This window comes from Larus michahellis, chromosome 1 (genome assembly GCF_964199755.1).
Source record: "Larus michahellis chromosome 1, bLarMic1.1, whole genome shotgun sequence".
In the NCBI taxonomy this organism is placed as follows: Eukaryota; Metazoa; Chordata; class Aves; order Charadriiformes; family Laridae; genus Larus; species Larus michahellis.
In genome coordinates this window covers 124917738-124989826 of record NC_133896.1, presented here as the reverse complement: position 1 = coordinate 124989826, position 72089 = coordinate 124917738, and the positions used below count along the sequence as shown (strand labels likewise).

At 42.4% G+C, this 72089-nt stretch overlaps 2 protein-coding genes across 2 annotated transcripts in view; both read right to left on the bottom strand.

The window, feature by feature from the left end:
* The window catches only part of FAM3B (FAM3 metabolism regulating signaling molecule B), an 11745-nt gene extending 6954 nt beyond the window's left edge, over positions 1 to 4791 (bottom strand). The window contains exons 1-3 of the mRNA XM_074572865.1: positions 4592 to 4791; positions 831 to 974; positions 1 to 23 (exon numbers count right to left, since the gene is read on the bottom strand). The exon at positions 1 to 23 is cut by the window's left edge and continues 101 nt beyond it. Coding sequence (XP_074428966.1) covers positions 1 to 23; positions 831 to 974; positions 4592 to 4607 — 183 coding nt within the window. The 5' untranslated portion in view covers positions 4608 to 4791. The remainder of the gene's footprint in view (positions 24 to 830; positions 975 to 4591) is intronic.
* A 14924-nt stretch (positions 4792 to 19715) lies between these two features.
* On the bottom strand, positions 19716 to 69072 carry BACE2 (beta-secretase 2). Its single transcript, XM_074602403.1, has 9 exons — positions 68623 to 69072; positions 45749 to 45837; positions 38259 to 38475; positions 36555 to 36683; positions 35221 to 35355; positions 31859 to 31960; positions 28193 to 28342; positions 26841 to 27009; positions 19716 to 20235 (listed from the first exon to the last, which is right to left on the bottom strand). Exons 1-9 carry the CDS (start codon positions 69070 to 69072, stop codon positions 19982 to 19984), a joined length of 1695 nt encoding a protein of 564 aa, XP_074458504.1. The 3' UTR covers positions 19716 to 19981.
* Positions 69073 to 72089: the final 3017 nt, after the last annotated feature.

The following is a 72089-nucleotide window of genomic DNA, read 5'->3' as shown; positions in this document are numbered from 1 at the left end:
CTTCTGCCTTTTTGGGACTGGGGCTACAACAACAAAGATGAGAAAATGTTTTCTTGGAGGATGTATAAACAATTTCCACATGGAAAGAATCACTTAATGTCAACATGCTAAGCTCAAACATAAATTCACAGAAGCCAATCCTGCCAGTTTTCCAGTATCATGGCAACATTATCACGTGTTTGCCTGTTCAAATATCCTTGAATTTCGAAGAGCTACTGGGACCAAGAGCAAGCTTATCTAGGGAAAAATGCCCCATATAGCATGATCTGATTTGAATCTAGTAAATATTTTGTGCTATTTCATATAACAGGAAACAAGGGCTAGAGAGATGAAGGATTCTTACCAATAGGCTGAAGTTAATGATTATCATTCTCATTTTAAGCCTTTTTTTGCGCGATAACATAGTCGTAGAATGAGAAAAATATACACATTAAGTTGCCCAGGCAGATTAGAGGAAAGAACTAATGGGAATTTAATCACAAAGCTTGGTTAGTTATTCAACAGTTTACCATAACTGTAAAATACATGTGACAGAACCAAAGCTGAAGCTTTGTGCTTACATGCCAGCAAACAAATAAGGTTTTCTTCCCTTATTATTCAATTAATTATATTTGCATACTGGCAAATATAGGCTGATATTGCATTTCTTCAAAGATAGTCTCTAAGGAATAGTTCAGACTTGCACTAATTAACATTACACAGCCAACTGCATTCTTACAATAGCACATACCAAACCATCATTTGTTATCTAATAAGTGATTTGTCATTCTGCATATAAATATACAACATTAGATACAATATAAGGAAAAAAAAATAAATACACTACACACCCTTCAACACTGGTTTCTTGACAATGTCTTCAAGATTTGCAATCGGTACTGTTATTGTCTCTTTGGGTATAAGAACAGCAAATAAGCTTCCCAAGTACCAAGCAACCAACGATGTCAACAGGAGCCCTGCTAATTTCACAAGATCTGCCAAAGGAAAAAAGAAAAAAAAAAAAAAAAGAAAGAGACAAAGATGTTTTCACAGCAACACACAAAATTTTGTCTGTATTTTCTCTGGCATTGCTACACAAACTGGTTATTTTGTTTCTGATGTACTGCATTAACCACAGCCTTTGGAGATGCAGCAATTGAGTGTTGCGTTCCCATCTCTGACAACGCCTTTTGTTTCTAAAACTCAATCTTCAAGCAGAAAACTCTCCCCAAGACTCCCCTCAATCCACACCCATAATACTCCAAAGAAACATGACGTTCAACTTAATCCTAGTAGCATTTTGACTCTGAAAATTTAAGTACCAGGTACTGCACATCACTATACAGGTAGTATGCAGTTACTATTGATTTTCTGTGACAGGCACACGCTACAGGAATTGTTTAAAACACTGACCACAGAAGTAACTCCCTCCATCCACCCTCTTGACATGCTGGGTAAAAATCACTGAAGCCAAGCCAAATCATCTCGTTCACACAATGAGCTCTGACTGCATTCAAACATGACAAGAGTGACTGTTTCACCTTCTCTCAGTTATATCACAGTTTCCATGGATTGTATTAGCAGCGGATCTACACACTACGAAAACAACAGGAATCACAATTTTCCTGACAATGAAGAAATATAAATAAATTCCATATTGGCTATCTCCTCTTCCTCATCATCAGAAATGCTAGCATGCATTTCTCATCTAGGAGAAATGCACCACCTAATTTATAATGCTAAACAAGGAAATAACACTCTGTAATTATGAAACCCTGACGTGTTGATGTCCTGAGATACTTCATGATCTCTAAAGAAACATGTCCATCAACACAAGTCTGTTAAAATGAAAAATGACAATTCTTAGTTTCATAGCCCTGAAAATCAAGTACAACAGAACCAATGTCCAAAAATATCCATTACATTCACCTTCTCAACCTGCTAGAAAATATTGTGTATTATCTAGCCTAAATCTTCCTTATAACCATTTACACTCAAGAAGATATTCCTTTCCTTTTTGGAATTATCTTTCATAAATATGAAGATTTCCGCCCTACCTCTTCTCTAGAATAAGGCCAGATTGTTCACTTGTTCTCCTCAAGTCCTGTTTTGCAGGTCTTACCACTCTCCCATGAATTCTGCCCAACTGGTTTGCGCCTTCTACTGTGGAATGGACACAGTAGCCCAACACACACATTCCAGAGACACTACTTCTGGTTCTTCATGCCAGAAGGAAGTTTGACTTTTTTTCGTAAGAGCAGACTTTATTGACTCAGGTTCCATTTATAATCCACCATAAAGACCAGATTTCCTGCAAAGATTTTACCTTTTTAGCTACTCCCTATTTGTGCATGTGGTTATTCCTAGCTATACATATATAGAATTCTATATAGAATACAGTTCTATAGAATACCTATATTCCTATATTCAATATAGAACACTTATATAGGTATTCTACCTAGCTTTAAAAAGAAAAAGCCAACCAAAACACTACAGAAAACAGAGGCTGGTAAAGCTAACACTGAATAGTACTGCTGCCTAAACTCCCCGTTCTTTATAACAGCAAGAGAAGTAGCAAGTGGCCTTCTCTGACCCAGTCATCCTTCATAAATGAAGCACAACTGTACTCCAGCGCTTGAACCTCAGCAAGGACAAATGCAGATCATTACGAACACTGAAGGTTCTTCTGTAAATAATCACAGTTTCTCATTTCCTGCACCAGAAAAAAAGGAATAAAAAAAATAAAAAGAAAAAAAGAGAGGACAGTAAACCCTTTTAAGATACTGATCTCAGCTCTTAAAATCTTCTGTGTCATTGAATTTAGGAGTCATAAATGTGTGCATTTGTGTGACTGTAAGGAAGATACTGTGAGAAACTTACTATATTTTTTGTCAAAGGATTAAGATTGAGAAAGTAATATAATGAGACTTCAGAGATGTAACAAATTTCCCAATTATTACCTCAATCTAAGAGAAATCTGTCTCATTCTACCACTAGTAGTGGTGCAAACTTGCACTAAAATAATACTGAAAATTACTCCAACATTTCCTTCATACAGTGAAGGAAGGACCGCGTTTCAGTTTGAACACTGAAAAAGTTCATGTCCACAAAGAAGGAAGGTGCAGGAACCAAGCAGAATAAAACTTACTCACTTTTTCTCTTTCTAAATATTAAAAAAAAATTCAGATTTTTGCACATTTACTTACTTAAATAGTAAAGGAGCTCCAGTCAAAAGTTTCAATGACAAAACCCAGGAAGAATTAAGTGAAAACTACAACAAGTTTATGTAAAAGTTTCAGTGATTACTTTTTCGAGGGGTGGGGTGTATTGTAAAGATCTATGAGACCTCAGTCAGGTTTTGTTTTGCTTTTCCTGTTGTTGGCTTCCCAGGTTTATCTTTACAATGATTTTCTACAGTTTTTCATCAACGCTATGGAGCAACTCTATTGTAAAATAGGCTTAACAGCGCAGCATTTTACCTAAGTAGAAGTACAGAATGTCTAACTTCTGTTATTATAGTCTGTAGTTTACTTCAACTGCCAGCTTCTTAGAATCCTAGAATTACTTAGGTCGGAAAAGACCCTTAGGATCATTGAGGCCAAATGTGAACCTAACACTGCCAAGCCCACCACTAAACCATGCCCCTAAGCACCGCATCTACATGTCTTTTAAATACCTGCAGGGATGGTAACTCCACCACTTCCCTGGGCAGCTTAAACATTTCTAAAATATGCCTTTTAAAGTTTAAGGAAGACACTTACCAACTCTTGTGCGCAGTTTGTACTTAATCCTCAAGACCATCACAAAATATTGTCACTATCAACCAACTTCTGGTTTTGCTTCCTTGGATTCTAGGACACTGGGGGACCGCGTTGACCCTGCCTGCTGGGTCCACCTGCACCTCTTAGATATACTGAGGTTACATATCCTGCACTTATATACTCTTTTTTTGAGTACGTGCATAGACATGCATAAAGCCCTACACAACTGCAGCTCAGCCATAAGCTCAGACAAGACAGTTAAAAGAGCAGAAGGAGAAGCCGGCGATGAGCAGTCCCACCCCACAGCAGCTCCCAATTTCCTTTCTCCCTCAGGCACCCGCTCGCCCCTTGACAGCGACTAAAGCACTGAACGTAACCACAACATTTTTTATTTTGTGCTTAGCTGACTAAAACTCCCTGCGCTGCCACACCTCGCTCATACACACCCACCCGTAGGCAGCAGGTCCTTCACGGAGGAAGGAAAAAAAATGAATAGATTTAAGACTCGGACTTAAATTATTTCAACATAAAAAGCCGCGTGTCCACCCGTTTTCGGATGCTGGCCAAAGGCCCAGCCGCACGGCCGCGCACCAGCCCCGCCGCCCCGGGCCCGGGCCCGGCCCCGGCTCGCCTCAGGGGACGCCGTCGGGACCGGCCCACCCGCCCCTTCCCCGCGGCTCCCCCGGCCCGGGGGGGCGGCTCCGGGGCACCCATCCGAGGAAGGCGCAAGGCGGCAGCGAAGCGCCGGTGCTGCCCCGCCGGGAGAACCGGGCGGCGGCACCGGCCCCCTCCGCGCCTCCCTTCTCGCTTAGCGGGGCCAAGCCCCGCTGCCGCTGGGGGCTGCTACTCACGTTGCTTCACAAACATTATTCAGGACTGGGGCGGGCTGCCCGCCCCTTCTCCTCCTCCTCCTCCTCCTCCTCCTCCTCCTTCCTCTTCTGGTCCCTCTCCCTGCCTCGGGACGGCCAGGGCCGACCCCCCGCCTCGTCCTTGCAGCCAGCGGGGATGGCGCGGCAAGGGGAGCGGCCACCTGTCAGCTCCGCACCGCCCAGGCGCCGCCGGCGGCAGGGCGCGGCAGGGCACCGCCGGCCGGTTCCCTGAAATAAAAGCCCTCGAAACCAAAAGCAGTTTAGGGAGGAGTGTTGCGTGAAAAGGGGCAAAGCGGTTTTGGAAGAAGATAAACCCCCTTGCGTTCTAACACTCCTCACAGAGGTGGGAGGCGAGGTGTGGCTAGGTTTAAGCCCACCTGGCCCACCCCAGGACTATCAGTCCAGGGCCACCCCAGGACTATCAGTCCAATCGCGTTTAATATGTATTAAACTGTTACGATTTGGATACACTAATAGTGGACTGCACCTTCAGTCTAGTCGTGCTCATGAACTAGCACGGCCACTCTCGAGTCTTTGGTCGCGTTCAGTGAGAAACCAAAATGACTAGCTACTTAAACAGTGCCGTTTATTTTAACAACAGATATAGAGGTTCTTAGGATTGCCAGCAATAAATACACTGTCTGCAAAGCACGTGCAAATAAAGACATTGTTAAGTATACAAAACGCACGACAAAGTTATAAACCATACAGCCTGGCTACAAATGTAGGAGAGAGATTCTCTAGAGAGATTTCTAAGTTCCCCGAGGAAACACTCGGCATAATCTAAGCCTTACCCAAAGGCGTTCCTATTGGGGGTAAGAAAGGCTCAGCCCGTCGACTGGTCCCAGAAGTCACTGATGGAGTTCTCCTGGCTTGTTCGCGATGGCGTCTTCCCCAGTATCCCCCCTCTCTCGGGCTATTTTTACACTATTTTTTTATCTTCAAAGTGGAGTTTGAGTGACTTTAGTCATAAATACTTTTATTATGATTGGTGTACTCAAGGAGGAGTGGTTGCACCTTGGGGGTGGGTAGCCTCCGGGATGGACGTGTGTTTTCGTACATTGTAATGAGGAAGGCTTGCACAAAGGATAGCATTTCATCAAAATTTGATGAAATGTTGGCTTGGGTAGCGAGTAGGCCGCTTATCTGTTTCATAGTAAGCAACTAGGCAGCTTATCTGTTCTGTAGTACCATCTCGTTCCCATATCTGCTATTCGTCACAAGGAAAGACCACGGAATAATCGCGTTCCGTTGCATCCCTCATGTAGTTTCGCAAACAACCTTGTACAGGGAATCGCAGAAGTTGCATTCTTCGTGTGTCAGCTGCAGCTGTATTCTACCTCAGAAGCCTCTTGATTTTATGAGTTTCCTTAATGTGTGAATAATGCTGTACTTCTGTATTCTTGGCCAATTTAGTAATTATTACACAAGGAGATATTGCTTTATTCGACGTCGGGTGCGAGGGGGAAAACCCACAAATCTAGCACACCTTACTAGGGATATTCACCCATTATTTATACACAAAATATTCTCATTATTCTGCCTACCTAATACATAACTCCACCTAGGCCTACATATTCATTAGGATGACCGCATAGTCTTTTGCCCATGTGTATAAAATTTTGCTGTGTTGGCAAAACACTTCTGCGCAAGCGTGAGTGTCGGTGGTCATTTGGGTAAGGAGACCCTTCCTCACATTATCCTTTTAAGGCATTGAGTCATCTCAGGACAGTAAAAGTTTGCTGTAAGTTTGCCAACTTCTTGAAGATAATAAGGATGTTCTTTAAAGTAGCCATAACTCTGTCCTAATTGGTACAGGAGAATATACTTGACGTATAGAAGAACCTTGAAGTGATTAACTACTTCTGGTTGTCTCCTTGTTATTACTATCTGTAACATCAGCTCAGTGACTATTTTTTTGTACACAGTAAGAAGGTCAGTAATTAGCTATTTTCTCACACAGTAAGAAGGTTTGTAAGGAACAATCATTTCAGAAACAAAGCAAAGGCCTGTCTTTGGTAACAGGCCGAGCCCGGCAGCCCGCAGGCCAGGGCAATTTCTTCGGACAGGGAGGCCACTGAGGGCCGCTGGTGCAGGTGGTGGCCGCGGCGGATGAGGCACTGCCCGCCATGAGTGGGAGGCGGCCCTGCCTCCGCCATTACCCGGGGGAGCCACAGGGCACGAGCAGAGCTGGGGACGGGGGGGACACGGCCACAGCCACGGCGTGGGGTGCGGCCGGGGAGCCGTGATGAGCTCCTTGCCTTCCCGGCCACTTTGCTGTTTGCCGGTGATAAATACACTGTCTGCAAAGCACATGCAAATAAAGATATTGTTAAATATGCACAATGCACAACAAGGTTATAAACAATACAGCCTGGCTATAAATGTAGGAGAGAGATTCTCCAGAGAAATTTCTAAGTTCCCCGAGGAAACACTCGGTGTTTGGGGGGCCTGGTCGCTGTCGAGGCTTCCTGTTGTCTCCTTGGCAAAGGTGGTAAAGGAGGGGCCCACAGAATTTGGGGAAGGAGGATTCATCAGCCAAACCAACCCCTTTTTGAGGCAAGGAGAGATGGCGATGGATGCCACCTAAAACTCAAACATAAGAGGGAGTGCTAAAAGTTATTTTCCGCAGAAACCAACTGCAGGTGGAGTCTAAAGGAAGGCTTACATGCCAGCTGTCAGCCTGTTTGAAAAGCTGTTTTCCCCCAGATCTCAAAATGAACCAGTTATTAAGTCCGTTGAACCTAACCCAGAAAGCAAGCAGCAAGCAAGCAAGCCAGCCTTTTCCTGGCGATGGCCAGGGTTTGCCTGGTGTTTTAGCTGTCGAGGCCACAGAGCAGGGGACCACTGGAACCCTCTCCTCTTTCCTCCAGCCACCACCACAACGCTGGGGTGACACAAGCCCTACTATGGGGTGACACAAGCCCTACAATGGCACCAGCCCACCTGGCCGAGCCGGTGGTTCATCTTTTGTTGTGGGGGGCCCTGCCGGGGCTGTGACCAAGGTGTCGTGCACCCTCACCTGGATGTTTCCTTCCCAGTGGTCAGTCCTCAGGTCCCATCACCCCACCAGGAAACCTGGCACCGGTGGCACTTGGGATGCGGGTCATCAGCCCAGCTTCTCTCCAGTTCCTCCAGCCTCCTAAGCCAGCTATAAGGAGTGTGAAACTACAGCATGGTGCTGGCAGCGCATGCTTTCTAGCCTGTGGCAGATAACGTGAGATAAAAGCATTGCCCATCAGGAGCCCCACATCATGGGCTTGCTGTTCTGTTTTTAAAACTTCCAGTTTCCAACATGCTGTGGTTGATGGATGTTTACAGGCCTGTGTGGGCGCTGAGCCCCACCGGCACCAGGCAGCCCTGACCCTGGACTGAGGAATCACATCTCACATCAAGGACAGCTTCTAAGGAATGAAGTAGCCACTCAGACATGTTCAGGAAACTTAGCTAAAGACTCACAAACTGGGAAAAATCCAAACAAGGAAGCTAGTAATTTCATTTTGAAAATTGCTCAGACTACACTGTGAATTAGTATTTGCCCTTAAAACTCCCTGATTCACTTTCCCTTAAGCTTCTTCGTTCCTTCTGTCTCTAATGATGCACAGAAATTATGTTTAGTTCAGCAAATAGAATAATAAAATCCTGCAGGATGGCACATACCAGGACCTCAGCCAGTCTGGGGCTTTTGCCTTCCTCCATGACACCCGTGAAAGCTATAAATGTCTCCAGTCCCTGGAGAAGAGGCGTTCCTTGTCCTTGCCTGTGAGTGAGATATTGCAGTATCCTATACATGGCAGGTAAAACCCGAGGGAGTAATTGCTGCTGGTTATTTCCAAATGTACTGGAGCTTGCAAATGAAAAGCAACATCCAATAAAATCTACATGTGTGAATAATTAAAGCCATAGCATGGGACATATAAACTTAAGAAATGAAAAGCATAGGACGAAAAGGAAAAGGAGTTATGAGTGGGCAAGAGAAAGTTAAGGACAACACTCTTCTGGGTTGCTTTTCCAAGTATACAATTATTTCTTCAGGAGCTGTTACCCTACAAGATGTCACATCAGAAAATTATGTCTCTGCTAATAAATGATTGAAAGTATTAAACAGTGCATTTCTAGCCTTCGAAGTAAAAACAATGTGTCTTTAAACCCAAAATGTTACAGTTCATGGTAGCCAAATGAAAAATTCTGGTACTTTCATTAAAGCAAGGAAAATTAACTAGGACTTGGGATAATTTAATTTCAAAATAAATTTATTGTATGAGCATTGGGGGGTCACCTACTCCATGGATAAAAATTTTAAATCCCTTGGAGCTTTGTCACCACCTCAACACCTTACTGTGAAAAAACCCCATCATTAGCAATCAGTGTCTATTGGATAACTGCCAATTTACCTGCTTTTACCCACAAGAAAAATGTAGCAGTTACTTCTTTTTCATTACTGCCTAAACTACATTCAACTACACCCAGGCATTTACTACAAAACCAGGCAACGCAGTAATTGGCTTGCTTGCCTGCCAAAGCCCAGGGACCCAGTGGTTTTTAGCTGAGGGGATTTTAAATACCAAAGGACTAGAAAACTTTAAAATGTTTTAATTCCGGTATCTCACTTTTGTGTCTGCAAAAGAAATGTGATATTGTTCTTTCTTTAGTAATGAATCAAAGATGTGGGACGCAGAACACTTTTGAAACATCATTTCTGTTCTTATTCTGTAACAATTCATTCTGTAATTTGAAATCTTAGAGAAAAACTTTCAAAACATTAATCTTCAATCTCGATGGTTGTGAGGCTGTAAGACCCTTTGGTGATAAACAGCACAGGAGATGTACTCAAGAAACAAACGACTCTTGCAGACACTAAGTAGAACAGGTGAGTGTATACACACAGTGCTTATGTGTTACTCTTGTCTTATCATCATAAAAGCCAAATCCTGTAGAGAAGGTTTATGGGCATCCGCTAACACTGTAAAATTAGAACAAGTTCCTGCTTGCCCTTTGAACTTCTGTACCTCTTGGAGGTGTTTTCTGCATCCATCCCACGTGGCTGACAAATTAGCAAAAGTGTCATTCCAGTCCTCATAGCTATTTAATTTAAATGTTTTCTGCTCACGCACAAACGGCCAACAATGTGTTTTTAATCATGCTAGGATGCGTAAAAGAATTTGATGATTTAAAATGGAGGCAAAGTTTTTAAGGCAGAGAAAGAATATTGTACCAAATCTTTGCTTGTAGAGGTCACAAGGACTTTGAGGGCTACTAGAAAAACTAGACCATCTACATAAAATATGCAACTTATGTATAAATTAACTAATTTTACCTAAGACTTGGGACAGATAAGAATATACGCATGGACAATAAGGGTGGCAATGTGGAAAAGCAGTTTTTTAAATGCCGTAACTCAGCCATGCTTCACTGCATGCCTATGCCCATAATTCAGGTAGAACCTCAGCATCCTGAATTGTGGTAGCATGAAGAGTAATGTGGAGTAATAGGGATTGAAATGTATATTTTAATACAATGACTTTTTTTTTCTTTTCTTTTTTTTTTCTGGTATACCTTGAATGTCATTGAAGGTTGAAAACGGGAGGAAATACTTAAAACAAGATGACAGCTTTCAGATACTGAATTTGTGGATATATTAAAATCTTAACACCTTCCCCCCAGATATGCAAAAGTGGACTGTATATCAGAAGGCAAACAGGAAGCAATGTTTACTTTCAGTTGATAAGATAGAAAATCCGTAATACTAGTGAGTCTAGCTCCCAGGACGTTGCTGGTCTGTTTAACAATCTTAAACAATTTATAATTGTTTAAGGTGGGGCACATTTGGGTGCTTTTCTTATGCTTTGTTAATCCAGAGATACATAAGGAAAATACATTGAATTGCACTTCATCCAGATAGAAGATGTTGACCAGTAAAGTTTCCTCGGTACTAGCAGCAATAGTGCAATATATTATGGACCCAAATCTGATAATCTTTAATACATAGTGATCCAAACTTTTCAGAAGAGGAAGGCAAGGGGAGGGGGGAAGACAAAATGAGGGAGAGGAAAATCCTTCTATTAAAGCTGGATACTTTGGTATGGCTTTCCACAATCCTACAGGATCTCTGTTGTCTGTTTTCTTGAAATGTTGCTGTCAGCACAGTGATTAGGCCTACAGGTCCCTATTAGCCCAGGCCCTGTGCAATCCCACATGGTCTACAGCCATGTCTGGATGTAAACAATTCTGTAAACCCATTCAATCAAATAGAGATTTGCCAGAGGGAGCTGGATTGGCAAGGTCCCTTGCTATCAGCAAACCCAAAGCACTCATGGCTTGACGAGATGGCATCCTGCGGTATGTCCTGGAGCTCTTCCCTGATCCATTCTGCCAACACCAGGTTTCTCAACAGGGACCTAGGCTGACACCACCATGATGGGCTCAGGTCACCTGAATGCGATGCTGGTGTTCTAAAAGAGCAAAAAACAACAGTAAGTCCACTTTCGCAGCGCAGTCCACACACACAGTGTGAGAGCTGGATTTCTTTCAGACCTGTCTTCAGGGGAAGAGAGAAAAAAGATATCGCCTTACCTATGGACCAGGATGGCAACAAATGTGGGTAATCACAGCAGGTCAATATTGCGGGACAGTGTGGGAAAAAGGTGGTACAAGTTAGTGAATGAAAGTGAATATATGAAGAAACTAGAAAACGGTGTAAAAATACATCAGCAGTTCAACATCAGTATAAAACACCAGCTTAGAGAATGTCCAAGCTGTACGACAATAAAAAAATTCTCACACAGTAAGAATATGGAAAGCTGCAGTTAATGTTAAGCTTACGATTTAAAAAACCTCAACCACAGTAAAAGTAAGTAGCATTCCCATGCATAGCACTTCACAACAGTGCAGGGTGCCTGAAAATAAATAAGTTGAATAACACAACACCTTGTTTATTCATAAAAAGTAGTTTTATCTAGCTAACAACTATAAAAATCCAATATGTTAATATTTATGTATACACTGGCAGCATAGGTTCTTGTAGTCTACAATAACCTGTATTTCTTAGGAAATGGTATTGAATGTCCTAGAAAAACAAAGGATGAGTCAACGTATAGGCAGATGCTACTTGTATGTCTCTAGAAGGCAAAAAAATATCCAAACCACTTATTTTTAAAATGAATTCATTTTGGTGCAGAAAGGGAAGAACAGTTAATGTTTAGCGTGTAAGTGACCTTGGAATTACATGTTGGCCTTGGCCATGGAGTTACGTGCTGTCCTGAAAAATTACATTGAGCACTTAAATTGTAAACTTTCACATATTTGTCTATACTGCACTGTGGTTACCAAAAAAGCCATATTCTTGCAATAAATTCTTACTTTCGTGTTTCATACACAAAAGTTGTTTTGTCTAGATGGATTAGCTTTAATGAGGAAAGATGAGCAAGCAAAGTGTGAATGAACAGACAGTTTTATAGTTTTGGATTCAATAAGCCTGAAGCACAGAGGGTGCTCTGAAGGTGATGGCAATTTCGGGAGCATAGGGGAAGTTTAAGCACAAGAAAAACTTTGAAAACTTGTAGAGTACCTCTGTGAGCACAGCTGTGTAACAATAGGTAGGCTTTACTGGATATCAGGAACAATAATAAGCAAAACCAGCCAGCTTTACAAAGCATGAAATAAAACTACCATATTAAACAGTTGGTCTTGGATGACCAATCCCCTAAATTTACCAACATGCATACACCTTGTTACCTTTAAAGATAAAAGCTTAGGGCTTAAAAATAATGGACTCCTAAAAAGAGGATTTTAGGGGGAGGCTGTTACCAAATGATCAGGAGACTTCAAGAACCTTTTTAGGTAGGATATTTAAAAAAGAGAAAAACTGAAAGTACTTTTAAATAGAACTCAAGCAAGACAACAGATTTTACTGTGAAAGGGCTCAGAACTCTCGTATTTGAAAAACAAACCATGTGCGCCACCTCCCGGGGTACGAACCGCAGAGCACTGTAACCACCCTCCGGGCTCTCCGGAGGTAAGAAACCAATGCTGTCTGGGTGGGTGGTTGTATTAAGGACAGGGGCATTCAATTTGCATGCCTTCTTGATGTATAGTTTAGGGCAGTAGACAGCAACGGTCCAAAATATTACCTGTATCGATTCCAGATGATCAGAAGCTTCATCTTCTCAAGTTAGTGTTTTCTGTGCCCGATTTGTGTCCAATACTGAAATGAACTGACGAAAAGTTAAAGCAAGAACATCTTAGTTATTTGGGCATAAGCAGGAAAAATCACCTTGGAGCTGAACTTGCCTGCCTCCTCCCCTCCCTGCAGTGTTCAGATGAGATCTGAAGCAGTTCAGCTTTCCTTTCAGAGCTAAAGCCAGCAGTTAGAATTGAAAGTCACAAAGTACTAGGAAGAATTTGGATGGATATAATTTACCTGCTTTGAAGTTCATCTTAACAGGATTTAAAAAGACACACAGAATAGGTTGAAAGAATTAATCATTTATTTTAAGCAGCAGAAAATTGGTTTGTTTTTACATAGTGTTTATCTGAAAATGGCAAGACCTGAAAGTACAAAATACCAGTTTTGGGAAAATTCAGTAATGAGGCTTGACAGTAAGTGGGATAGACATCCTAACATCACCTGCAGACTGAATTACAAAGACTATACCCCTTTTTTCAAAATTTTGATCCCATTTTCCTTTCAGTCAATGTTACGTCTCATCTATTAAAAAAAACCCAAACAGGTAAAGAAATGCCTCTACAAGATGGAATCATTTCCTTAAAGGTGAAATCCTTTCCACGCTTCCTAAATAACTATCAAATAACAGTTGATGTAGTGTTAAAGTCTTAAAAGATTTCTGCATCTCCATATAAAATTTTCAATAAAAAATGTGAACTGCCTGTTTCAGATAAATCTTATTTAAACCACTCAACCTTGTATAGTTTATGCACACACAGAGTATTGACTAGCAAAGCAATTTTTTCCAGGACATACTGCAGTAATCCATGCCTTGGATCCTGAAATTGTCAGTTATCTTTTCAATACCACTTCAACAGGATTTTCTTGAGTCCATCCTCACCCCCCAGAATTTTCCAAAGGACAGCTATGTTGCAAATACGGCCATATAAACATTCAACTGTATAATTCCTCTCTAACAACACAGGAATAAACATACCCTTTGCAGGTTTGGCATGCCTCTGTGAAAATTTCCCTCTTCAAAGAGGGATGTGATGACAGGATGGTTACAAACAGTGTAGTTTATTCAAATATTTTGCCTAAGTACACATCGCTGTAAAATCAGAGCAGGCTGAGTTGCTCAACTGGAAAAAGCAGAAGTGTGTCAGTCAGCAAGAAGAGCCAACAGACAGTAAGGTCCACTACCCTTGGTGGTAGGAGAAAAATGGGCAATGCCTTCAAGGAAGGGGCCGTCATCCGTTTAAGTAATGGCACTAACTCTCACAGCTCCTTGTGGTCCTCCTCTCCACCCCTGTATTTCATGAGGACAGAGAAAAGGGAAAATGTATAGAACCACTGAGGAAGGCCAAGGGGTTAAGTGGAATTCCAAGTGGGAAGCGAAAGAGGTCTAGGAAATGTAGTCAAGTGCACAAAGGAGTTCTTTGCATGCAGGCAAATTTAGGGACCGCTGACATAGATGAAGTTTCGGCTCCAATTCTCCTCCTAATACTAATGCAAATATTTTCAACCTAGAGTTAATTTCTAAAGCCTTACAAGTGACTTTAAAACAGGTCTGTGAATGGTCACCAAGAAAAACACATCTTTTGTTAGAAGGCAGAATTTTGGATATAGAAGTCTTCAGCTTTTAGGAACTCTTTTTTGGGGTGTGGGACACGAGGGGGCCAGAAGACAATCAGAAAAATCAGAAGATTTACAGCCAGTGAATTCATAGGACAACAGCTACGTGAAAACACATTGATTTTAAGTGATTATCATCCATTAAAAAAAAAAAAAGGAGAGAACACTTATGGAGGGCTACTTCCTTTTAAATGCTGAAAATTACCTTCTGACTTTTACTTAAATGAATTTCTGCATGTGCCTTTGTAGTCTAATCTAAAATTCCTAGTATTTCAAAAATTACCTGACCACAAAGATCCAGCCAAATACAGTAAAAACTAAAAGAAAAGGCAAACACAAAACATTCTCATATTACTACTGTACAGTCATCTGTGTCAACATGTTTTAAAATAACCTGTCTTGTTGCTTACAAACAGACTATTGCTAGAGGTGAGACATATCACTGTGCGCTTTGTTAAAAGGAGAGGGGAATATTAAGTAACTAGCCAATGAGGCTACTTAAAGATGATTGTGCCCCATAGTCACCCATGAGTGGATAATCCCCAGTAGCAGCAATAGCCACCATAGAGTACACTGCCTTTCAAAATATTCAGACAAGTGAACCTTTACCAAAGAAGCCAGGTGACTGACTGATGTTACAGAATCACAGAACAGTAGGGGTCGGAAGGGAGCTCTGGAAATCATCTAGTCCAACCCCCCTGCCAGAGCAGGGTCACCCAGAGCAGGTTGCACAGGAACGCGTCCAGGCGGGTTTTGAATGTCTCCAGAGACGGAGACTCCACCACCTCTCTGGGCAGCCTGTGCCAGTGCTCTGCCACCCTCAGGGTAAAGAAGTTCCTCCTCATGTTTAGACGGAACTTCCTATGTTCAAGTTTGTGCCCGATACCTCTTGTCCTGTCACTGGGCACCACTGAAAAAAGCTTACAGCTTACGCTTACAGCAGCTTGTCAGCAAGGGCAGTTGCTCTCCCATTCTGCTCTATCAAGGTGACTTGGCCTCGATCTGGAAGTCTGGTAGAAAACTCAAAGATTTCACATCACCAGCCAGCTCCATCTCACCGGAGCCCCTCCATCAGTTAGTGCAAGTCACAGCAGTGGCTTTTGCGGTACGGATCCATCTCATCCAGGGGTTCGGCTGAAGCTAACAATTATATTTCAGATAACGTTCCCAAGAAGCCTTTACCAGGACTCTGGATTACTCACAAGCCTGGCCTAACGTCTAATTAGGCCCCAGAAGCCAGAAAATCTGACTGGCTCAGAAGATTACTCGTATCCTATTACCAATCTGTCTTCACTTCTCTGAATAGCAGCAAGAGCTTCACCAGCCAGAAATGAACGATTTATCAACCAGAAAGTCAAGTTTGACAGGAACTAATGTCTTGGTAAATCGTACAGACCTTTCTTAAAAGGATCAATCCGTTATGCTCTTACAATTTTTAATGAAGTGCAAGGTAGCTTACTTATTTCTCTTTCTGTAATTTCCTTTACGCTTACCTTCAAAGGTCATTGTACCAGGCCCCTTCATTATGCAGCTCATATTACTACTTATATATATGAAGCTCGTGTCTGAGATATGACAACCAACCAACCTAGTTGTTGCAAAATTCTACAGAAATCAACAAAGCTTTCAGCAGCATGATCCATTCTGGATTAACAGAAAACTTAAGGGCCACTCTCCGCAGTTGCTGTGTTAAGCAATTCTCATGAGCCTTTTCATATTTAAAAGGAAGAGATTAGTATACAAATGGCTTATCCTCCAGTGAAACATAGCCAGAAGATACACAGCAAGTAATTGGGTAGAATACCCATAGGTTGACTTCAGCTGATAAAGAGTTAACTCTTATTAAGCAACTGATATGTTAACAAGAGATACCAAACCCCATAGCTCTGTGATTACCACTAGTTAATCTGCGCAGCATCGAAGCCGAGAACTGGAATGGTACGTTGCCTTCATGTATGGCGTTTAGGTTGATCCAACACACAAGTCCTAAATACAAGGTCTTTCACCTCAAAAACAGAACAATCCCCTCTACCTAACTTCTTTTACAGAACCTGAATAAAAGGCTTATTAAAATTCTTCATCTATTTTCTTCAGCATTTAAATTGAGCCCAAAAGCCCATGATAATATTTCTAAAACTTGTGAAGGCAGTGGGATAGAACTAACATATTCCCATGCCTGAACTCAGGTTTAACTACTTGAACTTGAATCACACATCTTCAAATCCCTAATGATTGAACTGATAGCATCAATTATCTAAAAGGCTGCATCCAATGAAACATGGCTTTTTGACATTTTCGTGGTACATGATATTACATTCACATTAGGAAAACACTGGTTCTGCAAGAAATATTGATACGTATGCAAGGAATGATTTGGAGTCCTGTGATGTGGAGCGTGTTGTCTTCCATAATAAATAGAGACTATTTTCCAGCACCATCTTTACTCAAAGCTCTGGTATTTTGGCCCCCTTCCTTTTTTTTTTTTTTTTTTTTTTTTTAAGGTATGGTTTAATCTTATCTCTGAAGTTAGTTAACAGCAGCATAAAATACCTCACAGCACTCTCCTTTAAAAAAATTCATCACGGAAAGAGACCACTAGTAAGACACACTTGGTAACACTGTGGTCTATCATTGTATTTCATCTTTCATAGAAAAATGCTCAAGAGCACTATTTTTCTTAATGTGCTGTAGGCTAAAAATGAACCCTCAAGGGTTTCTATTGCTCTTCTTGTTGCCAGAGCAACAAAGCAATACTCACCTGAATATCTGCCAGTGTAAGTATCAATTTACAAGCTGAGATGAAGTTTGTGCTGCTAGCAGATGTCACTAACAGCATTGTTACTATAAGCCAAATTTAGTGGCAAGGGATGTCATGAAAACTCAAGAATATATTATTATTTCATTTGTGCTACTTGATTATTGCTCATATAATTCAAGTGTTTCTATTAAAATGGCTTGACCAATGACATTCAAAGTGAGAGGGTAAAACTGAACAGCTTTTACGTGAAATCTAATGTGCCAAAAAAACTTTGTTAGCCAACTCAGAAGAAATCTTACATGTCATTAGAAAGCATATTAGGAACCTTTCCTAATAAATTCCTTCCTAAAACTCTCTGTGGTAAAGGAAATAGGGTGGGGTGGGGAGAAGGAAGCAGCTAAGAAACATTTCAAGAGCACACACGTGTTACTACTTTCCAAATTAAAAATGGGTTCATTGTTTACCACTGTATCAACCCATACATTCACACTGTGTTTCTGTTTGAAACAGGTGACAGAAGCATTATATTATATTACCATACTGTATAAGAAGGAGTACAATTTTGAAATTATTTATATGTCAAACCAAACCCAAGAGGATGATACAGAACCAAATCACAGAATTGGAAACATCACTCTCTTTCTTTTCAGAGCAAAGTCTATTGCTTTAAGAAAAACTCAAGGGAACTTCTTGTTGTGTGCTAAAAATTCTGATTGTAAGACACTGAGAGAGAGACGTATGGAAAACAGAATAGGGAGAAAACACCTAATATCTATAATTTCTTACATTGCTTATAATTCATCATTTTTCTCCCCTTAAAAATTAAGAGCCGGAGGAAGAAGGAAGCAAACTCAAAATTTCCTCCTATTTCCAACTCCTAATTCCAAGAGAAATAATTTTCAGACACTGGATCACAACACCAATTATTGCACTCTATTCAGACAAACAATCTGAAAGTGCAAGAATAAAAAAGGAAAGAAAACCACAGGCACTTCCAGTTATGAAGTGAAATACACAAGTTAGTTTAAAAACAACATCAGTGCTTTATTTTCACACACATTATGTGCACCTCTGTAAAAGCACCAATCCTGAAAAAAAGAAATCTTTGCTTATTCCATGCAGAGTCAGATGCAGAGGCCGTGTGAATCAGAAAGCCACATGAAGGGATTATAGGCAGAAAATTTTCTAGGCAAGGGATTGGGAGATTCGGAGCTAAGCTTCCTTTTTTTTTTCCTCCTTGTTTCCCACACAGATATGCGAACTGCTCTGCTATCGAAATGCAAAGGAATTTTGTTTCCTTTTTTAAAAAAAAAAACCCCAACACCAACAGATAACTAATAGTTATCACTTGACTCCTCAACCTTGCATTATTTCTTTCAAATCAACTATGCCAGTGTTACAGAAAAGCAATGGAGGTCCTGCAACGCTCACTGAGTAGATACAAGGAAAATTGTCCTATCTGCAAATAAAATGCCATGTTCTGACCTCAGCATTAAGATCTACGCTTGCACGATGGAGATCTAGTCAAATACATTCTTCCCTGTTCTCTCTGCCTATTGTTTTCAGTCTCACCACACGTTTGTTTTCAACCGGTCAGTACACACACTTTTCACTTGATTGACACACTGCTGAAGCCAAACTAAACCCCTCCAATGGCCATCCAAATTGAAAAACAAGCCAGCATTAAGATTTTCACTTCACAGTCTGTCCATGAAGACAGATACTTTTCCCTTGAACTTTGAGGTTGCTGAGCTCAGCCAAAAAAAAAGCACTGTCTTTCTCATTTTGTTGTTTCCTTTTTGTTACATGCTCACTAGGAATACCAAAAGAGATGGCAGAACACGGACCTTTAGCTTTATCATCTGTCCATACATATGCAGACCAGCCCTTTCTAAATATCAGCTGTCCTCAACTTAAAAAAACCCAACAAACCCCCACATTAGGGGGAAAACTGAAAGGCTTTTTTTGTGCATCAAAATGGAAAGTCATGACGTATTAATTTTTATAAAATCCACTACTTTGAAGCCAAGGAGTTGCATTTGGTTGTATGGAGCGTTTTGTGCTTCAAGACCAGTTCTAACCCTCATGCTTACCAGTGGTAGCATCCTCGTAAATTAAGAGAGGTAGTCGTGTTTTACACTAAGGCTGAACAAGTTTGTATCCCAGTTTTCATCTCCTCAAACTATTTTGTAATGACACTTACAAAGGGTGACCCTCTCAAGTGGCAGCAGCGATCTTGAGGAAAAAACCCCACAAACCAACATTTCTTCTTTTGCTTTTCTCTGCTGCTTAAGTCTGACCTTTCTCCCTCCCCTGCACCATAAACACAGTTTCAAAATGAATTGATGTAAACAGAAAGAAGTATTCATTTAATGCAATTAATAAGAAAGATCATTAAGTTTTTTTCTCTTTTTCTACAGTCAGAGATTGATTAGTTAGAAAAAACTGACAGCTCCTTTGTTTGTGAAAGAGATGGACAGTTTTGTTCAGACAGTGGAAGAACACCATGATGTGTTTTTTCTCTTTTTTTTTCCTTTTTTTTTTTTTTTAAAGAAGGTACTATTGAGAGCATAAAGGCTCATTGTACTGCAGTAGCAAATCCAGTACCGTAGCACTTAAGAGATGGTTAACAGTGCTTTGGTTCAGAATCGGTGTTAGAAAATAAAGCTTAAAAAGTTACGATGCAGGGTATTTGGCGGGATTTCAACAGCAATTTGTAATGAACGTAGAAAGGACCGAGGCATTGGCTTCTTCGCCTTGGCAAAGTACTCTGTTCTTCATTCTGTTTAAGTCCCAGGTTTCACGATCAAGTTTCTCATTTCCATCGATGACGCACTAAGGAGGATTCGTCATTGACCACGTCATTGTCGGTGTAGCGATGCTGACACCGTGGTGGAATGAGCAGCAGGATGATCAGTACAAGGAGGATAATTCCACACAGGCTCATGAGAGCATAGGAGGCAATCCACAACACTGGTTCATGGAAAGAAACGCTAGAAACACAGTTGCTTGCAACATCTGCTGTTGTGAAAGGGCCTTCAATCTCAGATACTGGAGAGCCATCAACTTCTGAGAAATTACAAAAAGAAAAACATTAAGTCTATAGACACCATTTAAAAGCAAATAACAAAAGATCTTGCTTAAATACCTATATATCCCTTTTCCTCCATCATCATACATCTCAGCATGCTTGTGTTTTATTGCATTTCTCATTGCAATAAAAATAATAGTATGTCATGTTTATAAAATGGGAATCTGAGGCGTAAGGAGACCATGATACTCCCACATCTACACAGGCTGTCAACAAGAGAGCAGACATTTAAATCCGGTTTCCCACAGGCTAAATTAAATCCCAGGCCCCTGGACCACCTTTTCTCTCTGGACTAACCTTTCAGAAATGTCAATTTAACAAAGGTTAAAAATCCTACAACACCTACTCTGGAGTAGGTCAGGGCCTGGGCAGTTTTTGTTTGGTTCTGGCATTCGCAACAACTGGCAGAGTACCTCAGATGGTTCTTACATCTTCTGCATTTGCTGTCTTCCACGGTCTTAGGGAGCAGCGTGCAGGATCATTAGCTTCACAGATACTTTAAAGACTGTATCCTAAACACAAGGTGCAGGGTGGAAAGCAGCACAGATACTCTTGTGAGTGGAGGTGAAAATTCAGAAGGAAGAGGAGGTGAGGCAGGAGAGCTGGGTGACAGCTGTACAGAAAAGGGGAACAGTGGAGAGGAAGGTCCATGTCAGGAGTGAGGAGCTGGGACATGAAGGAGCAGTGCTGTTGGGCAGGGAGGGAGAAGCTAACCAAGAAGCTCGAAAAATGGAGACGACAAAGCTAAGGCAAGAAGCACGAAGGGGTGCCTTGGCAGCTCCGTTTTCAAACAGCCATCCAGCTTGGTAACATCACAGTCTGTGTGACTTGTTTCATTACCATCACAAATCCCTACTTGTTAAACCAGTATTTGCTAAAAAGGGTTATGCTGCCCATGGTTGTCACAGTAACCGTGGCAAACGCAGCGAAGTTCCCCTGAGTTGTGGACAGGGCTACATGTATGGGTAAAGGCAGAGCAAAGTGAGTTGCCCAGGGCAACAAAATATTCAGAGCATTTTGTATCTGCAGGTACACGGCCGGGGAAGGATGGATACCTTTTAACTTGCTTGGGGCAACTTGGAATCTGCAGTTAGTACTGTCTGTGCATTTTAACAAGTCTTCCGAACAGCTGTAATTCACTTTTCTAGTCAGATGCTTCAAGACACATTTGCGTATGTCTTATAAAGACCTCAGTTTTAACCTCCCTGCTTAATTTCTTCTTCATTTTAAACACAGGCACAGTCTTACCAAATTGTAAGTGAACCTAGCTACCGAAAACAGTACCTTTTATCTTAGACGTGACTCCTGAAAGCATGTTTAAAGAGATTGGAATAAAATATCCTTTGGAAGGAAGAGAGAAGCCCGGATTTTGGAAAGGCAGGAAGGTGGCCTTTAAGATTCTTTGTGGAGAAACAAATGCAGACTAGGTGGGCTGCTTTATCTGCAATTTATTGGGAGAGATTTTAGTTGCTATTCAGTCCCTGGCATCCTAACACCTCATGTTATTTTAAGGTTTAAGTCTCATTAGACTTAATTCAACTTAATCGCCGGCGGCTGCTGAAAGAGACAGTCCTGCTCGCCCTCACTCCTGCCGCTCACTGCCTTTTTGTATTGGTGCTAGTGACTGGTAGGCTGCACGGAGAGTCAGGGCAACTCGCTGATCGGATGGAAAACCAACCTGTCATAACAAACAAAATGCCCAAACAAGGAATTTTCTGTAGGATCGCTCAACTGAACCAAGCCCTTCTCCAGCTGCGAGTGTGGGAAGACTCCTTTAAGCATCAATACTCTCTTAGAGTGGACTGGGTGAACCTAAGGCTGCACCCACAAGCACCCTAACGCTGATGAATACCAAACACATACTCTTTCAGCTCATCAGATGGTAATAACCTGGCCTGTGCACCCTGTACCGTCAGCATATCTTTGCCAAGACACTGCTGTTACATAGCTATGGTAAGGGAGCTGCACAGTAGTGGACAGACTTGTAGAAGACTGCCTAGAAGGTCTGTGGCAGAAATCTGTTTTCTTCAGAGTCCCAGTTATTGCACTTTGTCTGCTGTGCAATTGTTTCTTCTGGACATCTCATCCCCTCACGCCATTTCATCTGTCCCTATGAAGTCCTGCAGCGAAACCAAACTAAACCGCACATAATACTAATGTGAAATGTAAGGCATAAGTATTACTACTTAGGAATTCAGTATTTCGAAGAAGTGGGGAAAAAAAAAAAGCAGCACAATTTTCTACCTTGGAGATAGCTTTGAAAATAAACAGTCCCTAATTACTCATTATTTGGCTTGAGTACAATAATTACTTCTATTAAAAAAGGCAATACAAAACTGTTGCCATAGTGGCTGACATTTTAAATTACATTTTGAGAATGCTTGATAGCAGCACAGCCTCTGCCTTCTTCCCTTCCAAAAGAAAAGTTTTCCCTCACCCTCTTCCACCCCCAGAGAACCTCAGAGGAAATCAAAAGAGAGAAAATTTGCCTAAATTGTTCAAAACAAGCCCTTAACATAAACTAGTAGTCACACACACTTAGCATATTACACATTAGCTGAATTAGGAAATTTTGGCGTAGTTTTTTTTAGAACATCTGGTGGTACCTACCTACAATAAATTCTTGACCTTGAATAAATGTGATTTTCTTCATTATTGATGATTACAGGACAAAAATGGCACCTCTGGAAAAACGCTATTTTGTAACATTTGTGTAGAACTCAAACACACTCATTCTCACTCATTCACCATCTTGGGTGGTTTGGAAAGGAAGCAAGGCTGAAGTTAGATCAAATTTATCATAAAATTGTAAAGTGCTTCTTGGAAGGGGCTCCCGGATGTCACCTAGTACAGCCTCCTACTCAGAGCAGGACTGTCACCATCAGGTCGGCTGCAGCTTTATCCAGCCTGGCCTTGTAAAACCCAGAGGATGGAGACCCCATGATCCCCCCGGGCAGCCTGTTTCAGTGCTGTACCACCCTCCTGGTGAAGAAGAAATTCCTCAAGTCCAACTTGAACCTTCCTGAACGTTACTGGTGGATGTCGCCCTTTGGTACATAGTTTCACATGCACTTGCCCTTGGCTTGCATTCACAGAATCATAGAATTGCCTACGTTGGAAGGGACCTTTCAGATCATCGAGTCCAACCATCAACCTAACTCTGACAAAAACCATCACTAAACCATATCGCTAAGCACTATGTCTACCTGTCTTTTAAATGCCTCCAGGGATGGTGCCTCAACTACTTCCCTGGGCAGCCTGTTCCAATGCTTGACAACCCTTCCAGTATAAAAATTTTTCCTAATACCCAGTCTAAACCTCCCCTGGTGCAACTTGAGGCCGTTTCCTCTTGTCCTATCAGCTGTTACTTGGGAGAAGAGACTGACCCGCACCTCTCTACAACCTCCTTTCAGGTAGTTGTAGAGAGTGATAAGGTCTCCCCTCAGCCTTCTTTTCTCCAGGCTGAACAACCCCAGCTCCCTCAGCCGCTCCTCATAAGACTTGTTCTCCAGACCCCTCACCAGCTTCATTGCCCTTCTTTGGACCCGCTCCAGCACCTCAATGTCTTTTTTAGGGCCCACCATAATCCCCAGTTCTTTTTCCGCAGTGCTGCTATTCAGACGGTCCCTTCCGGGATGGTACCCATGCACGGTGGTTTTCTGCTTGAGGTGCACAACTTTGCACCTCTGTTCACTGAAACTCTTGAGGTTTCTGCTGCCTCCAGGTTACCAAGGTCCACCTGGACTGAAGCTCTGCTGTTCATCATGCCATCCATTCTCCTGAGTTTAGTGCCCATAAATTTGGGTGCATTCTGTCTCATCACAGTTTAGTGTAGAAGTCATTTATAATTACAGTGCTCGGTGCTTTTCTTCCCTAAAAAATACCCAAGTCTTGCTCCTATGATCTTCTCACTTACTCCAAAATTACTAGTGGTCTAATTCTGATCAATTCCAAGGTACCATTAGGCTGCTTCACTAATACTAACTAGTTGATCTGAACATCTTATCTCGAGAAGGGACCTGATCTAAAACCTTTGCTAGTCATCCTGTGAACAGTAGACCATCCCTGAAATTATCAACAGGCAACTTGAAACAATCTGAAATTAGTAACAGGCAGAATAAGTCTTAAAGGGTTTCACTTATTGAGGAAAAAGTAAATTTCTTTGCCTGCTACAATGGAATAACTTCCTGCAGCCATTTATCTAACTCTCCTCACTCTTGGTACACCCTGGAGAATGAAAATGGTGCAAGGAGTATTGTGGGATAAGCCAGTTCTCATCTTTAAGCAAGTCTCAATAGAAACTTGGGAGTTCAATGAAGTTAAGGCTTTTAGTCCTGTTCCCCTCCTTTTTGCATTCAGCACATACCCATTTAATACCTTATAAAAACATGGGCTTAAATTTAGTGTTAACACTCTACTGTAAACGAGAAAGCATAGATCATTGCAAAGCCACACCAAATGGTCTTTTATATTTCTCTATTTCTGAAGATTTATGCCACCAGCAATTCAATTTAATTTATGCCCACGAGCAGACTAAAAAGCTCCAAATAAATTACATTAATGTAGTTGCTATGGAGGACATGGCTGGCCTCCACAGGAAGCCAGTTAGGCAGCTTAATCCCTCACACTGCACCGACTGCTAACCACTCACAGTTGTGGTTTTCTGATGAAAGTACTGTTAAATATGGAAACCGCAAGCTGTGAAGAAGTGAATTCAGAATAACTGGCACATCCAGCAAAATGTCATCTGCCCCATGTGAGTAGAGCCTGACAAATCGGTGTATCTCATCTCAGTCAGTGGCTTATGTCATCTGATTTCTCAAGAAGCTAAGTTCCCATGATGCTAGGTTAGACATATGCACAAAATACGGACAAGAAACAAGGAGGAAATGCCTTCTAGCACCAGCTGGGTATCCTCATGTGTCCGAGCTCATGTAAATTCAGATTTCACTGCTGTTCAGCAAGCTCAGTTCTTCCTCTCTAGACGGGGTTGGCAGAACTACATGAAGTGGCCAAACTCTACGCTTCTATGTAGCAATGTTAACATTAAGGTGTTATTATGGTTCCCCGATTCTTTTTCTCAACAAAGACGTGCTGTCAAAGCAGTTCTTACGAGCACCAGCTGGCTCGTGTCCCCTGCTGATCACATGTCGGTCAATATGTTCTGTCAAAATGCCCCCTCCCCTCTCCATTAATGGCTGCAGTGTGGCAGGGACAGAAGGCAGCTCTATGCTTGCTAAAACTGCAGTCAGGAAGCACAAGGAATAATGAAAGGCAGGAAAACCTGGTCTGCAGTATTTGTCTAGTTACACACTCCTTCCAGATGCATTCAAAATATGTCTTTCATCACTGCATGGTACCTCATAGAGACCTTCATTAAGCAACTCACATCAATATCCGGATTTTCTTTCCTAGCAAGCTCAAAGATGACAATTTTGAGCCCATTATCAATGGACAGATTAACAAAAAAAGGGCTTTTAAAATGCCCTGGAGCTAGAACTCAGCTAGCTAGTATCTCTCTTTTTCCCCTCAATTACCTGGTTGCATTAAGCACTCAAGTACTTACTGCCTTTACCCTCTCTAACATAAATACTGAGGACTGAAGAGGCACTGTCAGTCCTACTCCTTTCCTCATGCAAATCTCAGATGATACAATGTTTTTTCCGGGCATAAACCACTTCTGTTTGGGACAGAGACTTGCATAGGGGTCCATGTCTTTTTGGTCATCTCCCACTTGTATGGTCTTGTGGTGCCAAAGCAATGTCTCAACAACAAGGGGAGGAAACCCCCAAAGTTTTGTTTTTAGCTACCCTTGGTGAGATAAGAGAAATTATGGAAAAGAAAGTAAGTTCACCAGCACTGTAAAATCAGCCAAAAATTATGAGCTTTTTGATGTTTCCTCAGTAACTAATTAAAAAATCAATGGCTTTCTACTTACACTGAGAAAACTATTTGTTTAGAACCAACACAAACACCACAAGTCTTAATTTGAGTCACATTTTCATCTTAGCTCTTTCTTTGAGTATTTCTGAGAGGCTGAAAAGGCACAATTTACAGAATCACAGAATCACGGCATGGTTCGGGTTGGAAGGGACCTTAAAGATCATCTAGTTCCAACCCCCCTGCCCTGGGCAATTTACATTAAGAGAAAAGCACAAGTAAGGTACTTCACTGCATATTACAGAAGTTAGTTGAAGAATTCACTTATTGGCAAATTAGAACAGGAACTACACAAAAATGAAGCTGCACTGAAAACAGGGACTTGTCTCATGTAACTGTTGGGGAAACTGTGCACACTGACAGATGTCTCAAAAAGAAGATCTTCTCTCAGAGGGAAGAAGGCAGCTAAGATTCCCAGAGCTGAGGCTGATTTACTTCATGCCAAAAGACTGTTGCATGCAATACAGATTTTTTTTTCCCTCCCCTTGAAATCTGAATAGCTCGGGATTGCTCAAAAATATACCCTTCACACTTCATGATTAACCACGCTTTTTCCCATCAGAGAAGTGGCAAAGGTCTTTCTCTGAGAGAACAGGTGTTCCCTCACTCACCAAATCCTGAACCTGAACCTAAGTTCTCTTACCTGCACATGGACTCACTGCAAAGCCCACTCTCCTCTGGGCTCTGTCAAATATTACATAGAAGCCTTCCATGACTGTAGCACCAATAACTAGAGCATTTGTGGAGGAAGAGATGCCGAATCGGTAGCACTGTAAATTCTCTCCTATTCCAAGGATGGGTTGAATATAAAGCTATTACAAAAAAAAAAAAAAAAAGGCAGAGTGTAAGAAGCAACAACACACAGTACTTAGAAGTTCAGACCTTTTGCTTTTTATATTCAAGCACTCAAACTCTCATGGAAATAGAGAATGAATAGGGGCAAACAGATTTCTGTACATGATTTAAAACTGGTCAAAGGTTACCAGCAGGTGAGAGGTAAAGCTCTTGGATTCTCAGTTTAAGTCTGAATATAGTCAGTCACTATGTGAAAGTCATCAGCAAATTCACGAGAGCCACTTTTTATTCTGTTTTCTATAAAGGAAGGATAGCTGAGAAAGAACTTGGGATATGAACTCAAATTAGAGAATAATTTTATTATTTAAAAAAAAAATCAGAATGGAATTGATTCAGAGGGCATTCGGTGTCAGCTTCAAGGCTCTAGATGCATAAATTCAAGTCACATTTTACCCCTTGTCTCCTCAGGGAAGATGAAAGATTGCCAAGCTACATGATCAATACAGAAAAAGCTTATCATAAGGCTTCACTATATTTCAAGTTAAAATGTACTTAATAGGTTCATTCTCCCCTTTGCTTCTGACCATCCCCTGAGGTAAAAGACCATATTAGTAATTTTAGAGGATACTAGCCTGTTTTGCAACCTATACTGGGAGGAGAGGAAAAATAGAAATATATTTTGCCAGAGAGGAAAAATAGAAGTGGCACATTATATTCTAAAAGCTGGGATGGAATATTAATAAAAGCTAAACTAACCAAGTTACAGAAACTGGTGAAGAGATCACATAGGCTCATTGCCAAGACTGTCATATTCACAAGAAGTGCTCCAGCTCAGAATGCCATGAAAAACAAATCAATTTGCTTCCCAAAACGAGAAGATCAAAATGAGCAGAGACATTCTGTATTGACATCTATTGTGGCTAAAGCTCATGAAAACAAAATAAAGACTTGCCTGTTTTCCTCAACAATTTGAAAAAATCATTCCCAACTACATGGACTATTCTCAGAGGGAAACTGTTTTTCTTTTTTTGGTTTTAGGTTTGACAAGTTGATTTAAAAAAAATTGATTTAAAAAGATTTCCCTTGCATGCAATAAGCCAGTTCTCTATTACTGCTAAAAATAGATCCTCTCTTTTTTAAGAGCATGTGCTTTATAATAGCAAAAATAAATTTGTAACCGAATAAACAAAATGTTGAGACCTGTGGTAGGATAGAGATCCGAAACGACCTACTGGAGTTTTCATCCCTCAAGTAAATGGACAGTTTGGGAAATAAGGACCAGGGTCTTTCAGTTTTGTCCCAGCACGCAAGCTGTGAACCAGTCCAGAAACCAGAAGAGAATTCTTGTATCTATTAAAAAAAAAAAAAGTGATACATACAGGTTATGTACATTTTGATAGATTTTTGTAAATGATCACTACCACTATTCAATATTTCTCCTATTCCCATGGAGAAATTCAAGCATGAAGAAAAGTCTGACAAAAAGCTTTTTCTTTAAGGATCAAAGAAAAAGCACAACACACAAATCGAGGCGCTTCATAACCCATTATGACTTGGAAAAAGGGGGAAGAGGCAAAAGCAAGTTTAGTTCTCTCTTCCCTCCCCATTTGTGTCTCTTTACTTCCACTTCTGCAATGAACATGTACGACCTCCCTGAGCAATCAGTACCGCAAAGAGGCAAAGCATCAACAGGCTTTTACTACCCATCTACCTCTTCTCTGAACAGCTCTGACCAAATGCCAACATTTTGAAGCAGCAGACATTTTTTCACAAAACACAAACCAAAATACGAACCAGATGAATATGTAATGGAGTCATCTCCCTTCCTCACATACCTACAGCTTCTTACTCAACTTCAGGTTTTTGAAGCCAAGGGCTAAGCCAACATCTCCTGGCAGCTAAGGGAACCAAGGTCTGCTACAGTCAATGGAAAGAAACACGTCCTTCTGTCTCTTTTGCTGCCCTGCCACTCACTACCAATACGACTTGACTTGCTTTTGAAATAAGGTTGATTAATAGTACTTCTTAATATATCCATGGCACTAACAAAGCAAAACCCAAACTCCTGCAGAGCTTGTTTGCCTAAGATAAACATCATGTCTAATGTTCGTGCTCCCTGAAGCTTATCTGCTGCCAGATCAGAGGAAAAACCTTCCTTATTTGAGTGCATGACTTTGCTCTGGTTCTTATTCCCACATGAAGGAAGGCAGTATCTTGTTCTGACACTGCACAGCCCAAGCTTTCCATCTGGATGAAGAAGAAAGACGGAATCCAGCCTTTCCACTCCCCTCACTTGTATTTATCTGTGATATCATTTATTTTGTAAACATCAGCTCATACATTAGTTATATGGCATTCTACAGGTGACAAGTATTCACCTCACCCTGCATACCTGCCAATGAAATATTTGTTAGGGCTGCACAGTATTTAGAGACTTAATACTTCAATACTTCCAGGTGCTCATCTCTGGTCCTGGGCAAACAAGCGTACACACTCATGTAAACACACAATGAGACTTACCGTCACAAACAGACTACTTTTACCCTTAACTCTCAATGCACGCTTAAGTACAGGCACAGGACAGAACGCTCTGCCCCTCACAGCTACGTCCCAGGCCAAAAATATAGTTCTCCTCTCTTTCCATTTTCTCGTGGAAAGCAGAGCTTGTGATCTGAGGAAAACTGCAAGATAGCACCCAGACTGAACAGACCAAGTCTATAAAGTGCTCTATTTTAAGTGCCTACTTTCATTTCCCAGAAAGACTGCTTATTACATTGCATTTCTTTGCCTCACTTCTGTAGGCTGAGGAAATGCACTGGGGGGGATTCGGCTGTATGATACCTAAAAGGTTATTAAAATAAAGATATTAGGTTTGTCTGAGCCTTCATTTCTTCAACTTATTAACTTAGCATTATATTAATGCTGTGAGTAGACATGCTGTTCTGACTTAAGCTCAATGAAGTGTAGTAGCTGCCGCCCCTCTTGGGCTCATCTCTGCCCATCTGCCAAAACCACTCCCCTTCAGACCTACCAAAATCAAACTACATCTGTAGCTGCTCCCTAAAAGACTCCAGCCCAAATAAGTAAGATTTAAAAAAACAATCTACACCCTCAAAGAGCATAAAGCTCACAGCCTTGTTTTTTAATGGAGCTGAATAAAGGAAAGCTTCATGTGCAGTTATCCCAGCATATCTGAGGGGGCAAAAACATCTTGCTGGGAAGCTCATAACTCGCTGCTAGGAGCAGGAACTTGTTAACCTGGTTCACCTGTGGTCAGAGAAGTATGTCTGACTACAGCAGACGATTTTCTGTTTCAGTGGTACATAGCCTGCCAGAAGCACAGAGTGCTAAGCATATGGTTGTAATGCCAGGGTACAATTGCTGAAAATACCCGTTTTCCTGTCATTGCCCCTACACATCTGGAATCTGATCCTTACGTCTTGTAACTACTTTCTTATTTAATAGACTGTCTATCTCCTTTGTTTAGAGCTGTGAAAATAATTTTTGCTGTGTGCAGAGGGGAAGGGGTACAGCAGCAAGGTCCTTGAGGTAATAAGAAACCCTAAAAGAGAAGAGTTAGTTTATGCATTTTTAATAGGAAGTACAAAAAACATTAAGCAGAGTGAGTGAGTGAGTGGTTTCCCTCTAATACCTTATCGATCAGTTGACCATTTACTTGTCATGTGGAAGGCCCTAGTTCAAATGTCCCGACCAACATCAGAGAGGAGTGTGGACCGCTGTGACCCACTTCACAGGAGGATGCCCTATCCACAAGGTATCCATTACAAGAGCTCTTGAGTAGGCTTCTTTAAATCCCCCCCCCCCATTGACTGAAATTATTCCAGTCAATACTTAAGTGCTTTGCAAAGAGAAGCATATTTCAACTGGGGAAGCCGAGCTACAGAAGATAACTGACACATTTATTTCAGATACTGGACACCTGCAGGCAGTGAAGAACACTTCATGCCAAGTCTCTGCTCTTAATCAGGTAGGAAGAGGATCTCAATCTTGAATTATCAGCATACAGGCAAATACTCTGTCTTTTGGGCAGCCAGCCAATAGTCTGGTTACTGTATTTCCTGTGATTTCCAATGACTACTGCTGTCTGATTGTGAATCCATGACAAAAATATTAAAATTGTTCACTTTGAAGTATCTGAGATTTATTCTTCATCTTTAACCTTCTCGGCGCTTTTCATTGTATTCAACCAAAATTTATGAATAGTTTTTATTAACCAGAAAATGATGTTTCAGTCACTTTACACTCAGAGAAATCCACCATCCCCATGCCTTACTTCTAAAGCCCACTCTATTTCCAAAGAAAGATGCTTTTAAACATAAATAATTCAATAATGAAGGTCAAAAGCAGCTTTAATGATATTAATAATCCTAATGAATGGCATCCATTCTATACAATAAGCATTATACTTGGAAAGGAACTGCTTGCAGTAGCAGGTTCTTCTACTTTATAAACACTTAGTTTTGAATGAAAGGACCGATTTTTGCACTCTTAATACTTTGAATCAGAGCAACAGGGATTATGTCAAAGTTTCTGAAATGCTTAGAACAAAACATTCCACCTCTGCACTATTTCTGATGCACACACACTTCTTGTCTGTATTTGGACCCCCCCTTTTCCCTCCTCCCTTTCCCTTTTCACCTCTTCCTTTCCCTTTTCCATTTCCATCAAAGACTATCAGTCATTTCTCACTTATTAACAGGAGTAAACCAGGAGAGATTCTGCTCCCCTCAGGCGAAAACCCTGTGACTTACACAGCAGATAGCAAAGATGACACTCCTTTCAAAGATTATGTGATCATTTAATAGGAATCTAACGTTTGAAGCAGATTTAATGACATTAGCTTACCAGGGACGTGCGAGCTATTGCTTGCACAACAGCACTGAAGACTTTCTGGGGCAGACGGAGAAGCGTGGTTCCACTGTCTACTATCGCTTTATCAGCATTATACTAGGGAGAGGGAAAAAAGGAGAGAAGTTACACTCTGTAGTTTATGTAACGCAGATTCCACTGTTTCACAACAATAACAAAGCTGTTCCTTTTTGGTAGCTGTCTTCCCAAAGCGGCATGTCATACCTGTCAGCAGCGCTCTCTAGTTGATAGCTTGAATTCAAATGGAGTCTGAGAGCAAAACCAAGATATGGTCAGCCTAGACACAAGTGTGAGTTTATCCGCACCACTCAAGAAATCACTGCGTGTCACCACAGCTGGTGCAAATGGCCAAACCACTGTAAAGAGAAAATCCTGGCCCCTCTCAGGGGTGTGAACTAATCCACTTGATCTCCCATACGCTTTGGGCAAAAGCACTCTCATGGTCAGTACAGAGCGATGCTAAGCGTGCTGACGTAGCTTACACATATGTCCAAGCCCCGAACCAAGGTCTCCTCTACTATGGAAACAACTCGCTCTAGTTTCAAGACAATACAGCAGCCTACTTTCAATGACTGGTGTATCTAACTTAAGAATAGTCAGGGAACCCTTGGCCCCATTACGTGTCATGTTTGGTACTGGCTCAAGAGCACAACTGCCAAATGCCACACCTTTCTCTCTTGACTGCTGAAAACCACTAATTATGTCTAAAGAACAAAGTTAAAACCAAATATCTTGACTCAGTGTGTCGATTGGCTCTCACACACCGGGTGGAGAACCCTCATTGAGGGACAACACTAAAACACTGACAAAAACAAGTACAAAGAAACTTAAAATTTCAACCTTGCTGCCTCAAAAACTGCACTAAAAAAACTAAGCAAACATTTATCTTCATTATTAAAACCCCAATTCTCAGACGTAGGGATTTCATTAAACTTCAGATACAGTAAACAAAGAATAAGTATTTTAAAAGGTACATCTTTTTCCATGAACTTAAAAATGATGATTAATTGTTAAAAAAAAGAAAAGGCAAGTAGCAGTGGCAGCCGTTTGCATTAACTACTGTTATCAGCTCAGGCAGCAGGATCAATATAACTAAACAGTGACACGTTTACAGCACAATCATAAGACACAAACATACAGCATAGGCTTTTTAGAAAGAGGTCAAACAGCAAGTGAGTTAAAATACAGTGGTTTAGATGTTATCAAGTCATATGGAATAGCTTTAGTGCAGTGACAAAAATAAAATCCACCAAAAAGTAAAAAAGTAACTGGCTTAATTATTTTCTTTTTGAAAAAAGAGCTGCTATAGGCTGCCAAGCAGAGCTGAAAGAAAAGCAAACAGGAAACCATTTATTATACACTCAGAAATACTTCTGAGGAATGGAGAGAAATATCAAGGCACTGTGGAGTCCATTTTAATAGATTTGTACCGCAAATACACAATCACCAGCATCCTGGAGAGTCACCCTTGGAAAAAAAGTAGGTAGGAGGAACAGCCAAAAAGGTCAACTGCTAACATAAAACCATGCAAAATGCCTGGGGTAGCAGGACCACTCGGCCAGGGACTAAGCACCTGGATTTTCATGCTGTGTACAGTGTACTCTCAATGGGCAGGAGCTTCGTGCCTTCTTAGTCTTCCCCGTTAATATTTAACAGAGCACCCTAAGCACTGCCAGCAGCTCAGCACCGCTCTCAGCCCTGGTCTGCCAGGCTCAAGGCCACAGCTGCAGTGCAAGGTTGGACACATTCCCGGCATTGAGGCGAGGGGACTACTTTTCCCTTCCAAGGAAAGGATTAGTCTCTGGTGACGGTTATAAAAAATGTTCCATTTCCTAGAAAACAACTAAGAGGAGAGAGGGCACATAGTTCATCGTCCTGGACGGTGAATTATGCATCCTCTGCAAGCCCCTAACTAGCCAAACTTTAATCGTAGTAGCCCTAATTTACTATTCTTCCCCTGAATTTTGCGGGAAGATCTCCTTTGATCAAGAAAGGAAGGATGCCTTCTGTACCAGCGAGTAGCATGCTGTGCTAATACACACAACGTTAAAGCAAACCCCGGCTCAGAAAAGAGCGACAATAACAGGAAACTTTCGTAACACCGCTAGGTTTTAAAGTGAGTTGTTTTCTGGAAACAGCATGTATTAAGCCATTATTACAAAGGCTCCTCTTCAAAAACATGTTGTTTTTTAAAGCGAGAAAGAAAAGCAACACAAACATTTATGTTAAAGGACCAGCAGTTTTGCCTTCCTAACAATGTAACAGAGAGACGTTTAAATAGACCTTGTTTTGCTTATTAAGTTGAAAGATGACATGACTCATTTTAAATATTTTATATGGCAATATGATTTACATATTTTGTACAGAAATATAACATTTATGCACACGTAAAATTTTTATAATGAATTTCGCTTAATTGTATGACCTATAAAAACTTCAGAATTATCATGTCCTAATGATTTCCAACTAAGAGAACAAGCATAAGATAAAATTAAGATGTCTAATGAAAACAGGGCATGAAAATTATAGAACTAAAGTCAAAACATGAATAGCAAAAAGCTACAGTAAGAAACAAATGAAACACATACATACACACGTATCCTCCAGAAAAAAATGAAACAGCTTTGGAATAAAAATGGCAACAACACAGTCTCATTAGACTGATCCAGAGATAGCAGAACATTATTCCTAACAAAAGCAGAAAACATATTCATCAGGAATAACAACTGGCAAGGTTGAAGCAAGCAACAGTGGATTACAAGAATGAAAAAAAAGGAGTAAAGGGATAAGATACTTTGGGAAGCCTCCCACGATGACACCTGCCCACTGCCATCATGAATTTCATGCTTAGACATCTCCACAGAGGTCTGTCCAAAACCTTCCCTTGTCTTTGACCGAAATTGTCTTAAAACCCTTTGGTTTGATTTTACTGTGTAACAGAAAACCATAACCTGTAGTTGTTTAAAGACTTGTCTCCTTGAATCTTCAGTGTTTATACACCTCTGGTGCAACTGAAACTAGTCGGGAGGCTGAGCCCCTCCAAACCACATCAGCCGTATTTTCAGTGGACTGTTCACTTAATAGTTGTAGCTTAGTCCCTAATTTATTCAAAATACTAGCAATGATTTTAAAGTCCTCTTTGAAGCAATTTCAGCATGCTTGATGTACATGCTACATTTCACATGGCTTGTTGCTTTCTTTGTAAAGTTACCATGCAACCTTAATTCTTGGAGAAAACCACAATACAGATCTGCATGTGAAGACAAAACTGATCAATTAAGCATTTTTCTTAACCAAACTTGGGTTTTATATAGACAGAAACACATTATCGCAAATACCTCTCTGCAGTCCAATTCAAGGTTCTGTCCTCCAACCTCCAGTTTGAGAATTTCAACCTGGTAATACCACTCCTCTTTGACAGGTGTGTACCAAATATCACCCTTGTACAGACTTGGCTCAATTCCACCCAGAACCTGAGGGAAAACAGAAAGGAATTCACACACTTTAAAATCCCACATGCTTAGTTTTGGGCAAGCACAGGAAAAAAGAGAAATATTTAATTGTGATGCACAGGGCATCCAAATTTTAATTTAGCACCATTTGTAAGGATTTTACTGGCAAGTTCTCTGCCAATAATAAAGCAGTATGAAACATCTAGACATTAAGGAGATTGTGCTTCAGCCAACCAGAAGTCCCATATTGGGCCAAATTAACAGCATCCTCCTCTACAAGCTGATTCTCTTATGAAAGCTCAAAAAGTTTAAAAAGCTTAAAATCAAAACAGTGGTTTAATCTAGGCAACGCTTAAAAATGGGACAGAATATTAAATGTGCACATCATAAATTCACTTTATCAGATCAGAAAAACCTTAATACTGCTCAAGAATATTTCATATTTTTTTTACACACATCGAAAATGCGATATGACCATCCTATCATTGCTATCACTATTAGCTTCCATCAAAAAAAACTTACACTGAAGCTGACTGGGAGCATACTAGACCATCAGACTTCGAACTGAACTAACATAAGTGAGTTCTCTCTTGGGCTTCGTCTGTGTCAAGTGTGTTAACATTTACAGTATGTGAATTCACAGCAAAATAACTATTTGTGATCAGCTTCTGAGCTGATATGCTTATTTCAGCATAATGTGGGAACAGTCATTCCAACTCCTGATTCGAGATAAATAATGGCCAATTCTTGGTCCCACTAAAACTGATGGAAAGTCTTTCCAGACTAACAAGCGGAAGATCTGGACTTCAGACTTTTTCCTTTAATATGTTGTTTACACAAAAGGAAAAGAGCCTTGATTCCTCTCCCCCTTTTCACATCATGTAAAAAAAAATACAGTAGCATTTTGATTGGCAGCTGAGTAAGGGACTACTCAGTTTGGGAAAGGTTTTGCCCTGAGGAAACACAACATTTACGTTTTTCTTTATTAAAATTAAACTTGAAATGCAGAAGATTACTCAAACTTGAGAGAGAAGAAAAGAATGGAGGATGAAAATAAATAGACACTTGAGTTTCGCCTAAATGCTTAAATTTTCCTTAAAAAAAATATAAAACATTTCACATATTTAAACACTGAATTTGGAAGAAGTAGGATAGTCATAGAAAAGAGGGAGAGAGATTAACAAAGATACATCTTCCCTCTCAGATTGACAGATACCCACAAGACTACCTCCGTTGGTACCACTTCCAGAAACAGGCAGTCCAGCACCACACATCTGCAAGGAGAAAATGTTGGGGATCTTTGCCTGCCTCACAAGAGAATCAAAGAACGTCTCCACAGAACTTGAAGGCTTGAAGGTGTTGAAAAACAAAACAAAAGAATTGCAGAAGTATTCATTAAAAAGTTTCTTTGCAGAAATGAGCCAATCATTCAAACAAGACCACTTTTCATGAGTAAATTGAATTTCTGACAACCAGGTGATGAAAATTCTAGATATAATAAGTCATTAAAAAAACCAACATCTGTCATTTTTCTGTTTCTGTTGTTTTTAAAAACATTTTTACTCTTGACCACTGTCACAGAAATCCCTAAAGCACGAGAGTATTTTTCAGTTGCAGTTTTCAAACTCAAATGCTAGTTTCAGTTTCAGGCAGAAACTCTCACCAATGCTTTCTCTTTGGAAAAGGCTTTGGGTAATTAGAACAGTCAAATGCAACTTGTCCTTCCCACCCTTCTACAGTTAAAAGGCAGAATTTTAAAGTGAGGATTTTCAGTTTTTAAACATAGTTTAATTCTAATGAACTTTTAATTCAAGGGCCCTTATTTCCTCTCCTTTCTTTTAAAGAACTTCATATCCAAGCACACTCAGTTCAACTGATTACTGGCCAACAGGTTCTTTCCTACACTGCATCTCATGCTTGTCTTTGCGGTTATTAGAGCATTGCAATTTCATTGTAATTCAGATTTCCGTGCAAGTACATCTCATGACAGGCAGAGACCCTGGCTAGCTTGCGGGGTGCCAAGTGCTCTTACTAGACAAAGCACAGAGCAGCCTCAGAAGCCAACGACACTTAAGTCTTTGGAAGAAGGAAAAAATAAATGCCCTGAATGCACTATTTGCCCAAACCAGAGTTTGACAAGCGGCTCTTCTCTGTCTATCTGTCGACAGTGTATGACAGCAAGGACAACAAAAGTCAATACAATGATCACACAACTCTTGAATAAAGCATTTTAATTACAGAGTAGGCAGGCTGTACTGAATCGTTTGTTCTAATGGGATATATCTCAGTTTGTGAATTTCTCAGATGGTTATGTGTAGGTTGAAAACTATGACTATGTAGTAGGCCAATCATGTTTCCAGTTTTAGGTTATAAGGTTATAACTTATAACCTTAGACTATAAATTTTAGGGTTTAATTTAAACTTCTGCCTGAATTTCCTACTTCCATAAGAACAGGATGTGCTTGGTTGCATGTTTATAAAAACACTGTAGCTAATATTTGTTCTGAAATTATCCATATATGCCCTCCATCTCAACTTTACTTGATGAATGGAGAATGTCTTAGAATTAACTGCCAAGAGTTTTGCCAAGTAAGTTCATCAGTCCATTGACAACTCTTGAGGGAGATCATCACCACCTTCATAAATGCCCTTCACACGCATACCGGAAGCCTTTGCTCCCATCCTCTGGTACTACAAACTCTGTAAAAGCTTATTCTTTCCAGAGGAACTAAAATCGAAGCCTTCATCACTAGAAAAGCCTAAATCCTCATATGGGACTGTGGTACCATCACAACCTAGTTTATTCTTTCTGGAACTTAACAAACACAAAGGATCCACAGGAAAGAGTGGGTGGAAGGGAGGAGTCTAATGCTGACAGATCATCTGCCCTCTTTATTTCTACAGCTGGGGAAAGGGTAACTTACCTTGGCTAAGGCATCGTAGGCAAGACCAAGAATCCCATGCCATTTAACCCCTGGTAAGAAGAAATTCTCCGATTCAAGAATGGTAGCAATGTTGATCGTGTAGCTGCCATCAATTCCTTTTGGGATAGTAATGACATCTGTACCCAGCACTCCAGTCCAGCTTCCTTGACTGTACTTAACTGTGACATCAATCCCTTGAGATTTGTATGTACTTGACCTTTAAAAGGAAAAGATACACTTATGCATGAGCTGTTCATTTACAATGCAAGACAACCGAATATATTCAATCTTAATTTTTCCCAGAGAGAAAAAAAAGTGAAGTCTGCAAAGTTGATCCTATATACTCACAGAAGAAGGGGGATGGATTGCAAAAGTAGTAAAAAAAAAAAAGGTGGTCTTAAAAAAATATTGAGGCCCTGTTTTCATCCTGAAGCCATCAGTGACTCAAATCTTTACAATGTGTCTGGGTTTTTTTGTGTGTTTTGGTTGTTGTTGTTGTTGTTTTTAATCTAAGGTATTATGCTATCTAGTGCAATATGTCCCTGACTCAGACTGGTCCACCACAATAGGAGCAGTGCTTTTTAACTGGAGACAGCACATATTAAGTGGCACTAGGAAACAAAAAGCTTCTGAATTCAAACCTAAAATTGAAATGCCAGGCTAGCTGAAGAGCTATAGATTAATACCTCATTAATATTATTAAAAATCCATTTGGGGTAAATTGGAATATTATTGTGAGTATCAGCGGTAAGACACTGTTTTTCTAAATCTGCAGTTTGGTCTATCTATCAGGAAGTAAGCAGATTAGATTTGGATATTATTAACAAATGATCCACTGACTTGGAGGAAAGGAAGGAGTTCCTTCTAGACCAGGGCAGCAAAGGCAACAGAACAGTTAAGTACAGCAAGCAAACAAAGGCAAAGACTCTTGTTTAGAAGGCTTATCATAAACATGAGAAAAAACATCAATAGATTTTTTTTCTTTTTAAAATCCTGTAGTATCAACATAGTAATCATCTTCCACCCTTGTCACTAGATTCCTTACAATCTATTTTGGTCCCATTCCTTGGCATGCAGCTTCCCCTTCTGAAGAGGCAGATAACCATCCTCAGTTCATCCAAACAGACTTTTAGTTTGACAGTGGTTTTAAAAGTAAATAATAAAAAAAAAAAGTGTAAAATAATTTCATAGCACCACCTTTACATGTTCAAGGCCAGGCTGGATGGGGCTTTGAGCAGCCTGGTCTAGTGGGAGTGCCCCTGCCCATGGCAGGGGGGTTGGATAATCTTTAAGGTCCCTTCCAACCCAAACCATTCTATGATTCTATGTGTGTAAAACAACAGAAAATGCAGGTGATTTATCAAGTACGGTCAGTTTTATGAAAGCAGCTTTAATCTAACAGCTGGTTTGACTAGAAACAGCCACATGAGGTGGCTTCACAGCCCCCTGTACCTGAGCTCGACAGAATGAAGCTGGTGCTTGTTATGGGGAACAACCTTCAGATCGCAATGCAGAAAACTCCAATCCATTGAAGCAGATGCTTTATCTAGAGGGACAATTTGGCCATATGGACCATGCAACTGATCCTCTTCCTAGCTAAGGGAGGGTAAGGAGCAGTAAGAGGCCAGGCTCTAACCCTAAGCAGTTACTGATACTCCCAGCAGCTAACCCTTTCAGGGTCTTCACAGTCCAGTAGCTTGTAACATCCAAGACAGCAGAAATAAATGAAGTAACAGGCCCCAGAGATTATAATTCAAAATCACGAATTCCAGAAATACTGTTACTACCTGTATCTGGTTACTGCTACTGCTACTGCTGTTTTACCTTTCTGCATAATTCTGCATTTGTGTGATGCTTAGACAAAGGGACGCCTCTGCTCAGGCAGGGTCTTCAGAGCACTGCTGTGATACTGCCAGTAAATTTTATAAATCAAAATAGAGTCTGAATAATTAGCGACTTAAGAAAAACTGGGGGGGCGGCCGGGGAGGGGGGGGACAGGAAAAGGAAGGGAAAATACAGGGCTCTTCATGTAGAAAAGTGTCTGGCTGTGCAACAGAAGAGGAAACATCTGAAATCAGAGAGAAAAGTGAGTGCTGGGAGAATAAAGCAAAGCAAATCTGCAAATACAGACTCTGCATGACTAGCAACAGCAGCAGCACATAGCTCTTCCGTAAGCAGTAACAGCCTGATGGATTGAGCTGTGGACCAGGACACAGAAAGACTTGGTTCATTCTCCAGCACTGCTGGTCAGCTTTCCTGTGGAAAGGCAGGGCAAGTCAGTTCCTCGCTCTCTGTGCCTCAGCTTCCCCACTTGTAGAAATGGGTATGAGGATACTCATCTCATTTGTAAAGCGCACAAATGTTGTGTTGAAGAGAAGGCCTTATCATTTCTTTCATGCAATACCTAGCGTGGGAAGGGATCTCGCATGATCCTTGTGGCAGTAAATTGTATTCTGCTCTGCAAAACTACTTCCTGCTCTATCTTCTTGACTGTAATCAGTCCGTGTTTTTCCACCTCACTGATTCAAAGGAAGAAAACTTCTTTAGAGGTGAAAACTAGAGACTTGTTCTAATTCACTGGCTGAGTGTTTTAAACAAACACACAGCACAAAAAAATCCAAACAAGCTGTTGTGGCTATGATGAGAAAATAAGAAATTAAACTTTTCTGGCAGGACAGAGCAGAGGCAGCTTCACCAGAGGCAAGGAAAATGGTCTCCTAGATTATGGTGCTGTAGTGCCACTACTCCCTTCCCCCTCTCATTTCTGGTTACTGTCTTCTCTCCAAAACATTCAAGACAAAGGTGGTCCTCAAACCTCAGCTTAGAAAACCAGCAACAGGTTCATTTTCTTATGCAAAATTACTCCTCATTACCAGCCTACAGCACTGAACAAAACATTGACAAAATATTGTGCTCAACACAGTAACAGCAAATCCACTGCACAGAAAACCCTGCTTAACACCAACCTCGCCAAACACATGCAATTCCTGCTTAATTCCATGGTCTCACAGATCACTTGCCACTCTGCAACAAACCAGGCCTTCAGATTTTCCTACTTGCCCATACACTTTTTCCTAAGCATCAAATCAATGCCTCTATCAACAGCAGTGGCAAAGAAGGGACAGAAAATAGCAATAGACAAAAAAATCTGAACAGAAGTTTTGATCCCTTCTCTAGTGAAGGTGGATGGCACAAGATAAGTGATTCAGGGCCAATGGCTTTAAGAAAAAGCAAACACAAAAACCCAACAATCAACCTAGTTGTTTAAAGACTACTCCACAACATAAATTACTGATGTTTAACCAAGAAGCCCCATCTAATTTGCAGGGGTTCTGGAACAAATTTATAATTTCCCTCAAACCATGAACTGTACAGTGCACACAACCGAACTTGCAGAATCATACAGCAAAGCAGCAGTTTACTTTTTCTTGCTAGTATATAACTTATTGTATTACCTCAATTTATTGCCCATAATTTTCTTACCTCCCTATCTCTTGGAATGAGCATCTCTTGAGCAGTTTGCTCTTGAAACTTTAGATGGTGAGGCAGTAATACTCAAACTGAAATAAAACTGAGTACTGTTGCTGAATACTGACAGCTCTGAGTATGTCACTCCTTCACATACCGCTACAGAGCCATCACGGATAATTTAGTTTCAAGTGTAAAAATCCCTTTATACATCTGTTTAAGTAGTTCTTTTATCATAAGTAGCGTATTCAACAAAAACTACTTGTTATTTTGAACAGCATGAGAAACAAATGCTGTGATTTCTTTTCAGTTCAGGACAAATTATGCCATTTCCCCAAACTTTATACAACATGGTGACTTATACAGCATGATCACCACAGCAGACTCAGAACTTTTCACAGCAAAGTTTTGTCAGAGCCGCTCAAAAGCCCAAGTTGTGAAAGAGTTCATGATAACAGCTTTATTCATTTTGTACAGAAAGACCCAGATAATTAAACAGTAGAATTATACGACATGGATTACATGACACACAACGCCATTTAACAAGCTAGTTCTAAAATTGCTCAAGGAGGGCTCTTCCTGAGCAACACACCCTCTGGGTCCCTTGAAACAAAGAGAATGCCTTTCCTATGGACCCTCCTCAATTTCAGTCAAAAAACAATCATGCATTTAATTTCAGATTTTGATCATTTGAATAGCATTAAACTAAGAGCGTGGCAATCAGGAAATTCAGACCCATCGCTCTCTTTCTCCAACACAATATTAATATTCTAATAAGCACGCATCTGTAACTCAGTCCCATTAACTTAACAAATTACTAATCCTTCCTTCCCCTCGCCTTCAATTTGCCGTTTATGACTTTGATATGGAAGCACTTAGTGACAATATAGGGAAAAACTGCAGGAATGATTACCAGATGAGAGAAAACCTCTTTATCTAATTTTGAAGTGTTCCACATAGTGTAGAAGAAAAGTGCCCACAGGTCATTTTTCTCATTTACACATGGGTGTCTCATTACACATGTCTTAGGTAATTTTGCAGATCTGGCTGATGTGATATCAAGGCCCCTGTCTACCATCTATGCAAAATCACAACAATCAGGGAAGGTAACCTTACTGCTGGGAAAAGGCTATCGTAAGGCCAGGCTCAAAAAGAGACGAGCAGCAGGGCCCAAGGGTCCAAGGCCACTGGGGCTTCACCTCAAGTCAGGAAAAGTCTCAGAGAACAACCTGCTGGAATCTGTTCCCGAGCACATGAAGGACAAGAACGTAATCATGGATACTCAACGAGGAATTTCATAGGCATATCATACCTGAGCAAGCTCATTGGCTTGTACAACAAGGTGACCAGCTAAGCAGATGAGGAAAGTGCAGTAGCTGTAGCACATCTTGACTTCAGTCAGGTTTTTGACACCATATCCAATGGCATTCCCATTTGGAAGCTGAGGATGTAGGGCTGAACAAACAGACCAACATGTGGGTTGCAGATGGGCTAGGCCACTGAGCCCAAAGGACAGTGACCATTTGTTCAATATCAGGCTCGTAACAAGCATAGTGCCACAGGTTGTGAGTGGAGGAAAAATTGTTCAACATCTTCATCAAGAACCTACACAATGGACAGACTGCACCCTTAGGTGATTTGCATGGGATACTACATTAAGGGGAGTAGTTGATATGCTGAATGTGAGAGCTTGAATTCAAAGGAACCTTGAAAAACGGGAAGATTGAGCCAACAGAAACTTCCTGGCATTCAACAAGGAGAAGGACAAAGGTTTGTAGCTGAGAGGAAACAACTCCATGCATCAGGACAGACTGGGAAGCAACTGAAAAGGACTCAAAAGGATTTTGAGTGACAGTGGACACTAGGCTGAATAAGAGCCATCACCATACTTGCCCTGTGCATACAGCAAACTCCACACCAGGCCACACTTGGAAGGCCATGGACATGTATCCAAGGAATGCTCTCACTCTCTGGTCAGCGCTGGTGAGACCATACCTGGAATAGACTGTGTCCAGCTGTGGAACCCAGTTCAACAGGGATCTGGAGAAAGAAAAGAGGGGCTGGCAGAAGGCTACCAGACAGGTAAAGAATCATGGACCTGTGATGGGAAGTTGAGGGGAGCTGGTCTTCAGTTTTGCAGACAAGAGGCTAAGGGGAGATCTCACAGCAGCTTACAGCAACTCGAAAGACAGTTACAAAGATGACATAGCCAAACCTTTCCCCGCAGTGCCAGATACTAACATAAGGGGCAACAGCCACGAGTTGCATTCTGTGAGGTTCATGTTGGACATTAGGAAATATTTCCTCCACAGAAGAGTGTGGTACAGCACTGAAACACGCTGCCCAGAGGGAGTACGGATTCTCCATTCTCAGAAGTTTACAGGAGAACTTGGTCGGACTCAGCCATGGCTGACCTGATCTGATGACAGCCCTGCCTCATTTGGGATATGTACTAAGTGACCTACAGAGGTGTCTTGCAAACAAAATTTTTGAAACATCCGATTTCACTGTGACCAGGATCCCTCCCAGGTGACATTTATTTAAATGTATTTAAAATATTTTAAATGGAAGAAGCATGGTGGGGCCAGGTTCAAGCATGCTAATGGTTGCACTTTATTCTGAGCATATTGCAGTCCTCCATCAATCCAACCCAAACCAGAAATTGCTATTGCAGTTGCTCTGGACTGGAATGACTTGAGTTTGAATCATTTTACAAAGCAGCCTTAACTCTTCAGGGCCTAAACTTCAAGGTTTTATTATTAACTTTATATCAAAGTTCTCAAAACTGTATGCTGAGAACACTGATAACAGACTGTAACCTTCAAGCGATTTCACAGCCTTTCTCAACACAGAACCTCTGCCATTGTTGCTGTTTCTAATGGTTTACGGTTCTTATGAGAGAAGCCTTGCCCTTCCAGATAAAATAACATCACTTAAGAGAAAAGTGATAAGGAATGCTTGTACTTTTAATTCCTTGCAATTAAGTTTTCTCTAGCCACTACCTATGGAAGGGGATGTAAGGCATGTAAGACTCTGCAGTAGTGCAGAAACGGCTTTCAAGTGCAAATTCTGGACTTTCCAGACCTGTGTCATATCAGAGTGAAATGTGAAATATCTCTGTTAACATCTGAATATGTGACAGAAGGTAAGGCTACTCTAGTAAACAGCATGGAAATACAAGCTCTCCCTCCATTAGAAGTGCATCTTATTGGAAAAAAAAAGTGCAAACCCCCATGTTAAAATACATAAAGAGGTAACGAGAATGGTGATATTCTAGAGCCTCCCAGTCCCTCTAAGCATTTTTATCCATATGCTTCAGCTAAAGATAGACATTGTGTTTTAGAGAAGTTTACCTGAAATAATTGAATCTAGAGAAGGGCAGAAAGGAAGGAAGAAAAGAGGGAGAGTGATTCGGAAAGACAAAGCCATGCTTGGCTGTAACTAATGTCAGGTCATGCTAAACACAGCAAAGTTAGTGCATAACAAGCACTAAGGCCACCGAGTCGTATCTTATAAACAACCAGATTCAGCAGGGTCTGTCCATATCACCAACTGATCACAGCCCTTGGCCAAACCAAACAACAAATTAGTTTTTGACTAATTTTGGTTTTGGATGAAATGTCAAGTAACAGACACAATTAGTGGGTTTTAATTTTTGTTTTTAAACAAAAGGAAAGTATATTTAAACTTTTAATTCCTTCCAAGACTATTTGGATAAGAAATTGTCTGAAATTGGTGTGATTTTGCAAACGATTTTTACCCTGTAATCTTCTTCCCTTTCCTCCAGCTCTAATCAGCGCTGTGCTCAGAGCTCAGTTGCGCTGCCATCAGTAGGACTGTTCATGGTGTCAGGCAGGACCTTGCATCAGGCAAAACCAATCTTCCCATTCAGGGAACAAACATCCCACTTGCATGGGATGTCACAGGAGTCCCACGAGCTGCCTTATCATTCCCTTTTGTGTGGAGAAGCCCGAATCTAAAAGACATCCTAACCCATCACGGTGTGCGGAACAGGTACTTACAGCTCGGTATTGAAGTAGGAGGTGACATCAGGATCAGGCACACCTGCTACAGCAAAATTACTGCTCCCAGTGTCAACCAGAATATTTAACTGCCGAAACAGAAGAAAGGAGAGGTGGTTTTCACATCCAACTAAACAAACAAACAAAAAAATCATTCAAGTTTTTGTCTAAACTACCTCCAATTTTAAAATGATGATGAAGGTTGCCCTGCAAAATAAATATAAAGTGCCAGTTTGGGGAAAGTGTCACGCTGCTGCAGCCCCTTCAAAACAGCTGACCGTGCTGACGTGCTTTAAAATAGTCATGTTCCTGGAAGGGGGAAAACCTGCCAAGCCCGCATTCGCACAGGAGATGAATTCACGACCATCTCAAATTTCTTTTTTGGCCCAACCCATGTGTCTCGACAACCTGGTTCTTCCAGCACACAGGCTGAATTGCGTACTGTTTAAAGCACTGTTTGCCTTAGAGCTTATGAGGTTTCTAGGTAGGGGCTGAGTGCAAGTCTGAGCAGAAATAGGCAGGAGCACGAAGCTGCCTCGTGGCTTGGAGAGCACGGGAACATTGCCCAGCGCATCCCAAGCAGCAGCAGCATACCACAGCTTTCACTGCCTTTGAATAGGAGGATGGGAGATTTATAAACACTGTGAAAAGCATGGATTGACAGGTGGCCTAAGAGCGGGCCACTTGTTCAGTTAATTGGGTGGACGATTTAGGCCAAAAATTGCCTAATAAAACCACACAGACAAAACGAGACACCTCCTTTCCCCATTTGGCTCAGGTCAACAGGCTGGTTCACCGCAGCTGCATGACGGCTTGTGCTAGCACAAGTCAGAAGGTAACAGCACGGGAGCGAGCAGCCGGATGCAGGATCACCTCTTTCAGTGAGACCTTGAAAGTACACATGTCATTAAATGATAATTTAAGTCACTCAGAGACTGTACTGCTACCAAATGCAGCGGTCACACTTTTTTCCTGCTCTTGGTTGGATGCTTACCGTGGCTTTTTGGCAAAAGCACTGGCACCCATGGGGCTGTGCTGTAAATCAGATCAGGCTCCTCACCTACAGTTACCAAAAAAAATTAGCAATCTGCCATATCTGGCAGCTACTTGAAAAGAGGTGGTAGGAGCAGATACAAGAAAAGGGTGATTGCCTCTTTTGATGACAGTGTGGCCTAAAATGATTGTGAAGTTATGCCCTAGGCAGTAAGGGACACCTGCTCCCCAGAAAAATATATAAGGAATGAAGAATTTTCCTGTAGAAGGGAATGAGACATCAGGACTGGGTTGCCCGTGGTTTGACTCTAGCTTGAACCAGCCACTTTGGTAGTCCTCATCGCTCCTTAAGGTGTGAGGTACCTAGAGATCTAGCACTGAAAGTGGATGTGGGACGGGTAAGAGAGAATGATAGGGGAAATGAGTTTAGTGTTGACAAAGGAAGTGGAGAAACAGGGCCAAGCTCTGAAAGGAGAGTAAAGACAAAGGAGGAAAAAGCATTTGGAGAAGACATGCTGAATCCTTCTTGAATAGATTTAAGACTGAGCACAGACAAAAAAAAGTGAGTCGATGTTCACAAACATCTTTGATTTGCACATGGAGGGGGAGGGAAGAGATGGTTGCCCCTGTTTTACCTACTTTAATGTAGTACGGGACTAGGGAGCTCTGAAAATAAACCACGAACACAAAAACAACTAGTAATCTGTGGGACTCTCTTTTGAACTGCACGCATACTCTGTCATTGGTATTCCCAGTCCTAATCATGCAAAAATTTTAAGACTAAAAAGAAACAAACCCAAGACCTTATTCAAGTTATTTACCTGCCTCACTGCATCTGAGATTTTAGATTAAGTGGAGACAATACATTAAAATTTATTTTGCAACCACATACACAGGCATTTAAATACAGACATTTAAAAATAAAAGGACACCTACAAGTTCACCTGGCTCCAGGAGTTGAGGCTTTAAAAGAAAATAAGAACCTCTGAGGCATGACTTACAATAAAATCCAAAGTTTGCTACATACTTTATTTCAATGATATCAAAAGCCTAACATTTTGTCAACTACCTAACAAAGGAAGAACTATTCATTTTCCCCCCTCTCTGGGACAAAAATCATATTAAAAATAAATAACAAAGAGCAGCTACAATGTGTGCATCTATCATGACTAACAAAAGTTGCCTCAAAGGGGTGCTGCAGGGCTTAAATTAATTAGCCTTTCCGAGGCAGTCGGTGATGCTTGAGTAATGGGCACTATACATCAGCTGCATAAATACGCGTAGGTGTTGCCCCAGCTTCAGTAATATTCATGACACCATACACGGAGGAAAAAAAACCCAAAGCCAAACAAAACCCCAGTCACTAAATATGACATATATGAAAGATATTTTACCCCCACACTTTAAATACAATGTTATCATCACAGAATTCACAAATCACTGAAGAAAAGGGCAAATTTACTACCCACAGTACAGAGAAAATCAACATTTCCAAAAGAAAATAGATATCCCCCACAACAACAACAAAAAAAGAGAAAATACAAAGCCGGCTAACCATGCAAGTGGCAGCCCACTCGGACACAGCAGCATTCACATGACAGATCGCTATTGAGGCTGACATTCTCTATCCGCATGTTTGTGCATAATGAGATGCAGGCGGCCAGGGCAGACACTGATTTATTGTAGTCCGTACAATAGCGCCAGTGATTAGCAGCTCATTTTGGGGTGGGTATAACTTACTGAGTTCTCTTTCTCTCCTGGCTACCCTTTGGGTCTGAATTTTCTTTAGTGCCTTCACGTCTCATTAAGAACCACTTTCATGTTGTCACCACTGGAGCCTACTTTATTCCATACTGCCTGCCGATGGTTTAATGGTGCTGCTGGGGGAGCTTCAGGCAAGCTCTGGTGAGTCACAGGGTGGCAACCAAAGGAGCTATGGTCCAGGGATGCCCGTCCTGCTCCATCTCCAGAGGTCAGCCCTGCCCTCTCCCAAAAGATGAAGCCAAATGCACTGCATGCTCACTCTGCAGGCTGCATTTCGCCACCTGGCTTGCTAGTGAAAACCAAAATCAACGGCACCTCAACTTGATCCACTGAGCTACGCGCTGTGACAGCTGGAGAGTGGTCGTACCTCTCTGCCTTTACCTTTCTGCCACAGGGACAGAAGACCCTGATGCCGAGGCAGAGTCAACAGTGGTGGCGGCATCTTCCCAGCTGTCTCCTTGTGAAGCCCCAGAGATGGTGAATCAGAGCTCTCGTGGGCAGGTGGAGCAGGTTCCTTGGGTTTATTAAGGCCACCTCGAGTGAATTACTTCCTGTCACTGGGAGCTGATTATTTAGTGATCACCCTGTGTTGTCAGAAAGTGTCAGATGAAGTCAGATTTTGTGAAAGCCAAGGTCGGAGAGACACAGCTGAACGAGGCTAGGAAGGAAAAACTGCCCAAAGACTGCTGACAGATCACGTGCCCAGCATTAAAAACAAGGAAAGACTATTTTCTGTTCACTTTTGGAGGCACAGAAGGAAAGCCTTGGGGTTTTTTTTAATTGTGTCTTCCAAGTTCAATTTCAGACCTATACAGCAGAAAGCAGACAGCAAGTGCAGAAGGCTGGTTTTTTTTCCCCTGAAGGTCACCTTTACCACAGCTGTTGGACATAAAATCTGCACCTAGTACCATACCTGGAGATTATTTTGCTGGATGCATTTCCTATACGTAAATAGCATGACTATTAATAAGAGGTTCATAAAGATCCCTAGCTATAGCGTAAGCAAGATAGCAACATCCACCTCTGCCATGACAAACTTGCAGAGGAAATCTGACACCCTATCTGTATGCCATTAAGTTGTGTTTATAAAAAGAAACAAATCCAAAACTGTTTACTGAAAGTCAGGATCATTGAAAGCTCTTTAGGCCATGCATTTTATATATTTTCTACTCTGATGGGGTAGAGACACTGAAAAAAACCCCAAACGTAATGATTTATTTCAACTGGAAGTCAAACACATTGTCAATACTTCAAGGATCCCTCAAACTTTGCAGTGCTTGATTTAGCACCAACATCAAATAGCAGTTACTGTATGCTATCCTGCCTCAATAATTTAACTTACCATTATGTCTTTAACATTTTTAAGGTTTCAATTGCTGCATATTGTTTTATTTTGATATTAGAAAAAAAATTTGCCTACTGATCTGTCATCTTTTTTTCATTCAACAAAGCTTCATCTGCCTGTGGTTCAGGCACCTGCCCCATCTGATACAGCAAGTGGCGTCAATACAACGTCATCAACACTAGGCATTATCTACGCCTCATTTAACTGCCTGGTGAAGAGCAATTTGCAGTTATCCCACGACGCATTTAGAAAGTGACTTTCTTCACATTTTCAAGGAAAAGTCATAAAATGTAGCAATCATTCAATTTTTGTTGCATAGAGGTTGCTAGCATCCTCTAGCAGGGACAGACCTTGCCTCTGTTCTGATCTACACCCTCCTCAGACTTGATATAAGTTTCTCTTTCCTGTTTTAGTTTGAGGTCATGAGGTTTTGGCAACTTTCAGAAAAATACACAAAACAAATCCCATGGGCTACAAGTGCATAATGCATTTCTTTGAAGCAGCTCTCTGCATGATGTAGCATACACAGCCTTTTCCAGGTGTGGAATCCTAGGGCTTGCATGCAACCCTGTCGCACTGTTGCTTTTGATGTGATACCTTGGGTAAGCCACACTGCGCTAGTGATAATCTTCATCCCCATTAAAAGACTGGCCCTTGGAAAAATCCGCTATATTTTTTTTTCAAGTTAACGGGTCTGATTCTTTTAGGTCAAGCAATAAAGTTTCACCACTGGACAGAAGAAACCAGACTGTAAAAATGTATTCGGCTCTTCATCCCTGCTTCAGGTGAAACATTGGAGGAAAAAAAAAAAGGAATAGGATTTGCATAGGTAGAGCCATAAATACAATAATCAATCTCATTCAGCCTTACATTTACTCTGGGGTTCAGTCAAAATCTTAATGATAGGCAATTGATAGTTTCCACTGCACAAGCCAGCAGAGCAAAGAAGCTGGCTCCGTAAGAGTTCATGATGAAAACGACAAGCGATCATGCCTTCTCTGGGATTTTAATTTGACCCAAGGGCACCCCTTTCTTTTCCCTTCTCTTCCATCCCCAATAAAGAGAGCAACTGTTCCACACTAGTAACATTCATATGCCGATCAAAATCTCATCCTGCTGTGCTTTCATGATTTCTCCCACGCACACACTTAAAATAGGGCTTATAGTCCTACTCTGCTTGATGGAGTATGCCACACAGTGAACTATCACAAAGTAAAAATGTTTTTTTGTCCACATGTAGAGACTATAAATAGGAGGCATCCCATCACCAGCTCGTGAACTGTTACCACACATCACGATGTACTGGCTTAATAGAAGTCCACCCCACCTAACAACCCCTGAACTTGTAACATCTCTTAACTCCCTCTCTTTCTTATTTTGTCCCACACAATAAACCCTGCAGAAAATAGGGTTCGCTAGACAGTGCTTAAAAAAAAAGGTGCAAAGAAGTGCTACGTTTCTGGTTAGGGATTAGCAGCTAGAAATCATTTGAGTAACAGCTCTTCTTTTTAAAGCTGGTTAATAGATAGGAAAATTAGTTGCCAATTTAAATACCGCCTCATTTAACACAACAATTCCTAATTACATTATCAGCCCATCTGGCAAGAATTGCTTACAACCATCACGCGAGAAAGAAAACACACTAGCAACTACACGCTGTGTTTGCCCACAGTTATTATGCATTACTGGCACAGACTGTCAGTCAGGTTATTTTCAGCAATTTGTTTCTACAAATTAATAAAGTTACAATATACAGCGGCCTTTTAAGCACAGATATACTTTTTTTCCTGTTACTTGGAATTAGCATTTACAGCCCACTTTCTAATAAACAAATTCAGAAGGCTAGGCTTTAATACAGATTCTTCATCTGTTCCGCTTAAGATACAGAAATAAAACCTAATTAAAAGATGAGTTAGAGGAATCTTTGTAAGCGTTTCTAGATGCAGAGGCCTGCAAAGTTAGACATAAACTGGAAAAGCCTCCAGAAGAACACATTTCTGCTTGCAGAATAATACGTATTTTGCTGAACAGGTTAAGACTGAAACCAAAAAAAGGGTAAGTTTGTCCATCTGTACGTCAGATCGGTGCACTGCCCCTGAACACTGAGGCAGGGACGGGACTCTCCCATTTTTCATTGATCATAAGCAGTCCCTGGTCTGGAGCAGCTCAGTCCTCATTGCCCTGCAGCACTTCACAGAATGGTTGAGGTTGGAAAGGACCTCTGGAGGTCATCCATGGAGGTCATCCAGTCCAACCGCCTGCTGAAGCAGGGCCACCTAGAAACAGCTGCCCAGGACTATGCCCAGAGAGCTTTTGAGTATCTCCAAGGATGAAAACTCCACAATCTGCCTGGGGCAGCATGCACCAGTGCTTGGTCACCCTCACAGTAAAAAAGTGTTTAGAGGGAACCTCCTATGTTTCAGTTTGTGCCCACTGCCTCTGGTCTTGTCACTGGGCACCTCTGGAAAGAGCCTGGCTCTGTCCCCTTTGCACCTTCCCTTCAGGGATTTATATATATCAATGAGTTGTCCCCTGAGCCTTCTCTTCTCCAGGCTGAGCAATCCCAGCTCTCTCAGCCTTTCTTCATGTGAGAGGTGCTCCGATTCCTTAAAAGTCTTCATGGCCCTTCTCTGGACTCTCTCCAGTATGTCCATGTCTCTCTTGTACTGGGGAGCCCAGAGCTGGACACAGCGCTCCAGGTGTGGTCTCACCAGTGTCACATAGAGTAATCCAGAAAACAACTCAGCTTTTTGGCAGACAGCTGCACGGCCACTGGTAACGGTGTAGAAATACTCCACCCAGAGCCAAATGACGTTCTGCAGCTTGGACCTCACCTTTGAGGTGGAGGAGGCGGGGGGCAGGCCCACACCTTATGCTGAGTCTGGGGAGAAGGACTATTTCCTGTGGTGCCCTGAGGGAGGTCACCTCACCAGGGAAAACAGACCCATCTGCTACTACCTTCCCAAAAAATCCTCCTGTAGTCACAAGAAGGGTTTAACAATGCAGCCGTGATAAGAGAGATGGTGTGAGAAAGAAAAATGGAATGGAGATTAATGACTTACTAATGTCATTTGTTCAGCGGGTGGTGCCTACGTTTCACTGCAACGTCACTCTGGGGATGCAGGGGAAGGTGATTTACTGCAGCATGAAAACTTGTCCAAACCAGGAAGTCAAATATATCACCAAAGATAATTCCTGCTTTTGCAACAGCAGAAGTTTGCGACAGAAACGGTGACATCTGTACGTTGTGGGGTAAGCAGGAGAACAAATGGCAAACGGAGGCTCTTCAGGGCAGCAGCAGATCAAGCCCACCAGAACCTGTTTGGTGTTTGCTGCCATTCCCCTCACCACATTCCCAGCTGGTGTTGGGACCTGGGATTTGACCCCATATCTAGACTATCTTCACATTCACTCTCTTCCCCAGCCATCTAAAACACTCACCTATCCCTGGACACTCTCACACCTGCACTGGGCCCAGAAGAAGACAAATGGCCTTTGCCCTCAATCTCTTCAAGATCTGCACTGCTAGACTGGGAGGAATACTTTATTTTTTTTCTCTCTGAAAAGCAATAATCTCTTTCTTTGCCAGAAGATTACAAAGTACTATCTGGATTAGCCAATCTATCCGTGCTTAAGAGCACTGCATGCTTCTGTAGTTGAGATTTGTATTAAAAACACAAATGCTAAAATGACTGATTGTGCTGAAGTATAAACTTGCTAAACTAAATTGTGAGTTGAAATATGAGCATCTGACTCTGGGACTGATTAATAGTCATTTTGAAGAGAAATATTACAGGAAGTGCTTTATATATATTATCATTTTGACAATAAGGGAAGGCTATTATGGTTTAAAGACAAAAAAAATAGTCAGCCAATCAATCCTAGTAACAAAACAAAATATCTATTCTTCATTTCTGCGCTCTCCTTTCTGCCAATGTCTACAGTTCCCTAAACATTAGCATTCTTTCTGCACATGCTGTCTCATGTGCTATCTTATTTTTCAGGCTGAAATTTATTTGCTGTGTCTAGATTTATCATACAACACATCCATCCTATTCATGCTATATGAACATGCTTTGCTGTTGAACATGAGCTATTACTTGCTTATCTTAGAGCTGTGTGAATCGTAGCAATTTTGTCTCGTTGCCTTTTCAGAAAAGATTAAACTTTTTTCCCTCTTTTCTTTTCCCCAAATACAAATCCCTCTCCTATATCATACCCTGTAGCTGACAAAAAACGGTTTTAAGGAAAATCTGGACTAGTTAGAGAAAGTTCAGTAACAACAATAATCCAGAGGTCTAGAAAAGTCTCACCTGTAAATAACCATTGGCAGGCTTGGACTGGTTTGAGAATTGTGACAATCTTTTAACAGACGTATCATTGCCACTGAGACCCCCTAGGAGTCGCTTCTTCCAGAAAAAGGGATTCCATGTGAGCTGACTGATATCTTCATCAGCCTTTGCCAGTGTAGCCAGTAACACATGTTAACATCAGGTAGACTGTTCATTATTACTAAAGCAGTAGAGCACCCAGATGCTCAAAATTTGAGTGAAGAAAATCTATATATTTTCTATATTTATACTAAACACGTTCTTGAATTGAAAGATTAATGAGTGCCTAGATAAATGGAAGATTTAAAAAAAAAAACCACAAACACACCCTGAAATTCCAGAATGAATGCAGGAGACATCAGCTATTTGTACTTAAGTACGCACAGGGTTCTTGTTAAGTCTGAAAGCATGTTTCCACCTCTTAGTAGGTGTATAGGAATTAAATCCATCAATTTTCTGCTAATTACAGTACAGCACTGATGAGACAAGGGAGACTGTAAGCTGAATGCCACTGGGACCAACTCTCATGTCTGACTGCAAGACTCATGAGGAATCCCTGTGCTCACGCAGCCTTGGTTTAGAGGCAGGCTGTGTCTAAGGTCTGTGCCACATCTGAATTAGTATCTCATCCAGAGCTCACCCCTCCCTCCACAGAGAACATGGTGGCCAAAGGTGTTGGAGATAGAGCCATTAATTCAATAATTCAACAGCTAAAAAAAAACCTGAAGAAAGACCTGAAGTCCATCTCTCTCACCAGCTTGACTCTCGGAGAGACACTCGTGAATGCCATGACAGATTTCACGGTCACCTTCTCAACCTAAACCTCTCTCTTGCTTTGAAACCACTGCTTGTAGCCACCGCAGAGCAGACCTGCTGGGCACTGCTCGGCAGGATTTCGAACTCTTTGGAGCAATGGCCAGCCACATCAGACAGCTACTAGTCCAGGGATCTATGGGCATTGTAGGAGGACAGTAGAGGGACAGCTTCTAGCTCTGAAGTAAATAGAAGGGCAGAGGAGATAGGCGAAGGGCTGCACAACTGTATTTCACAGTGCAGAGGCACACACACCACCAGCCAGCAAAAAGGGGTTTTGCTGTCCCTAGACAGCTCCCTCAGCAAGCCTCTGCGCACCTCTACCCTTGCGCTTAACCACAGCCTGTCTCATTTCATTGCTGAAGAAAATCACTGTCAATTTTTTTCACTTGACCTGAAGCTAAACTTTTTCTGTAAAAAAAGACAACCGTCTTGCTGAAAAACAACAAACCATCCACCTCAAGTGTCTTAGGTTAAATGTCTGTGTGGTGGGTTGACCCTGGCTGGACGCCAGTTGCCCACCAAAGGTGCTCTATCACTCACCCTCCTCAACTGGACAGGGGAGAGAAAATATAACGAAAGGCTTGTAGGTTGAGATAAGGACAAGGAGCGATCACTGACCAATTACCATCGTGAGCAAAACAGACTGACTTGGGAAAAAAAAATAATTTATTACCAATAAAATCAGAGTAGAATAATGAGAAATAAAAACCAAATCTTAAAAACACCTTCACCCCACCCCTCCCTTCTTCCCAGGCTCAACTTCACTCCTGATTTCTCTACCTCCTCCCCTCAGCTGGTGCAGGAGGATGGGGAATGGGGGTTGCGGTCAGCTCATCACACGTTGTCTCTGCCGCTCCTTCCTTCTCAGGGGGAGGACTCCTCACACTCTTCCAGCGTGGCTTCCCTCCCACAGGAGACAGTTCTCCATTAACTTCTTCAACGTGAGTCCTTCCCACAGGCAGCAGTTCTTCATGAACTGCTCCAGCATGGGTCCCTTCCACAGGGTGCAGTCCTTCAGGAACAGACTGCTCCAGCGTGGGTCCCCTACGGGGTCACAAGTCCTGCCAGCAAACCTGTTCCAGCATGGACTTCTCTTTCCACGGGTCCACAGGTCCTGCCAGGAGCCTGCTCCAGCACGGGCTTCCCATGGGGTCACAGCTGCTTTCAGGCATCCACCTGCTCCAGTGTGGGGTCTTCCACAGGCTGCAGGTGGATATCTGCTCCACTGTTAACCTCCATGGGCTTCAGGGGGACAGCCTGCCTCACCATGGTCTTCACTACGGGCTGCAGGGGAATCTCTGCTCCAGTGCCTGGAATACCTCCTCCCCCTCCTTCTTCACTGACCTTGGTGTCTGCAGAGTTGTTGCTCTCACATATTCTCACTCCTTTCTCCAGCTACAGTTGTCATTGCCCAGTTTCCCCCCCGCTTCTTAAATATGTTCTCATAGAGGTGCCACCACCGTCACTGATGGGCTCGGCTTTGGCCAGCGGCAGGCCTGTCTTGGAGGTGGTGGGCATTGGCTCTACTGGGCATAGAGGAAGCTGCTAGCAGCTGCTCACAGAAACCACCCCTGTAGACCCCTGCTACCAAAACCTTGCCACACAAACCCAGTACAGTCTGCTACATCTGTTCTGCTTACCAGTACTACTCAGGGCATGATACTTCTAAATAACATAGTCTTATATCCAACAATTTCAGAGGGGTTTTTTTTAGGAAAAAAAAAAAGAGGAGAAAGAGACTCATCATGCTAATACACTACCTTTCAGAATACAATATCCAAGGAGGGCTTTTTGCCTTTTTTTTTTTTTTTTAAGGAAATGAAATCAGTAAGCTTGCGTTAATGTATTATACCCAGTGAATGATTACAGGTAGAAGCTGCATACAGTTCAGAATTTCAATTTTCTGAGGCTTTTGCTCTCCAAAATTAGTTTCCAATTTATTTTGTCAGGTCACCCTTTTCTTTACCTCTGTTGTTCATTACACTCAGAGAAACTGCTTTCTGACAAAAAAAGGCATTTTTAGTTCTTCTCTACCTAGCTTCAGAAGTCCTAAACTGCAAAAAAATAAGTTTTTGTTGAAACTAAAGCAACAACCCTCCAACTGCAGTATCTGTGAGATTGAAACAGTTTTACACATATGCACTGAGCCAAGCTATACTAAGTAATCTCAAAAAGGCTTGAACTGACTAATCTTTAAACCCTCCTCATGCCGTACAAGCTTTTACGCTGTGAGTCACTGCCCATATTTACTGTGCCATTTGAAAATAACAGAATTAATCAAGGGCCACGTTTCAAGCTTCAACACATCTTATGAAGCCCATACCTAATGCTCTTGAGCATAGGCTAGGAGGTATCTCTAGACTCGTGAGTGCTGTTATTTTTTTTGTAATCTCCCTTTTGTCAAACTACCCTTGCCCTTCAGTAGCGGGCAGAATCCTCTCAGGAGAGGCTCAGTCTCACTCCTGTATTAAAAGGTCTCCCTCCCACCAAAGATCTGAACTTCAATCTCAAATTTAAATAAACCCCCGGATTTCAAATTGCACTGGAGATGTGAAACTAAGTGCCAAAGCTGCTCCTGCAACATTTGAGAAGCTTTTGAAGGCAACGATTAACTTTGAAAAAGGCTATGTTTTGGAGACAGGCAGGAAGAAAAAGTTTGCAGGACAGCAGTGAGAAAAATCAGTGTTTTGGGAAGGCTGCACGCCAGGTCTGATCTCTTCCCTCTCCTCCACCCGTCAGCTTGCTCTGGTGGCGACATGATTCTTTTCAAGTTTTTTTCCCCTCTTCTGTCAAGATGTTAGTTTTGGAGATGGGCGTTTGTTAGCAAAGGTTTTTCAAAGGCTGGAGAGCTGCGAGAAGGAGAGGTGAAGGCAGGACACTCCTGACACATCAGGTTGATCCGTTCTACCCAGAGCAGGCTGTTCCCAGCGGCGCTGCCGTACCCACACAGTGGGGCCGCTCATTATAACCTCCTTCTAGTCGCACTTACTGCCTGCTTTCAGCAAGGGCTTCTTATGTTTTTTCAGTGCTTTTCTTCAAGAAGGACACTGAAGGCTTATATGATATTTTCCAGCTGTTCCCCTAAACCACCATAACAAAACCAAAGTGGATAAGCATCGTCTTACTTGGATTTTCTCTGCATACACTGCAACGGTGAAATGACCGGCCTTCGGAAAACATAAAAGCCAATGGATGTGATTACATGGGAAGCCCCACCTTGCTGCTTTCATGACTGTGAAAGAAGCCTCTCCCTCCTGGAGGCCAGGAAACTACCGACAATCCCATGTTCATGCACTGGGATCCCTGGATTAGCCAAGATTGTCGGACATGGAGTGGTAAATAAATTAGCACACACCCTGGAAAACCAACTACGAACTCCCTGTACTTCAAGGCATGACCTCTGCTATAAAAATGCCACAACTTGTTCTTCAGGTCTGGATTTGCAGCACTGCCAGACTTTGTTTAACGTATGAGAGCTGCTACAGTATTTCATATTGACAAACTGGGATGTCTCAGCCTGGGGAGCTGTAAAGACTGGTCCCATCCTCCAACTCCCTTGAACTACCTCTTCCCCACCTGCCAGAGCAGCTCCCACCCCCGTTCCTCCCTTTCTGCTCAGGAACAGCCGTGCTTTCACACACCCCTGGGCTGCTGCTGTATGGACACGGACGGACGGCAAAGGGACACGACTGGATCTGTTGCTGCCGGCAAGGGGAGGGACGGAGGGAGGGAAGAGATTGGAAAAAAAAAAAAAGAAAGCAAGCACAAGGACTGTTATTTGGTTATTCTGATTGTATTCCCAGCTAGAAAAGCTGTGCCGTGTCTCTGGGGAATGGCGCAGGGTCAGGCAGCTGCCCGCTGGTCCGTGCCGTCCTAAGCGACCACACAAACGTCCACAGGCGGCCCCAGGTCTCAGAGCACAAACAAGGTGATGCAACTCCGGTGTTTTTTATTTCCCTGGTAATTAATGAAGGGAATACAACAGACAGAAGGCTTTTGCTCCCCATTCCACCTGACCTATTTAAGATATTACCAAGGAGCAGAATTTGATTGTCGTCATGGGTATTTCTTGGAATTATACCGGGGAGTTCAAAGGCACAAACAGAAAACAGCTTTCCACTCCATAATACCAGGAAGAACTATTTGGTGGGGGCCAGGGGGGGAAGCAAAAAAAAAAAAAAAAGGCTGTTAAGCGAGGTCACAATGACATGTTTGATTTATTAAAAGTAAAAAAACAAATCTTTTTAATTCATATTTATTCTATCATTTTTACTTAAAAATTTGGCAGGGCAATTTAAAAGGCAGATTTGATTCTCAAGTGAATTAAGATATGATTTTTTCCAAATTCTTTTTTTTTTTTTTAAAGCAGCAGGGTCCGCTCCCTGCTATCGGACTCATTTATTTCTCTCCTTCTCAAACATGCACACTTTACTCTTTACCCTGGCTAATACTGTAGAGGCAGCAGCTCTGGGAAATGAACTAGCTTCGCCTGTGGCCCATACATCATTACAATTGTTAACCAAGTTCCACTATAAAAATCTTTATTACACAGGAGAACACAGAGGCATGCAGGAACACGGCTTTATTTTCAGATACCAGGTTGAATTTGTAGGGCAGGAAGTTAAAAGACTTTTTTATTCTCTCAGGTCGACGAAGTCTGCTACTACACACTGCAGCATCACACAGACGACAGCTTCCTTCTATCCATTCCTCCGCATATCTACCTGTAGGCAGGACTAAGCGATCTACTTCAGCCAGGGGTTACAACCCATCTTGTGATGATGGTCCTACAGCAGCCCAGGGCTCCAACATTTTACACACTGTGAGGAAGGCTGCAAGTGCAGCCACGTTCCTGCCTACAGGCTGGAGCTGATGGTGCTCAGGCTGCTGGAATTGTGGAAGTTTGCCCATTAGCAACATCAAACATTGTTGAGCACACCTGCTGGGGACAAAGTTTCCAAACCTGAACAAAAACGTGCAGGTAGTATCACTAGTATTTGGTCACTTGCCAAGAAAAGGTTAACTCTAAGGCTCAGCAGAGCCCAAATGGAAGATAATTTTAGCTGGAACATGTAACATGTGCCAGCATTCATAACTACAGCTGCTGAGAAATTTTCTGAGCTTTTTTTTTTCCCCACACATTATTTATCTCAGCAGTCCAAATGCAAAAATCTGGCACTTTGGATCATGCGATATGTTTGTGTTATTCCCTGAAGGACTTTGCATCCGTGAAGTAATGAGAAGATTATTCTGTGACAGATAAACTGAAGCACTGTGACTGCATCAGATGTTATCTTGCTACATCACTTCTCAGACTGCTGGAAAGTGTGACCACCTTTGGGCTCCTCTGTCTTAGTTGCAACCTGAGAGTTACTGAGAAGAAAAATGAATGAATTAAGTAAAAGTCTCTTTAGTCACAGAAAGGTATCAGTAGGACTGATGAATCATTTTCTGACACGCCTCGCATTTCACTCTTACCCGTAACAGACATCTACTAAACAGCACAGTGAATGAAAGCATAGGTCTTTCCATACCATGCTTAAGCAGCATGGTAATATTGCCCTGAAGACCTTCCAAATTGGTATAGCGTGCTCCGTCTTGGAAAGACGCTACAATTTCTTTTGCTGCAAACACTGACAGTCAAGGTTTCTGTATCAACAGCTATCATAACAGAATTTTGGAAGTAAAGTTTCCAATTAGGTAGAAAAAAATGAGAGGGAAAAAATCTCCCTCAAGATTTTGCAAAGTTGCAATTTTGAACATAGCTCCGAAGCCTGCAGTCAAAATAGACACCCTAGTACATTATTTTCTATACCAAAACTATTGCCGCCAAAGGCAATCTTCAAAATTTACCTTCTGCTGACCTGATGTATTTTTTTCTTCCCTAATACCACAATAAAACTTTCAAGGGGGGACACACAGGACCCAACCTTCCACATGATGGCTTAGCAGATAAGCCTTTTGTTTCTGTAGAAGGCCCAAACGGCTCATCTTCTCTGGTATGACACTTCTTATGGTAGCAAAGTCAGAAACAGAGAGAGCCTGGGTGGGCGAGAAAATTCTCACACCTGGCCTTGACATGAGCCTGAGCATGAGCTGCAGCAGGCTCTGTGGTGCCCTTCTATGGACCACTCTTGCAAGGAGATCCACAAGCAAGTACCAAGGAATTATCTGAGAGATGGCCACCAAAAAGATCCAATTACTTTTTCCATGTCAAATGGCAGGAGCTGGCCTTGAACGCGACAAGGCTTACGCTCCCTCCCTCAAGTGGAGAGGTGACTCTCAGTTCTTGAGTTTTCCTCGGTTTTTCTTTAAACCAAAAATGCCAATGGGAAAAAAGTAGCATTATCATGCAGTTTTAGATCCCTAGGAATGAATTAATTTGTGTTTTTAAGGAGGAGAAGCTTACCAAGGGTTACTGCAGCATTAATAACTTTCCTTTTTTAAAATAAGACCAGACTAGGAATGTCTTTGAGACAAGCGTTTGCCCTAAACACATGCAGTCTAGCTTAACAGCAGTTTTTTGGTAGTAAGTAGGCACAAAAATAAACCAGCCATAAAGCTAAGTAAAATCAACTAATTTTAGTACTCACAAGCTGAGCAAAGAGGACAAAATCTGCAAGTAATTTATTTTTCACAATTTCAGATTATTAGTAAGCAGTGGTGAGGGAAAAAAAGGATTGTAGAGTGCAATTACTGTCTTAACAGATTCCCTTCAAAAGAGCCTTTTAATTATGACACATTAATTGTATTCAATGAATTGTAATTTTCACTCAAATAAGATTTTTTTCCCCACCTAGCTTATATTCCTCAAATTCCCTCTCCACCACGCTCCACAGGCTTCAGCTATTTGAGGAGGGCTCTTAAAAAACTGAAACAAAGGTCTGGAACGTCTGTCCCCCGCTGCCCTCCCTGTAAAGTGCTCTTAAGACATAAAAAGGCAGCGAGAGCAGAAGGAGGAAAGAAGGGCAAAAAGAAGAATGAGGGAAGAACTCTGGGGGGAGGAGAGAGAAGGGGGGGAAAAAGCATTATTTTATCAAGCTTTGGCAAAAGAGGGAGCAAACGTTGACTTTGGCCCCAGGCTTCCTGAAGGCACGAGAGCCAACCGTGCTACGTGACTGCTCTCGGATGAGCGCGGATGAAAGCCCATCGGACAGCCACACCGGGAGGAAGCCCGCCGAAAGGGCTGGGTCCACAGGCAGAGGAAGGTTCTTTGTGGCCAAACCTTCATCCCAAGGGGGAGAAGTTTGCCAAGCTCCTCGACAAGGCTTTCCGGCAGTTCTAGGCTGCTTGCAGCCTTTGCCGTAGCAAAACCCAAACCCACGGTTGATGCAGAGGTGCTCGAGCTACCTCAGGTTCTGCCAGCAGTACCGAAGCTCACTGCATGTTGCAGAGCCGCCCGGAAAAACACAGTAGATTGCTCCTGTGGAGGTCCCCGTTGTCACAACCAGGCTGTGACCAACCCACGTTAGCTGGTTTCTACTAGGTAGGGTCTTTAACGCCACAATGCAATCGCACAGGTGGCTGTGGTGTAGGAATATGCAGAGAAGAGGAGACAGATAGTCATCTAACTCGGTATTTTAAAACTAAGGGAGTTCATGTGCAAAAAATCGCCAATAAAATCTATTTTAGTCCTGGGCTATTTCAAGTGCTTTGAAGGACACTGAACTAAAAGACACAAATGCGAATGTAAAACTTTTGACTTTAACGGCGGACTGGTACTTGTAAAACACGTACTGCATTTGCTTCACAAGCTCAGATCTACATAGCAAAACCAGGCTGAAAAGCAGCAAGATGTATGACAGTCCCATCAACGGCAGGAAAAAACACTTAATTTTTCTGGGGCAGCTGAGTGCTTAATCTGGGCAGAAATAGGAGCAACAAGTTCCTTCACTCATTTACACAAATTATGTTGTTTAAATCTGTATTTTACAGCCAGTAAGATAAGGGAGAGAGGTACGTCTGATTCATACTGGAGATGCACATGTGCAAGGGTACGCTATTGTATCAGCTTCCATTTTCAAATGTAGCTATACTTGACAACGACCAGATCACATTTCAGGTCAGGCTCGCTTCACCTACAATAAGTGAGAAATTTTCAAAGATAATAAAATGTGGAGGCAATGTAATAGCTAACGTGTCCTCATGGACTTGAAGCCATAAGTGCCCTTCACAAAAATAAAGACCCCTGCAGGGTGTAGTAGTTTTTAAACCTGTCTTGCCAGACACTATCCCTAGAGGTCACAGCCCTCTGCTTAGAGGAGGGGGAAAAAAACCCAACAAAAAACAACTCCCAAGAAAAAAAATACTCCTTCCTTAATAATCCCAAACATACAGGAATTACACATGGGCTTTCTTTTGTCCACTGGTTTGGTTTAATCTCGTTTCTACTCCAAGTTACGTCTAATCTACTCCTTAATAACAGGCAAAACAGTTAATTTGCTGACCTTCTATTTTACTCTTTCTAAATGTAACTAACTGATGCTTTTGCCTTGATAGGGAGTAAGATGCGAGGAGCAGTAAAAAGTGTGAACCTGACACCTATTGCCACCACCCCTGTTCCTCAGAACAGGTCTTCTGCCCTGGCCCACCAGGGTCTGAATGCACAATTGCTGTGATCGGCGACCCTGGATAATAAAGCTTCCACCATTTCTCTGAAGGAGAGAAAGCACCTTTAAAGAAGCCGTTAGTGGGGCTCTCATCCAACTGACCCTGGAAGAGGAGCACATCCTGAGGACCGACCACAATGAGCCTCTTCCATTCAGTGTCACTCTGCACATAGACCTCGCAGGCCATTGCAGCCCACTTATAAACACAGCAAGGCTAAGCCTTGCTACAAAACACAAACTGCTATACTCAGGGCATCTGCATTGTAATTAATACTGGTGTTTTGGGTTATTTTTATAGCAGACACTCCACGACCTCCACGCAGTCCCTTTTGCGAGGGCTAATTTTGTATGGAAGGAGGTGCCAGAATGTTAATTTGTAAAGGCAGGGACCTTTCTGTCAACCCAAACCTGGTATGTTTGTTTGCTTTGTCTTTGGTCAAAAATACCTTACACCCCACTGCACCACAGTACATCACTGTATTAGTCCTGTCTTATGACTTTCAGGTCCTTGTCCTTTTTATTTTGCAGGCATACAACAACAACCAAAATCTACCCAACTCATCGTTTAACAACAGGAATATTTTGCATTTCAATAATACTTCCATTAGAGGGATCTGGGAGGATTTTGATGCCACCACCTCAAAATATGCCAGTACACCACAGCACTCATCTTTCCTTCTCAGCCCTTCCTTTTTTTCAGCTTTCATAGAGAGCTCAAAAATAAACACAAAAGACACGTGCAATTATTATTTAAAAAAAGACAGAGAGAGACTTGAGTTGGAGCTTGCCTTCTGGTATTCAAACCTGGAAGGATCACATTTTCAAAACTTCTTGTATCTAGAAAGGCAGTAAACCCCCTTTCATCAAAATTAAGAAAGCAGAGCTTAGCTTCTTAGGGAATAACACAGCTCCAGAAATCAGGCCCTTGTCACCTAATATAGCAAGACTAGTGAAGTGATGAAATTACAAGAGCAGTCGAATCTTTCCTCACGGTCTTCATTCCGTCCAACACTCAGGAAATAAGAGCTATCAACAATTAAGGAAGAATGGCTGGCGTGTTAAGAAATCGCTAGTGTGTGTGTTCATCACCTTCAAAATACCAAGCTATAAATTATACGAGTCCATAACACACTTGAGGTGTCTAATATAGGTCTTTTATCCTTCTTTTCTCTAAAGCTGGAGGAGATTGAAGGAAAGATAACCTCCCAACAATTAGATGGAAACGGGAATTTCCCAATGTTCATGTTGACCTTAAAACTTCAGAGCAAGTTTGCAGGACAGGTTTTTGCTCACCCCCTGCACAGAACAAACTGCCATTAGGAAAAACCATAAACAAAACCTCTTCATGCGTAGAATGAAAAATTGACGCTGAAATTTCAAGAAGGAGCCATGGCATTCAGCGCACGAGTCAGATCCTATCGTGGTTTCAATCACCTGCTAATCAGACCACAGCTACGTGACTCTCAGCTCTCAGGAGGCACATGGCCAGCCTCTCTTTGCAATGAAGTTGCAGGAATAACATTTACCTGGTCTCAATAAAACCACAGCTTGGAAACGCAGTGGGACTGGCAGGACTGCCTCTGCCTCACACAAGGAAGACTAGCACAAGAGGCAAGATGAGGCAACAGTGCTTTCTTTGCAAACATTTAATGCAGTCCAGATGGACTTCAAGAAAGCTGTGAAGAACATGGGGTGCTTTAAGAGTTTGACTATTCTATTGGTCAAAACCTCGTAGGAGAAACAAAATTAATACGAACAGAACTGCAGTGAAGACAGTGAAAAAACCCTAAATGATCTCTGATTCAATTCCTCACAGTGCTTATAATCTCAGGGCAGGCAAAATAGTAAAAGATAGAGCAAAGGAATTCCATCAGATTATTTAAAGAAATAAGAAGTAAGAGCAGTGCACACGGTTCATATTGGGCACTTGCCACCTCTTATTTAAAAATGGAATTGGAAGAAGTGCACCTATACAGACAGGTGTAAAGCACATAATCCATCAGAAGCAGGGCACATAATAATACATCCATGAAATAAGAGACCAATACAGCACACTCTTCAATACGATAGACCTTCTTTTTCACCTTTCACATGATTCTTAAGTAGATCTGCCTGTGAATGCATGAGAATTAATAGGGGTAATGGCAGTTGACACCGACCTGGTAGCTAGTCTGGAGGTCTGATATGGTTAGGAAGCATACTATGTTATAAAACTGGAAATGATCACAAACACTTTGGCTGCAAACACTTTGCAAAACTGGATTGCCTGCACTGAAATTTCCTCCCTTGAAAATAAAATAAATTTAACTTCCCACAGTTGCTCTATTTTTATATCGTCAGAACAAGTATTTCAGAACTGCCATTGTGAAACTCAGTTCTGTGCTGTGTTTATCTGCTATATGACAAATCAGAATTGGAACGAAAGCCAAACAGTGTGCCTTAAACGACCTGAAAAACTAAATTCTTCTATAGTAGCTTCCTTCCAAGAACAGAAATTAAAAAAGGAAAATTTCTAAAAATGCAATTGAGCAGTGAAGCGAGCTCAGTAGTGCTGAAATCTTTCGCAAATGCTCATTCCTCACACTGGCACAGTAGCGTTCAACACTTCACACACACACTTTCAAAGTTACCAGGCACCAACACTGTCGTAACTGCGACATTAAGTCCTGTGCCTCTTCTTACAACCTATTTGGTCTTGGTCCACCACTGCCTTGTTTGCATTTACCCATCCCCTCTCTGCAGCTCTGCCATCCGCCTTTCTGCTCCAACAGCAGGGAAGTGAAGCAGTGCAGCTCTGCAGCTCTTCTTCGTTGCCAGCATCCTTCTTCCTCCTTGGCAAAATGTCCTTGGCATTACCCTGTGTGAGGGCTCAGCTGTCCTGGGAGAGGCCTGGGTGAGGATGGGGAAAAAGTCCCATGCCAGAGTGGTGCAAGAGTAAAGGAAGGTGTCCAAGCATCACTTGACATTGCAGCTTCTGGCTTGAGGCAAAGTCGGGTTGGGAGGAGCATTTAAATCAGTAAGAGGCATCTCTCTACACAATCATGGGCCATTCTGACTCCAGTGACTACTTGCCCGAGGAGTTTAACACAATCCCAACACTCGATCCCAACACTCGGCAGTATTGAGATACTTGCTTTTAGTATCAGCACTGTGAGGGATTCAAGTAGCACTAGCCTGTAGTGGCTTTGGAGCTTGGTACTATTCACTGCAAAGCAGAAAAACAACAAGTACATTTGTGATCTTTAAGTCTTCCAGTTTCAGGCAGGGAAAGAGATAACAAATTCGTCTCCATCAAAAGTACTGAATAAATTTTAACTGCATCTACTGAGTCACTACATGCCAAGATCTGATTTTAGAAACACAAGCACATTTATAACCTTACTTACAACCTCGGTGGGCCTACCCGTGAATAAAATTTCACATGTGCTAAACACCAGTGGCGGTCTTTTAAATAATTAACTTTGCAAGAACTCAGAACTAGTTCAAAATAGTAAAAGCTTTGCAACCAGGTTCAGAGCTTTTTTTCAGATGGAAAAAAATCACTGAGGCAAGTTTGTCTGAAACCTTACATCACATGTAATACAAGTAATACTAGCTGTTAAGTGTAAGTGAAGCCTCCAGGTGCACTGAGGGCAGCATATTTCTCCCTCTTAGACCTCCAGTCACATTATCAAAAGCCTGTCATATTATTCCTTCTCCATTTCTTCCAATTTCAGAATCCCCCTAGATGCATAAGGATATGCTTGATAGTCACTTTCTCTACCTAAAATTATTTTTTTCATTTAAGACATACTGAATTGGATTATTAGTCCAATCAAATGTGGTATCTTGATTCTGGCAGAAACCAATATTGAACATTCCCTGGAGTAATGAAGCGCACACAACGCCACACTAATAGAACTAGTCAAATATGCAGCACACAACATGGAAGAAAAATTATTTCATGGCCTCTGTGGCTATCAGGCCACACCTTGATACATCAGACCTAGTTAGCTTTTCTGTTTTGTTTGTTTTTGGTTGTTTTTTTTTAATTCCATTTATTGATCATAAAACAAAGCCACCCTTTCTCAATACACGTATTGATCCTACCATCATACATTTCAATTAAAGTGACGATGTGGACAATCCTCTCAACATTCAAGGTGTAAAAAGAGAAAGAGCTCATAGAAGTCCAAAAACGTAACAACTGCTGAACACTCTCTGTTGGCTATGCATTTTGCCATCCCTTGGCTTTTTATTATGGAGAGGAGCTAAAGCAGAAGAATAAGGATTTTTTTTTTTTTTGTACACTGGGAACGCAAGGACCTAAACTCCCACAGCAAACACAAAGTTCTGAGGGAAAGCCCCGAGGGCTTTCAGGAAATTAATCCCCACTCAGCTGACTAGTCATCCCCACCAGCAGCCCAGCACCGCTCCTCCTGGGATCTCATGACACAGATGAAAGAGCAACCACATTGCAAAAAACTTCAGCAACGCTGGTGAAGGCAGTTGGAGGAGATTTAAGGAAACACGGTCTATTTGAAAACAATATTCAAAACACACACGCTCTTTGTGTTATTAATGAATAACACATGAATTCCCGAAAGAAGGGGCTGGTTTTGCCTAGACATCAACTTACTTCAGCGGGAAGATTTCGAGTGCTTCTCCCGGGGGGGGGGGGGGGGGGAGTAGCGGGAGGTTCTATCAAAGCACCCAATCACAATGCAAAGCAGCTTAACAAAAAAATAAAATAAAGGAATAATAATAATAGAAGCCGCCTGTGAGTCAAAACCCCATGAGACAGCATGAAACCGGGCAGCGGCTCCGAAGGAGCTCCGCGACCCCGCCGCTCTCCCTCCCTCCCGGGGACCCGGCGACGCCTCCCGCCCGGCCCGTGGAAACTCGCTGCTGCCGCCGCCGCCGCTCCCCCGCACCGGCACCGTCTTTCGGGGAGAAAGTTGCATTTGGGAGAAGTTTGCCCGCCCCATTCCCTTTCCCCTTCCCCCCAAGCCCGCAGCCCCCCGCCCCCGCTCCTACCGCCTGCGGCGGGGTCCCGATCAGTATCTCCAGGTAGTAGCCGCGGCCGGAGTCTCCCTGCAGGTTTTCCACCATGGCTAAAAAGTTGAGGGTCCCCACCGGATCCGAGGCCAAGGCCAAGCCGTCCGCGCCGCCCTGAGGATCCTGTTGCCGACTACCGCTCCCCGGCCGCAGCACCACCGGGGCTGGCGGCGACCCGCCGGGGGCGGCCGGGTGGGACACACGGAGCGGGAGGGAGAAGAAAGCCCGGCAGAGCCCCGCGGTGCCGGCCAGAAGGAGCAGGAGGCCGGGAGCCGCCAGCGGCTTCCCCATCCCGGCGGCAGCGCGGGGGGCCGGGGTCGCTTCCCAACTGCAGCGGCCGCCTGGCTGCCAGACTGGAGCAGCCAGGGGGAGGAGGAGGAGGAGAAGGAGGAGGAAGAAGGGAGCGGCTTCCCCACGCCCCGGTTTCATCTCCCCCCTCCCCCAAACCGAGCTCCTCCTCGCGTTTCTCCCGCACGGCCCCCGGGAAGCCGGAGCGGCCGGAGCCCCGGCCGCTCCGGCTTCTCGGGGGCCGTGCGGGAAAGTTGCTCCGACGCCGGTACCCACGGGAGAAACTTCCCGGCTCGGCTGAGCCCAGCCCGCAGCCCCGCTAACGGAGCGTGACGGCACGGCGGGGAGGAAAGTTTCACGAAAGCCTTAAAGGGAAGGCGGCGGGGCGGGCAGGGCGAGCGGGGAGCCGCGCCGGGGGCGAGCGGGGCTCCGGTCCCCTCCATGGGGCGCCGCGGGTGTCAGGACGCCGCGGGAGCTGAGGCAGCGGCGGGGCAGGAGATGATGGAGAAGGAGGAGGAGGCGGCGCGGAGCGAACGCGGAGCCGGGTCTGGGGATCCGCGCCCGCGGCGACCGGAGCTCTGGTCCCCTCCCTGGAGCGCCGCGGGTCTCAGGACCCTGCGGGAGCTGAGGCAGCGGCAGGGTAGGGTGTTGATGATGATGAGGATGATGATGAGGAGGAGGTGGGAGCACGTAGCCGGGTCCGGGGATGCCGGCGCGGGTGGTTGTGGCAGCGTGTGGCCGTGGCGCGGGTGACAGCGGCGGCATCTGGTGTGAGGAGCGGGTGTCTGGAAATTCATCTGCTGTAATAGTAAGGGCAAGGCATGAAAGACGTCTGCTTGTTAGAAAGCCTGCAGGGCTTTAAGTGTCTCCATCATGCATGGAATTAATACCAGCAGTCAAGTGCGGCCTTTCGAAAGATGGGAACACTTTGGATGGAATTAGTCTCTACACCTTCGGAGTAATGACAGTGCCAGATAGATCATTACATGGAGCAGATAGTCCAAAAGCCTTGCAAAATAACACTGGGCAAGTCTAAGCAGAGTCATTTGGTGTGTGTTTGTTCCTGACCCTTATCCCCATCCTGCGTAGTAGATAAAGTGAAAAACATCCAGCCCAAGTCATGCGTATTCTCAGTATCCCCTCACGAATTTGCTGTCCTGGGCAACCACCTGGTCTGTCCTAGTGTGTAAGTCTGCTCCAAACTGCATGAACTGAGATCCCTCCCCTGCCATAGTAAACAGCGAGGGCTCCCTCCCTCATTTCCTTGAGAGAGAATAGTCTTCTGCGAGATTTTCAAGTGTTTCACAGGTATTAAATGAAGTTTCCCTAGGAGGTGGGTAGTACTCGTGTTCACTCCCAGGAAGGCTGAGTAAACTATTTGCTGGAAGGGTACTCCGGTGAGACTGTTATTCGTAGCCATTGCCAGAGCTGCTTGCAGAGGATAATCCTTAAAAAGAAATGGGAGCCCACCTACCCTCGCTGAAGGAAAACAAGGTGTTTTCACTTTTTTCACTGATGTTTTCAATACTCTAGCTCTCGGTCACTTATAATCTGGAACCCTTGCTCTCAGTAGCTCCTCCCTTAGATCAGTTCAGTGGCTCCAGTGCAGTTGAGTGCTTTCCCCTGCACCCACGGCAGGAGATGGATGCTGTCCCTGTCCCTGCTGCTGACAGAGCGCTCTGCAAGGAGGAGGAAAGCGCTATAAAACTTCGCTTTTCTGCAGCTGGGGAGGTGGGAGGCCTGCGAGGGGCTTGGCCTGGCTGGGGACTTGGGTAGAGGGCATCGATGAAACTTGCGCTCAGGAGGTTGTTTTACTTGTGGGAAACTCCGCATCTCGGTAAAAGGTGAAAAGGTGCAAACTTTCGCCGCCGCAGGAAGCTTTCTATTTGCCTGACAAGTAGGAATGTGAAATATTGCAGTCCTGCTATGTCTCGTCTCACCTGCTCTACGCATTTCTACAGGAAAATGGCTGCTCCAGGCTGATGGCAGCTGAACACCTGAGGGAGTGGCAGCGTGGCTCACACAGAGAGGTTATCTCCAGGGTGCTCCGGTAATGGCTTTTTTTCTAATGTAGCTGGGATAGTGACAGGTTATGCTGTAAGGCCTGTCTAGTCGGAGCTGAAGCTTCAGGGGAATTAAAATGCTTAGGGCTCTTCATGGGTGAGCTGAAAACTGGAGAAGTGCCCCCGCCCCTTTGGAAAAGGAAATGTGAAAAGTAATCAGGAGTATAATTGAACACCCCCTCAGAGTGGTAGGGATGTATTTATAACAGTCAGCAGCTATATACATTTTGTTTTAATTCTTTTACAGTAGAGTAAGTCTTCCCCCTTGCCACTGTTGCTAAGATACGTTACCATACTTCTGTGTAAAGCAATCCCGGTCAAAAGAAGTGCGTAGTTTTCAAAGTATAGAAGGTATAGCATAGTTCAAGAGAAAACTTGTCTTTTTTTCATACTGTTTGTTAGAAGTTATTCTTGTCCTGTTTTCCACAGACCTAGACAGTTCTTGTAGTAAATGCACATCAGACAGCTGCTGCCTATGAAGTGGTATGCGCGTAACGTTTCTGTCCTCCCATCGCATCATCACAGCAGGGCTCGTGTTCGTGCAATAGTGTGTTGTGAGGTTTCTGCCTTGCCTCGTCTGCTCCTTTATTTACCTAAGAATCTGGTAAGGCTTACACTGTGCCACGTGCAGGTGCGTAGTCCCAATGCATTTATGAACAAGGGCAGGAATGGGCCTTAAAAGAGCAATGTAAACAACTGCTTTTGAAAGAAGACATTATAGAGTCCTCCCAGAGAGCTGAACGTAACTATATCTGAAACATTCCTCGGAGGGGAAATCATCTGTATGCAATGAAAGCCACTACAGTCAATGTGCACATTTATTTCTTTGTGTATCACATCCAGAAAATAAATGAAACGCTAGAAATAGACACAAGTTTAAGTGTCTGTACTCCTTGTTGCGGAGAATATTTGGAGAATCTTTTTTCTGTATTTTTGTTATTCCAAATATGTACTCTTTGAGTAAATAATTAAAAAAATAATCTTTCAATATCAGCCCTTGTGAATAGGTCTTTCTAAAAAGTCATTTGTCCAAATATAAGTTTGCAGGTATATCTTGACTTTGATCCAGCTCTGCATTAATTTAATTTGATGGTA

Coding starts and splice junctions, on each gene's coding strand:
- BACE2 (XM_074602403.1), bottom strand. CDS start 69,072: ATGAAACCGGGGCGTGGGGAAGCCGCTCCCTTCTTCCTCCTCCTTCTC. Junction 27,010..28,192: donor GGATCTCTATCCTACCACAG/GTCTCAACATTT, acceptor TTTTTGTAATAG/CTTTATATTCAACCCATCCT. Junction 20,236..26,840: donor TGCAGTGAGTCCATGTGCAG/GTAAGAGAACTT, acceptor GTAATTTCTCAG/AAGTTGATGGCTCTCCAGTA.